The sequence below is a fragment of the Cyphomyrmex costatus genome, unplaced genomic scaffold (genome assembly GCF_001594065.2).
Source record: "Cyphomyrmex costatus isolate MS0001 unplaced genomic scaffold, Ccosl1.0 scaffold441, whole genome shotgun sequence".
Lineage (NCBI taxonomy): Eukaryota > Metazoa > Arthropoda > Insecta > Hymenoptera > Formicidae > Cyphomyrmex > Cyphomyrmex costatus.
The window spans coordinates 996,009-1,068,097 of record NW_017278652.1 but is presented as its reverse complement, the minus strand read 5'-3'; the positions used below and the strand labels follow the sequence as shown (position 1 = coordinate 1,068,097).

The 72,089-nt window shown below is 33.3% G+C and overlaps 1 protein-coding gene across 1 annotated transcript; it reads right to left on the bottom strand.

Annotated features, from left to right (window-relative positions):
* Positions 1 to 27,437: 27,437 nt before the first annotated feature.
* On the bottom strand, positions 27,438 to 65,789 carry LOC108777531 (transcription factor Sox-19b). The gene is made up of 6 exons (XM_018544447.1): positions 65,726 to 65,789; positions 56,872 to 57,146; positions 44,465 to 44,659; positions 34,069 to 34,197; positions 31,246 to 31,265; positions 27,438 to 27,986 (listed from the first exon to the last, which is right to left on the bottom strand). The coding sequence occupies exons 1-6, from the start codon at positions 65,728 to 65,730 to the stop codon at positions 27,438 to 27,440; spliced, it is 1,173 nt and encodes a 390-aa protein (XP_018399949.1). The 5' UTR covers positions 65,731 to 65,789.
* Positions 65,790 to 72,089: the final 6,300 nt, after the last annotated feature.

Below are 72,089 nucleotides of genomic sequence, written 5' to 3'. Positions count from 1 at the left end.
CCCCGGCCATTCGAACGGGTCGACTTTTCTAGCACGATCACCCTCCAGCATTACACTTGGCGCGAACTTGATTTAACGCCGGATTAAAAGGATGTTTTATAGACGGCTTAATAAATACGCGGATCGTGCGGATTTATGAATCACGGATGATCATGATGCCATTACCGTCCCGTTTCTAATTCAATGATCGCCATTGTGCTACTGTTCAGTAAAGTGAAGGCGCCGTGAGAAACTCTGTGCACAATTTAATATCTGATTTATAAAAATTTATGACGTTACCTGTCCCGGCGATTAAATAAACTCGAGAAAGGATGCTACATAGTTAAATATATTTAAAAAGTACAATACTCCATTTTTAATATATGTTAATATACGTTCCAGCATACTCAAAAACTGACATCTATCTTGATTTGTGTCTTTGATTCAAAAAGTTATTTGTACAATGTGTATGGAATGAAAATTATTATTATATGAAAGAGAGACAAAATAATAGCCAATAAGAGCTGCATATTGATGCGCAATATGTACATGTATATTTATTAGTAAGATATTATATGCAAAAATGCAATTTGATGGACAATTGTGAGAAAAACAATTATTTCTCGACAAGATAATCGTTTATCATTTGAGCTTGGTAAGGGAAAATCATAAAAAAAGTTGCTGATTTAAAAAATATAATTGATTCAAAATCAAGATAGTTATGAGCTGTCAAGCAAATATGTGTCAATTCAAACCAACAACATTATTTAAATTACAAGATTTTGTCAACATCATATATTTAACCTGCATATATAAATATAATACTTGAACTAAACGCATTCAGTCACATTTTCAACAACTTTTTTTCTTAGTGTATAGTTAATAATTTATTTATATGTAATATATATATGTAGTATAAATAAAATAAAACTCACCGATACAGACCACAGCTACATAAAATGTCCAACTGAATGTCGCCTATCAAAAACATAAAATATGTAGTTTAAAATATTGTATTATTATACACATAAATACTAATAAAACTATATTTTTCTTAGGAAATTACAAAAAGAATTGTATAATAAATTTGTTTTGATATTCATAAATTTTGAATAAAAGAAATAGAAAAGTAAGTAATGAAAAAGATAGATAGATAAATAGATAGAGAGAGAGAGAGATGAAAATGTAAAAGTGGGAGGTATGAATAAGAGTTAATCCAAATAAAATCTGATCCATGTTCATTTCCCTTATGCTCATTTCCACCAATGCAGATTAACTTTAATCTCGGTTCAATTTACTCTTCGTCTTTTTCTAGTTATAAAAATTATAGAAAAAGATAAACAGTAAGTTAAACCGTGATTAAAGTTAATCTTTATTGGTGGAAATTAAAGTTAATGTAGACTAACTTAAACCTCAAAATTTAACCAAATCTTTTATCTTTTTTAATTCCAAGAATAAGAAAAAAAAATAATGAGATATCTTTAATTATAATCGAGTATCTTTGAAATACGTATTAAATTAATGACGATAGTAAACAAATATTCTCTGCTTACTGGGGTGCCGATGCTTCTTCGTCATCCGATAGTTATCCTCCTGTCCTCTATTGTTCTTGGTATTACTCGCACGGACACGATGTGAGTCGCTAGGAAACTAATTACATCCGCACGTACTCGTATACTAAACAACGCGATATGACAATCAAGCGTTGTTTTGTCCGGCACTCCCGATGCGGCACTTTCGAACGGCCAAGTACTCTTACAGAACACGAAACGCAACGCTGGATGGCACGTACGCCCGTCACTCCGCCTCGCGCGATGTTCATGTTCAGGTTGTACGACAGCATGAAAATCTCGGACCATACACGCCCGTGTACGTAATTAACACGACACGGTGAACGCCACTTTGTATAGCGTTCCCGTGACATCTCGGACATCTGAAACTTCGAAAGGATATTCGTTAGTTCGCTGGGCAAATAATATAATGACGAGGGCATTCGACGCAGGCGTCGTAGGCACACTTTTCTCCGATCACATCGCAACACCGATTGTTGGCGGAGCACCATTTTCTTCCTATACAGAAGTCTGTGGGAAACAGCATGGGAAACAGTACGACGCGGCAACTTCACGCCGTTGAATGTCGGATAAAGTAGGTAACTTTACTTCGCTCGGCGTCGCCTGTCGAGTGTCGATCGCGCGATTGACCGCCGCGAGAGTATAATGTCTGACCGCTAATTACACTACGCGTATCACGACGTTACCGTGATTGGCTTGTAACTGTAATTGATCCTAGATTCGCGGCAACACTCGTCCGGTGTAATTGCGAGCGATATTAGTTCTGTTCTTTATTGCTGAACTTTTGCGCTAGTTCAGCAATAAAGAACAGACCTATTGTTTGGAGCCACGCGGGGACAATATGACGTCATACACGCGGTACCTTAAAGTTCGCGCGAGTGAATCAAAAGAAAACGGGTGGATCATTCAACTGTGTGAGCTAGCAAGAAACTGAGCTGTAGTTAAAACATATTTAACATATCTTATACAGAGATAGAGATAACAAGTAAAGTAAGCTTTTAGGTCTGTTTTTCTATATCGATATAAACTAATTTCACGGAAAAAAATTATATATATATATATGAACATATTTTATATATAAATATATGAAACATTTTTTCCCGGGTTTAATCTTGGTTTAACTCTTATTGTTTATCTTTTTTTAATTATTATACTATATAAGATTAAACTACTTTGACAAAAACGAATATTAGCTAAATTTTTCTATTGTTACCTTTTTTTCTTTTCTTCTCCAAGGCCATTGTTCAGATTCCCATTCGAATGCCATCGAGGTATCACTCTATCCTTGTTTACTGAATGTTAAACACGGATGATACCTGGATGGGAGCACCCGGATGGAAATTTGAACATGCCCTATAGAGAAAAGAAGAAAGAGATGAATTATGCAAAAAGTTTAACTAAAAAGAACAGACTTTTTGACAACGCAGCAATGGATTATTTATGTATTAGGGCGGTATTCATACTATTCATAGTCCGCGTCCTTGATTGATTCATGACATCTTAAGATTGTTTTAAATATAATATCCTATACTATGAAAATACTGATTTCTGACTGACTTATGATATTATATTTAAGATAGTCTCAAATATAAGGCTGATATTACATTTGTCATACGACAAAGCAATTCAAGTCTATTGTTTGGCTGCAAGTATCTAAGAGAAGTTGTCGGATCTCTCTATAGCCAATGAGATAGCCAATCAATAAATTTAAAATCTTTATTGTACGGCAAATATAATGCTGCCTAAGAATCGACTGTGAATACTGACGTTAGAATAAATATAAATTGCAATAAAATTGGAGTAAAATTTTAGCATGAAACTGTCAATATTTAAGTTAGATATAACATATCTTTGGATTATAGATACGATATATATAATTTTATTTGAACACTTTTAAAAAAGAGGCAAAAAAGAAAAACAAATTCAATTTTCGAAAGTACAAACAATTCAATAAAAAAGGTATTAAGGTTTTTCTTATGTGTCAAGTTTTAATTGAACACATGTATATAATGTAAAAATATATCGGGAATGCTACGTGAAGAACGGTTTTGATGACCTTCTGCATTATTTATTCGTATACAAAACGGCGAGCAATCGTGCTAGTTGGAGTAACCGCGCGATTATAATTAGCCACTTTCCTTCGATTGATTTGTGTCCGCGAGTGTCTGGAGTTTGGTGCAACAAAGAGGACGACGGCGATGACGTCGACGGGATGAGCAGACTGGTGAGTAAATCCATTTATTAGGCTACACTCTTGTGACTAATTATTCAGCTGTTCGGGATGATTTAGCGCCGTCGAGTCAGGTATTCATCGCGTCTTGACAGGCATTTAACGTTGTTGACTTGAATACATTACGAGTTAGACGTTTAAGAAAAAGTGGGATATACATCTCCGTTATATTCTGGTTCTATTGACAATGAGATAATAAATTCGGTTTTCCGCACGTATGGATTAATAATTTAGTCTCTCTACATTTTTTATTGATTAGAATATAAGAATTAAAATTGTTTTAATGATCTTATAATATAATTTATGAAATTAATTTTTATCTTACGTGTTTGAGAAAGAAACGAATTATAATGAAAAAATAAAAATTATAAAGAAAATAAAAAAGAATGAAATTAAAACCAACATTTTATAAAACTTTATGAAAACAGTAATTTGATTGCTAAGAATTTATAAAATGCATGAGAGTTCATTATCTTGAAAGTTGTTATATTAATTTTACTTATTTAATGTGCGATAAAAGTGTAATATTTTCTACAAATTTTTATATATTTCGTGCAGATTAACATTTTAGCATTGTATAATAGTTTAATACCATATTGGTATGATGAGTTATATTATTTTTTGTTACGATTATAAGATAATAAATTAGTAATAGATAATACTTTCGTAATATATTGAATTATATTATACTTTATACTAGATTAGTGCATATTAAAGATGCTATACATAAAATTATAGCAAAGTTAAATATAAAAAGACATAAATATTTTAAACAATTAAATAATTAAATATTCAATAATGATTTTGTTACATTATTTAACGTACATTACTTAACGTGATTACAAAATCATAAATATAATTTAAATATATTAGGTTGTTATATTTATTAAATAGTGTTGTCCTATTTATTAAATTTAATTTTTTGAAAGTTTATTTTTTGGAGTCACGGTATTGTATTTGCCATTTTTATGTTTTAAAAAAAGCGGACCATAAAGAGTCAAGATGAATAAATTGTATTTTTGTGAAATTATTTAACTTTGGTATGTATCTTTCTAAATAATACTATAATTTGCTTTCATTAAATTTACTTAATAAACTCAAATTAATGCTATCTGTGGGACGTGACGAGATTATCAATATAATTTTATTTACTAAAAACGTATTGTTAAGAGAGCCGTCACCATCTATGTTATTCATCAGAAAAGCTCAGAACTCAATGGTTTAAAGTGAAATTTGTTTATTGGAAAAACGTCAGCCAGATGAAATTAATTTTATACATTGGAGAGGCTCGATCAGTTTATTGAAGATAATTTTATTTATTCGAGAAAAGTGAATCCTCCACACAAGTTGCGAATACGAGCTTATTTATTGAAAATGTGCGTTCATGCATCAGTATCAATTTTATTCATTATATTAAATGTGTTCAGGGAAACTAAATTAAATTTGTTTATTGAGGACGCTGTCAGATAACCGAAGCTAATTTTATTTATTGGAAAAGCGCGATTCGTGGATTATATAATATGTATTGAAAATAATTTATTTATTTGGAGACGCATCGTGTTATCAGTTATTGACAAATTGATTAATTATTATTTAGTAATATCAGTTTATTTATTAATGATGCACACTCGGTTTATTAATATTAATTTTAATAATCGAAGAAACTTCTCAAATCATTGAAACCCATTTTACCCGTTCACAAATAATGTGCATATTTATAAATTATTATTAAACTTATTTAATGAATATAACAACTCCAATTAGAAAAGTAAAAAAAATATAATTAAAAAAAATAATATGTGATAAACATGACATAATTATCGAAAAGAACGTAGGTGTCGACTAAACATTAACTAACTAAATATACACACACACACACACTATACGAATTTATTATTATAGTATAGCAGATAATATCTTTTAGAATTATCAAAGGAGCACTTGAATATAAGTAATCAAATTTACATTTATTTATTATAGAAAAATATGTTTGTACGTGAAAAGTAATAAAAATGATATTCATATTTATATTAAATAATATTCATGTTCATAAAGTACTTGATGAATGAAATACATTGATAAATGAATCGTGCTTTCCTTATATACATAAAACAAAACGAAGATTTAACAATTTAAAAATTGAAGAGAAAATGAAGTAGTTTATTATGATTGCTATTTTTTTTTATATGCGCGCGCATAACTATTTTATTTTATTTAATTTTATATAACACAGAAGTGCGATGGTGTACGTAAGACGAGTAGCGAGATCGGTTCAATGTTCGTCCAGCTTGATAAAGATTTACCTGCGTCAGGTTGTTTTCAGGTTGTTTTCGCGGACGTTGACACTTTTTTATGGACGGTTTGTGAGAAATTCGGTATTTCTTAACGCGAATTGTTGCTCACGATTATTGTTCACGAAACAATGCACCGTGACTTTCGTGCAGCCTACGTAAGAATCACAAAATAATAATTATATACCTTTTTGTTTATATGCACAGTAAAAATATTTTGCATTAAAATTGTCTTGTTAAAATTTTTGTATTAATTTGATATTTAACATTCTGTTATGTTAAAATACAATTATTTAATTAGAATCATTAAATAAAGAATAAGATAATTGAATCAAATATGTTAATTTATTATATTATAAATTTTAATTTTATGTGAATTGTGTTAATTTAACATATTATGGATGTTAATTTCACTAAAAAAAATGCGTTTACAATTTGCTTATAAATTGTATTGATTTTAAACATTCTGCTCATTTTGAAAAAATAAGCTTTTGTTAAAATAGTGTTGGTACTACTTGAAACACTGTAGAAATAATTGTTAATAGCTATTATTTAATAGCAATGTTATTAAAATACTGATGTCGCGAATCGATACGCAAACATGAATCCTACAAGACTAGAGACCGATACCGGATATAATCGGTGGTTTGCAACCATAATGAGTAGGCCCCTAAGCGAATGTTTACGTAACAACTGCGGTGGTTTGCTGCCACCGGCGACGATTGACTTGTCTAAATAATGGCACCTGTTTCATTCTATCGAAAATAATTACTCGGCAAATAGTACGGGGCGAGTCGTACCTTGCGTGTAAGAATAAGCGATAATTCGTTAACCACACGAAGCTGATTTATTTCTGCATGGTTATATTTTATCTTAAAAATATATACTTTTTGATACCATCAGTAAATTATACATTTACGCTTAATTTAATTCGCCACTGCTTTTACTCAATACATCGTTATTTTGTATTGAAATAAATGATTAAACTTAACATTATTCAAGTTTAATCATTGTTTTAGTATAAAATAACGGTATAATGAGCAGGAGCAGTGACGACTTAAATTAGATTAAATTTGACACTGTAGATTTAACAGCGAGGGATAAAGATTTTCGGTTATCTGTAATATGTGTTAATTACACTCGGATGAAATGAGTAAATAGAGTATAACTAATGCAAGAAATAATTACGCATAAATGAACGTTAAGAGAAATTCATGTAAATTGAAACCACTGCACTTTTGTTGTCGTGTCACATTTCAATCAACGTAGGTGAGCTGTATTCACATAAACCTGGAACCAGAAATCCATTTTACTTTCCTCATTGTCGTGTTATCTGGACATGCCTGGTGCTCTCGCATCAATCGATGGGCCACCATTCACTGAATACAAGAGATGGTAAATAACTTCTTTATTGGTAAAAGTGAACTTGTCTTGGTTCTCACACCCGGACCTTCAATTCGGAATGTCATTGTGCAGTTTATGAATCGAACAGTTCTGTTTGCTTCTGTGTGCTGTTCTATTTGCTGAAAGCAGTGAACGCCCAATAGGGACAAAGCTAACACAGGGAGAATCTGTGGATACACTGATCTAACGATCCATCTAGTCGTGCATAGCTTTACCGATCTTGGATATACAGCTTAAGGAATTTAATTCGCAGTTTCGCATAAAAGCGCGATTAGCACTTCAGATACAGAAGCGAGATAAGAAACATAATGATTACTTAGTAATAATTAAGTTATCAAGTTTATGGAGATTAAATTATAAAATTTTTTGAGATAATAATCTTAAATTAAAAAAGAAAAACAATTTTCGAGACATTGTTGAATCAATCCAAATTGTTCTGAGTCGATAATTCTGATAAAATTGTGTGGTTGAAAGAAACGTGTGAGAGTTTGTGATTCATATTCTAACAATATTTCACTTTCACTCGTGATGTGAGCTATTCATCATTATGTAATCATCTTAATAGGAAGATGGTTTTAATATCTACTTTCAAATAGCAATGCAAAAAAGTATCAACATCGGATAAAACATCTAACTCATTACTTAAATAAGTGACTATTTTGTTAAAGATCAATGATTAGTATGGAACTTAAGGTATGACGAAGATAGTCGAATAATGTCACATTGATTAACATTATATAACTGAATTATAATCACTAATCGCATCGCTGCGTCGAAAGAAAATTTGTCCTGGAATATTAATTTTATTAGACATAACGTGTAAATAGCCATTGAGTCTGATTATGAGGAAAATGTGACTAATGAAATTAATAACTGTTTTATTAATGCATTCTAATGACTCTTGTGAAAGTTGAATGACAGTAAATATAATCAGATAACGCCATAATGTTGATTAACAAATTGCAGCTTATAATTAACAAACTGTACATCTTTTTGTATGAAAATTTATCTGATAGTATTTAGTTGACGAAACATGAAAGCAGTGATTGAATTAATGATCGTTTATATGAGTTTCGCGACGAATGGTGATAGAGATCTGATAATGTTGATAAACATAATGAGAATAACAGAGAAATATGATAGCGAAGAAATTTCAAATAAAGATGCTTTAAATAATTAAATAATTTTATTTGTTCAATAATTTCAAAAGTGTTAATTAAAAGTATTAAATTTGGAAATGCTAATGAACAGTATCAATCTATTTTTTACAATCTCGTACATGTAATAATTGTAAAATCATCAAGTTTTCTCGACAAAAAATATGATTTAGTAAATCTTGTAAATTGCTTTTGACAATTTTATAATATAATATTTATTAACTTAATTCTTACAATGATTTTATAATATACTGATAATATAATAATATTATTATTCCATTTGACTTTGTTCTATTTTGTAAATCCATTTATTTGTTAGTATTTTATTTCTGATTAATATGATGATAATGTCAAATATCGAATCTTACGGTCATTGTGTGCGGTCTTAATTGAAGGATCCACACATACTTTCCCGATATCCGAAATCCCATGCATTCCAAGGCCAGCAGGTACTAATGAAGTCGTGAGAGGTCGGTCAGGAATTGTGACGCGGTCGGGCGCGCTTTCGGACTGGTGTGGAATAAGGGGAGACGGCAGATGATTTAGATTCCACCTAAACGATCTGTCTATGCCGGTCTGACGGCTCGGCGTTCAGGTCAAGTTCATCGCCGTTCATATGGTATAATGGATTTAATGAGAAGGTAGCCACCTCCGCACCCCGACATGTCAAGACTTACTCGGTTTCATCGGGTTAGCACAGGAGGGGGGTTCTGCATCCTTCTTCATCATTTCCCACTTGCAGAAGTACACACGCTTGGCGAAGGGCGTTTAAGGTGATCCTCCTGGGATCAGAAACAATGAACGAGCCTCTCGAGAGGATAATGACGGTGAAAATTGTCAGTTTGTCGTGCACGGGGCCCCTAATCACTGTTCTCGCGGCTTGTATCTTGTTATCATGCACGTCGAGGGCACGCTACTGTGCCTCGTGTCCTTTTTATCCAGTCACCGGCTGCAAGCAAGTTAACGACGCCGCCGTGACGTGTAACTATTCATTACGTCTTTTGGCGAGATACTCTTCTATCCATTTTAAAATGACATGAACCCTTTCAGAATTTAGATTGCACGTTTCCGACAGGAATAATGAAAAGGGATGTTAAAAATATTTTTTATCTTTTTGTAAAGTGGCCTTGTGTTTTATTTTGAATTATTTTTTAATGTTATTAAATTGTGTTTTGTAGATGTTCTTTTCTGAAATTGTACGAACAAATTTATTGAACGTATAGGTAAGCATCCAAATGTACACATATTGTATAAGTATCAACAGACTGTTGCAAAATATTGTTAAAAATGTTGTTTAAAAAAATATTTTAGCTGACAACTCTTTGTAGAAATATTTTTTAAAACAAATGAAAATTTGGAAATAATTAACGGAAACATCGTAAATATTTATTTTGGAAAATTAGAAGAAATTTTAATTTCTCAATTGTTATACTTGAAATGACAAAGTTATTCTTACTGTTCGCTAAAATAAATCACGGCCGTTATGCATCAACGCACAATGCGCATCGAAACTTGACGCTCAGCCGACACTTGGAAAAAACTAAGAAGGCTTCGACCGCCGTTGCGTTGCCCATTGTCAAGATGGAAAGAACGGCAGCTGCGATCGCGACAGCCATTTGGAAACTCGAGCCATTTATTCGTTCGCACCTTCACACCGCTCCCCGAATCCGTGAAAACACCTTAAGCTTTTTCGGGCGGATAAATACTGAGGTTCCTTTTTTGAATGGGTCGCATGGAAACGAGACTGCACCAGTGTCCTCGAGTGAATCGACGGACTCCCGCCAAGACAAACTTTTCTTTAGCAGAATAATAAAATCGTGGAGATATTTTTTCAAAATCTAACCTTTAACTCTTTTTCTATCATACATGCGTAACCCTCAGTCTCTTTTTCACCCGGATGTAATACATGGAAACTACTTTTCTGTATTAATTTATACGAAAAAAGGTCTTGTAAAGATTATTCAAGAGACGCTTTGAAATCATATGCAATCGTGAATTTTTCGTTTTACACTCTGCACAGTATTGGTGATGTACTTTTTTCTTATTTTTACATTACAAGTAATCATTATTAAACATTATTTAGTTAAACTTAAATGTTTTATACTTAAATAATACTTTACGCTAAAATTGAAAAGGAATATTAACATACAACATTTCGAAGGATGATATTTAACGTTTATTTCTTCAATTTACGGTACAATATTTATAATAATTTATTTTTTTCGTCGTACGTTATAATCGATACGAGCTTAAGATTCATCGTAACGATACGAATTACACGTCGTATAGCGGGAAGGTCTCACTTCTTGAGCGCTTACATTGTGCACCTTTCTTTCCGCCTTACGAAATCGATTTGATCGTTACTATAAAAAACAATTAATCAAAATTATTAAAGTGTTATTTCATGAGACGCCGGAAAAAAACAAAGTTACGTAACAGTGGTGGTTACGTAGTTTCAATTTATTGATACTAGCGTCTGATGCTAAAAATTAGAAATTGAATAAAAATCCAATTTCCAGCATCAGATCACTTAGTTCAAAATTGGACGTTACTCCTTTTGACTTTCACTGTCTAACCATCAATTTTGGTCATAATCCGTGATTTTGATGCTAAAAATAAGCGTCGAACGTCAGCATGAAAAAGCACCTTAAACCTAACATATAGAATCAGACGCGCGCACTTCTCACACTCAGGAAATCAACAAGAATGAAATTATATATTTCATTTTCTTAATTTTTACATTTTTTAAAAATTTACTTGATATTGTGAACTCTCGGATATAATACTTCTGTGAAAGACTTTGTCTTTGTGAAAGATTGTGTCTTTTTACACTAGTTCACAAAAAAAAGATTTAATTACTTTAAACTGGACATGGTGTTTTTAATAGACTTTTGGATATCGAAAACAATGCAACAAGTCAAATTTTAGCACGTTAAGTTTCTGAAATAATTGAGGTTTAATGTGCAAAAAATGACTTTTCCGCAATATTTGACATTTTTATAAAAAAGGGTTAACATTATCTTAAGATTCTGATAAAAAGTCATGAATGTATTGTTCGTTCCCTATAAAATGCATTTTTCATTTCAGTATTTTACTTTTTTATATAATTATATTATGAAATATTTAAATATATACATATACAGAATTTTGTAAGGTTCTTTTCTATTTATCGATGAAGTTATATATTTTTATAATTTTTAGTTTTTTTATTATTAATATATAATGTAATTTATTGTTAGGATATGCTAAACGTATAAACAGGTTTGGGAAGTTAGTCACTATCACGTTTTCATTACTTTTTTCTGTCTACAACTAATATAGTGATAACTTCGTTACCATTTACAGTAATAAACGAATTCAGCCGTTACTTTTATCGTTACTTTTGATGTCTCCTTATCTCTATAACTACTCAATAAGTATATCGTAATATTTTTAATTAGCTAGAAATATTTTATAGTAGTAATTTTTTTTAAATATAAAAAAATGTTTTGTTCTTTATATCTTAGGCTGCATTCCAATAGTCCTGTCAATACTGAAAATCTGTAGCATACATATATGTAATATATGTGAACTACACATGTTCCAATATTAGCAACAAATATTGAAATGTACTCTTAATAATGATATTAATATCCATAAGTAAAAAAATTCATAAGTAAATTTAATAAAACTCATAAGCTTAATAAACATTTTTTTATAAAATCTGTGTTTGTAAATTACAATCTAATTCTTAAAGATAAGCAATATAAAAATTGTATTATAAAAAAAATTGTAATATAAAAATTTCGCATAGCTCAGGCCGCGTATAGGTCTCTTGGTGTAAACCTAACCCTCTCTTCTAAGCATCTGATACATGTAAGAAACACAACCAATGAAAATATGTAGGTATGTATCCATGTTTGCTCAAATTCATCTGCGCTTAACTCCTAGTGCCCTTTTCTTTCCAAGTTTATATTTGAATTGTATAGGAGTTTATGTTATTTAAAAATTATTATACGTTTAAAATTAAAAATATTAATATAAAGAATAATCGAGAATTTATTAAATATATAAGTTAATATATAGAAAAAAACATGATACAAAGAAATATTTGCAATAAGACTAACTTAAAATTTTAGTAAAGTAAATGTTAATACGAATAAGTACCAATTGTGATCAAAATTAGATGTTAGATTGGCTATGTTTACACCGTGAATTTAGGCCGCGGCCTATATCCCAAATTCGACCTAAATTATTTAGGTCCTGCGCACAATAGAGGAAATATTAAGAACAGGAATAGATATTAAAATTTCAACCTATCAGAAACCGTGTATTCCGATGTAACTGGTATCTGATAGGTTAAAATTTTAATATCTATTCCTGTTCTCCTAATATTTCCTCCATTATGCGCAGGGCCTAAAGACTTGAGAAATGACCTGGCCTGATTGTAGACCAGGCTTCGGTTTTTGATGACCTGAAATAGATCGTCTGTAACTTTGATATAAATGCGCGCTACTCGACTTATAACCATCATTTGTTAATCTCAAATTGACGTATATCATGTCGTCGGTTATATTATAATTGACATATATTTCTTGTAAAGAGCAACTTATTAAAAAAATGTTTAAAACGTCGTATTCAAAAAGTTCGTATTCAACAACTGTTCCTGCTGCTGCTATTGAATCTTATGAATTAATAACCAAAAACATCAAATATCGAATTAATCTCAGATTTGCGTCGAGACCTCAAAATACTTCAGGTCGCTTACGGTGACCTATCTTGGGTCGCATTATAGGCCAGGCAGGATATAGGTCTTTCGGTGTAAATGGTTGATGTGTGCTTAGACCTATTTTGGGTCGCATTATAGGTCAGGCCGCGTATATAGGTCTCTTGGCGTAAACCTAACCCTCTCTTCTAAGCATTGATACATGTAAGAAACACAGCCAATGAAAAACAAAACCTTTAACATGTTTGTATAATTTCGTATGAATTTATATACTACGTATTCTTTTGAACCGCGTGCTGCGCAATTTTTTGATCTTAAAACGCAAACTCTACCGCAATAATATTATATCACGGGTTAAATTGACAATTTAACAATTTTTGATGCTTTTTACGCATTTTAAATCGCTCTTAATAATGTTAAATGACATGTTAAAATTTGTAAATAATTAATTCTTATTGTAAAAAATATTACAAAAAAGTTAGTAATGATAATAAGAAAACTACCAAAATAATTTTAGTTTAATGAAACAATGACTTATATACAAACGTTTCGACACCGATTGAGTCGTTATTATTGTTAAATAAAAATTAGAAAAGCCTCATTTTTTACAGTGTACTCGTATAAAATCTTGCACAGCCTTCTATTAAGTTGTTGTGTTGCTCTTCTTATGAGAATCCTAGTTACATTGACGAATATTAGTGTAGAATCGGAAAGTTGAACATAAGTTATTCTCACGTGAGAATCAATTTTATAAAGCGCATTCTAAATCTGAATCAAATTAATAAAACTAACAGTGATAGTTAATGTAAAGAAACGAAGCACATTGCGATCCAAATCAAGAGTGTATAATTAAATGCAACCATCTCAGAAGATTGTGTATTTACTAATCTAAAAAATTACCCCGGCTGGGAGTCGAACTCGGATCTCTTGCATTTCATGCGAGTATCTTAAGCCTTTATATATATATATATATACTAATTATACACATATATATATATTTTAAATAAATTTATTTCAGAAATGACTGCGCGTCGATACTTTGTATCTTTCAACACGATCAATTTGAAATATTAATAAGCTTTCTAAATTTAATTAAGTCATTGATTTCATGCTATAATCTTTTTAAAATTTATAAAGAACTTATTGCGAAAAATAATATCTTGTTTGACAATGAAACCTTGATCTCCTGTATTCCGTGCGCGCGTCCTCCGTCGCAAGAATTAGGATTTTAAATTTTAATACTAACTTTTACAATTAATATTTATTATGAAATAACGTAATTTTTAAAACTTATTTCTTACTTAAAAATTATAAAAAAGTAACGAAAAAAGTAACGAGATCCGTTACTTTCTAAGTAATAGTAACACATTTATGAAGTAATGTTCCCTATGCTTTTAATACTTTTAAGGCTTTTACGGATATTATTTAAAAAAAAAAAAAACAAGAAAGTTTACGGGTTATTGCCGTGTTTTTAGTCATTGCTAATATTAATGTTTCGTGAACCTTGCCATTCACTTCATCAGGACGAGGACGCACTGATATAGTATCAGTGCGCTCCTCGTTCCCTATGTATTATATGTATATAAATATATACCAGTGAAAACCGATGAGAACATGCCGTAACGATCAAGTTAAGATGGATCTCGGGTGCTTCTATGTAATAGTATAATTATGGAAGTCGTGCGCCTTTTTGCAGGGGGAGGGGGGAGTCGCTCTATACATAAAACTAATTAAAACTAATATTTTATTCGTTCGGGCAGAAGGACTTTATACTCATGGTCATACGAGAGAAGCATGTATTATTGCAGTACAGCTCGCTGAGGGATTTTTAGCCAATCCTGCCAATCTTATGATTGAGGGACCGCCAATACTAGTAAAGAAAATATCACGTAATTTTAACAAATACTAAGTTCTTTTTAAGACCATACAATTGATAAACAATAAACATACAAGAAGAAGAAAATCAATAACGGTCAAAGCCACTGTCATTCGTAAAACTAATTAAACTCTAAGACTATTCATAATCATATTTTACGTATTAATTATTGATGCAAAAATAATGTCGGTTTTAAATATTTAGAGTTTTATTCTACAATAAAGACATGTTTGATTATGTTGATGTTGCATCATTTTTAAGCGCAGATTTCGCTATTAATTAAATATAGAAAGATAATATAGAAAAAGCAATTTCAAATTTTTTAAATACAAATTCAAACTATGTTTTAAAACAGAAGAAACGGGTCGAGGAATTAATGAAGCATTCGATCAGGAAACTACAAACAAACGAAATGTATAATAATGGTTTCGAAAATTTTGAAACGAAGGTGACAATCCTTGAAAATGAAAAGAGTCGGAGACAGTTATTGACAATGATCTTGAGGCAATTATCGAAGCGGATCTATTGAATAACACTCAAAAGATTGCATAGGAACTAGTCAATCAACAATTTTTGATCCATCAATAGTTGTTTATTATTTGAATCGGATTAGAAAAGTAAAAAACCAACATTACTTTTGCATTAACTTAATAAATTTTTAGAGTTTTCATCAACATCCTGTGTACAAGACTCGATTTGGCACGTCTCTTCCTTTGATTAATAAATTTTAGTGTAAAAATAAAAATAAGAGAGAGAGAGAGAGGAACAGCCTCCAATAGCCTCGATCTTGACAAATGTTATCTAACATAAGTCATGATCCTGAATAATATTCAAGAGATTTTAGCCATCGGTCGAATACTTTAGGTAATGCTAATACCTAAGGTACTGTAACCTTTAAATCTTATAGCCCGCGAAAAGTACTTAAAAATATTTTATTATAAATTTTATTATTATAATATATTAGTAATAAGGCTCAATAAGTTTAAAACTAATAATAAAGAAAATTTTATTATTATAACCTATTTTATTATTATAATCTAAATTTTTATAACTAATACAAATACGAAGCATATAACAGTCTAGCTAGGATCTTTTTTAATCGCTTACATATAAACTATCGTGGTATTATCCCGATTTAAATTAAATTAATAATGAACTAATCAGGAGACGCGGTAGTGTCTCCGGCCATGTTCAAAAACTGAAAGACACTACAAGTCTCTTATCCCGTGTACGTAATCCCCCTAAATTGCGCGTCGAACAATCGTCGGTCTTGAAACGCAACTCTAATAATCTGAAAATATTAAATCTGGAAAATTATTCTTATTGCGAAAAATATTACCTCGGCCGGAAGTCGAACCCGGATCATTTGCTTTATGCGCAAGTGTCCTAGCCTAAATTAGATTTATATTAGAATAAAATTAAATAATATTTTAACGAATTTGTGTTTGCTCGTAAACCTTTGTCTCTCTTTATTATTAGTTTAAAAACTTAACGAGCCTTGTTACTAACACATGTTCCAATTACCTAGATTTATTACTATAAACTAAATGAATACCGATGAAACCATGTCGTAACGGTCAAGCAAGATCTCGAGTTCTTCTATATAATTGCATGTGAATTTATATACTACGTTTGTAAATTCTTAATTACGCGCCAAATTTTTTTCAGATTTGAAAAAAATTCGGTGCGCAACACTACTATATAAAATACTATATTTTATTATAGTATTTTGAAAAGCTGTCGAAGTAAGCTATGCAATAAAAAATGGGAGAGTTTCAGTAAAAAAATTAAAGTGATCTCACTCTGATCTTGATAATGTCACCTAAGGTCTCACTCATGGTACCATTTGAAGTAAAAAATCTTTAATAAAGCATGATAATTTTCTTGTTTACTAAAATAATGCTTCAAATATTGAATCAGAGAATATTTCTCAAGTGGGATAAATGATTCTGGGTGAATTTCTAAATTTTTTACGTTATATTATAGATAATGATAATGACTCCTTTTATCTCCTCATATGGAACATAGGACGTCTATAGATCTCTTCTCCTTTTGTCCGTGGCCTATATTCGTTTCTCGAATCAGATTGTTTTTCGGATTTGTGGTTGATTGATCCACAGAATCCTACCTTCAGTCAGATATTAGAGACAAATTATCTACTGATATATACTGATGTATAGGATCTACAATTTAACGCCGAATCCGAACGGCGCTGATGATCATAGATCTTTTGATCACCAGGTGGAACCATTTTTTGGCTCATTAAACGCGAAAAATCGCGTTTGGGCGCACGTGGGATTGAACTCGGGTCTACAGATCGCGAGTCAATCGTACCGAGCGGTGAGCCACTCGATGCCACTTATATTATAGTAGAGCGCGTTTAATTGAATCAATATTTCTTCATTACGTGAACGATTATCTGCAAATTTAATCTAGTAAACCTAATTCTAAAGTGATGATGACTCCTTTTATCTCCTTTATGTGGAGCATAGGACGTCTACGAGTATCCTCCATCTTACTCTATTTTGGGCAATCATTTTTATTTCTGCCCAGCTTTTTCCAATAGATTTGATTTCATTATCTATTGTTCTCCTCCAAGACATGGCAGGTCTCCCCTTTTGCGCTTTCCTTGCGGATTGTATTCCATGGCCATGCGAGTTATGTTATGCGAATCTTTCCTCAGAGTATGGCCGATCCATTTCCATTTTCTGCGGCGGATTTCAGTGCCTATTTTTTCTTGCTTGGATGCGCGCAGTAGTTCTTCGTTTGTTGGCGAGTTTGGCCAGAACAGTCTCAGAATTCGTCGCAGACATTTGTTCACGAAGATCTGAAGTTTGTTTATCAGTCCATCTGTGTTTTTCCAGGTCTCGCAGCCGTATAGCAACACAAATTTGATGCAAGCATTGAATAAACGAAGCTTATGTATGTTAGACATCTTTGAGTTTTTCCATATTTTATTATGAAGAGGGCTTGTCGGGCCTTGTTTATTCTTTTGCTAACATCGATGTTGGTGCCTCCGTCTTTGGCAATTACGCATCCAAAGTATACAAAATCGTTGACTTCTTCGATTGTGCGTCCTTCAATGGAAATAGGTGTGCTTATGTTTGTTCCAATACGCATTATTTTTGTTTTGTTGGTGTTGATCTTTAGTCCAACTTCTGCAGCGTATCTTTGAAGTGCTGAAATTCTCCCCTGTGCATCTTTGTGTGTATGAGATAGTAACACGATGTCGTCCGCATAGTCGAGATCGTTAAGTCGGTGAGTCAGCAGCCACTGTATTCCGCCTGTTGTTTCTTGATTGCACTTTTCCATCACCGTATCCAGTACCATTAAGAATAGCAGCGGTGGTAGAATGCAACCTTGGCGTACACCTCTTCTGATTTGGAAGGAGAGGATCAGTTTTCCTTTGAAGAGAACACTACATTCCGCGTTATCATATAATTCTTTTATTAGTCTTGTTATTTGGGCTGGTATTCCAAATTTTTCTAGTGTTTTCCATATAGCCGGCCATATCACGGTGTCAAATGCTCTTTCGAAGTCCACGAAAGTCAAATACAGTGGTGAGTTGAATTCTACTACTTGCTCCACTACAATTCGGAGGCTGCTTATATGATCTATGCAGCTATGTCCCGGGCGGAATCCTGCTTGTTCTTTTCTCAATTTTTCGTTGATGTGTGCTGCCATTCTCTCGCGGATGATTAACGCTAGTTGTAATTGTGTTCAGTAGGGTTATTCCTCGCCAGTTCTTGCATTTACGGAGATCACCTTTCTTTGGTATTGTGATGATCATTCCTTGTTTCCATTTCGCCGAAATGTTGCCTGTGTCCCATACTTCTGTTATAATGGGGGCAAGCGTTTCTGCCGCAAATGATGGATCAGTTTTAAATAATTCCGGTGCGATGCCGTCACTACCTGCGGCTTTGTTGTTCTTGAGTTTCTTTATTGCTAACCTGTGTAACGACCTTACTTCCGATTGCGCGAATGCAGCTCGTCGGATAATCGCGTTCCAGGATACGAAAGAGGTTCGATCGGAGGGAGAATGCAAAGCGAGCAAAATCTCAGATAGATTAATAATAAAAAAAAGTCAGCTTTATTTGTCTTTGCTGCGGCGGTCTATTTACAGAAATATGATAGCCGAAAGAAACGGCTTACGCAGAGACGGTCGCGATAATGTGAGAAACTAGCAATCCAGTAGAGTGAGTGTCCACGCGTGTGTGTGTGCTTGGTATAAGCGGTGCGGTGAGCTTATTACAATACTGGAAGTGTCTTATGTGCGAGCGAGTGAGTGAATGAGCGCACGGATGAGTTGCTCTGTTGTGACGGGCCAGTAAAAAAAACCCGCGACGCTTTTTGTCCGCGGTGTTGGCTAGCGCGGCTGATCAGCTGTTACCGGTCTAATATTAGAATTGCCTACACGGCAGCCTGTCGACTGTAAAGCGCGGCCTACGAATTCTTATCGCGGATTCGCGGCGGAAGCAGGCGATGACCAGCGGCCGAGAACTCTCGGCGGAGGTGGAGAACTCTCCACCCCCGGACGAATGCTAGTCGGTCGCGAGGAAGCGAGAAAGGAGCGGTCGGCGCAAATCAACAGCTGAGAACACTCGACGGAGGCAGAGTACTCTCTGCCCCCGAACGTTGGTCGTTGTGCGCTCGCACCGACACGGCTGCCGACAACACTCGGCAGGGGCAGAGTACTCTCTGCCCCTCGGTTGCCGTTCAGTGCTTCTGGACGCCTTTGCTGACCTGCCGAGAACTCTCGACAGAGCTGGAGAACTCTCCGGCCCGGTTTTTCCTGGTTTTGCTAAGGCTCTAGGAAGTCGGATTCGGTACTAGGCTCAGGTCGGAACAAGAATGCCTCGTTTATTGCTAACGCGGCATTTTTATACTGCCAAAAATGCCCACGTTCGTGAGGCTTCGGTTTCGCTCGGAATAGATGTTAAATCTGGGGAACGTGCGGGCCATCTGTTATATCCTGACCGACCAATCCAACAGTCTCCAAATTTTCTGTTTAATTCAGTAATAATCCGTGCAGAATGAGCAGGACATCCATCTTGCTGGTACCACATTGATTGTCGTACGTTTAGTGGAATATCTTCTAATAATAGTGGCAATATTTCTGTTAAAATCTGTGCATACTTGCGACTATTTAATGGTCCATCGATAAAGTGAAGACCAATTATTTTATCGTTAAGAATTGCGGCCCAGACGTTTATAGACCAAGGTCTCTGCTTGTTCACTTCTCTCATCCAATGTGGGTTTTCTACCGACCAATAATGCATGTTGCGAAGATTTACTTGTCCATTGTTTGTAAATGTAGCTTCGTCAGTAAATAAGATTTTAGTGGTAAACATATCATCTTGTAGTCTTTGTAGTGCCCATTCACAGAATTGTACACGATTTTGAAAATCATTGCCATGTAACTCTTGATGAAGTGAGATATGGAAGGGATGAAATTTGTTGGAATGTAGTATTCGCAGAACACTTCGTCGACTAATATCACTTTCACGTTCAAGCTGTCTTGTACTGATATGTGGATTTAGGGCTACAGCGGCTAAAATGTTCGTCGAATTTCCGTCGTCAGTTGCTTTCTTGATTCGTTTGCGTTTTTTATTATCCACACTTCCTGTTTCTTGAAAAGTTTGTACTATGTTTGAAAAAACAGAGAATGAGGGATGGACACGATCGGGAAATCTTTCAGTATACAAACGTACTGCTTCTCTCATAATTTGGCGACATTCACCATAAACGAAAATCATGTCGACTTTTTCCGCTTTCGTATAAGGCATTTTGCAAGACACGCACTTTGATCGATAGATGAATTCAAACTGATGAAGTAAATATGAATAATGCTACGTGCGATTCAATTTAAACGGTATACGCTTGAACGATTAGCGGTATACCGGTAAACAAGAAGAGAAGACACGAAATTATTCGTCAATGTTCAGGGTCATCATTTTGAACACTTGTCGTAGCGGTAAGTACGTAAATAACTAAATTAGACACGAAATTATTCAAAGAGTGCCTTAAAACAATTTATTTTCCATTACATTCCATTATTGACCTTGCGTAACCTTGAATGACCTTCAATTATAGGTTATTGTATTTGTCTTGAGATGCTCTATCAGAATGTAAATAAAAAAATATATCATTCCATTTAAAAAAAAAAATTTGACTTTTGCCTATCCTTTGCGCCTCCACCAAAAAAACAATTATTGACATCACGTTATGTGCCCCTCGAAACTAAGCAACTTTTGTTTGACACTTTTTCTTCTATTGTCAAAAACAAACGAGTTATTCAGGTGACCTGTTTTAAATACTCCTCCCTGTATATATATCCATAGTTACTTGTATTCTCGTACTTGGTGCACGATCTCGCAATACAAGGCTTAAATAATTGCGATTATTGGATATACATGATGACCCCTTTATCTCCTTCGATTAAAAATTTTTTATATTTTAGTAGTTATGCACCCCCGAAAAATGAACTTTGGTGGCTCGGAATAAGAGACTTGTAGTGTCTTTCAGTTTTTGAACATGACCGGAGACACTACAGCGCTAATACGATCCTCGTCTCATTAATTTCATCATCGACATCATCATTAATTATTCACATCATCCGATTTGATAGCGATTTCCATAGACCGACGGACAGAAGAGACGTTGTCGGCTATAATATAATAATGACTCTTTTTATCTCTTTATGTGGAGCATAGGACGTCTATAGGCCTCTTCCTCTTTTGTCCGAGGTCTATATTCGTTTCTCGAATCATATTGTTTTTCGGATTTGTGGGTGATTGATCCACAGAATCCTATCTCAGTCAGATATTAGAGACAAATATCTACTGATATGTATACTGATGTATACTAATGTATAGGACTTACAATTTAACGCCGAATCCGAACGGCGCTGATGATCATAGATCTTTTGATCACCAGGTGGAGCCATTTTTTGGCTCATTAAACGCGAAAAATCGCGTTTGGGCGCACGTGGGATTGAACTCGGGTCTACAGATCGCGAGTCAATCGTACCGAGCGGTGAGCCACTCGATGCCACTTATATTATAGTAGAGCGCGTTTAATTGAATCAATATTTCTTCATTACGTGAACGATTATCTGCAAATTTAATCTAGTAAACCTAATTCTAAAGTGATGATGACTCCTTTTATCTCCTTTATGTGGAGCATAGGACGTCTACTCCATCTTACTCTATTTTGGGCAATCGTTTTTATTTCTGCCCAGCTTTTTCCAATAGATTTGATTTCATTATCTATTGTTCTCCTCCAAGACATGGCAGGTCTCCCTCTTTTGCGCTTTCCTTGCGGATAGTATTCCATGGCCATGCGAGTTATGTTATGCGAATCTTTCCTCAGAGTATGACCGATCCATTTCCATTTTCTGCGGCAGATTTCAGTGCCTATTTTTCTTGCTGATCTCTCTCGGCCAACAGAGAGAATTAATTCAAGCAATTAATAGATTCACTAATATACGTCATATGGGATCTACCTTTTAACACCGAATTCGAATGGCGCTGGCTGTTATGCATATATAATATGCGCGCAGATGGGATTGAACCACTCAACACCTTGACGCTTATATTTAAATTGAAATTCAAAAACAGGACATTATTACATGTCAAACGACCGAACCATCAACATCGGTTTAACATTTAATATTAAATGCCAATTTAATATATCAAATTCAGTCGGTGTACAGTGTGGTTCTCTCGTCTTATAGTTAAATATATAATCAATAATTAATACGTTGAGAATGGCGAATAAGAGTCAATCTAAATCTGATAATATATTCTAATATTCTATATTGCGAAGAATATCCCGTAATGTTTGGCGTTTCGTCCCGGCTTCCACTACTGGACTCATCAGTAAGGTATTGTAGTGGAAGCCTACCTTAGACGCCGGTGTAAGTTATTAAATCGAGATTCTATATAAAGAGATATACGCGTGTCTCAGCACTTGCGAGAATTTGCGAATATCGATAGACCTCTGATGGCGGGTCGACGTAGTAATATTCTTCGCAATATTTATCCAAAGTGAGAAATAACGTTCTAATTATATATAGTCCCCCCAAATAATCTGATTTTTAAATGTCCCCTCTTCTTAATTGTTGCGCGCCGAAAGATTTTTCGGTCTTGCAACGCAACTCTAATAATCTGAAATATCCCCCCTCCTAAATATTGGCGCGCCGATGGATTTTCGGTCTTGAAACGCAATTAATCTAGAAACTGTAAATTTTTACTTAATGAAAATATATAATATATAATTTCAAAACAATTCGAGGTCCATCTTAACCATAATGTACATCATGTTCCCATAACATAGAACTTTTCTTTCAATTACTTCGATTAAACTTATACTGGTGAAAACCTAAATGAAACGTTTATTTATGTTATTGTATGATTCTTAATAAAGTTATTAGGTGTACAAATTAGTTCAGTCCGTTTTTTAGTGTAAAAAAATGCATTTATTTAAAAATAAAATGAATGAACAAATTAATTAAAGTATTGTCCATCGTTGAATCTAATAATTATGAATTACCAATCTTTTCTTATAACTCAAGATTGTTGATCTATTATGGCGGACAAAATATAAAAATTGTATAATTAAAAAACATATTTTGTTCTCTTCGTTTAACAGGGTTGAACTGTCAACATAAAAGGAAATGCATTTTGTAACATTCATTCATGACTTCTAATTTGAATTTCAAGATAACGTTAACTTTTTTAACAACAAAAATGTTGAAAAAAACTATCTTTTTAACATTATATGTTAATATATTTATATATCAATACAGTTATGTTCGTCGTGACAGTTAAACAGTTATCTCAATTTTATACATCGGACGATATGCACATGTACTATGATACTAATCTTTTACTTCATTTAATGTCAAATCATAATTTTACATATTTAAGCCATTAAACATAGTTCTTTGCGAAAACAATCGCTTTATAGTCAGCAGATCTCGGATTCGATCCCCGACCTTTATTCCATATATATTTCGGTTTATGAGAAAACAAGTAGAAAGCTAATAAATTACGAATAAAAGTGTATCTTATCAACAGTTCTGTTCTGTTATGTGGATCAGTTAAAACATGAAAATGAGACGAATATTATATTATTGACATGGATTTTTTTCAATTTTTGTACTCTGAGAATAATGAGAAATTTTTGCAATCAGTCAATCACTTGACGACGAACAATTTTCTCGGATTAAACATCTAATCTTAAGAAAAACCGTCGATTTTTTAACTTTTAAGTTTAAATTTTACTGCGTTATAATTTATGTATACCTGAATAGGATTTAAATACAAAATCGAAACATGTATTTTATTTTTAATTAATCACATATGTTTCAATCACATTTTTATTATTTTTAGACTCTTGTTTTTCCCCGTTATAACATATTATTATAGTTCGAATATTAAGAGTCCTGTAACTTCTTATCTATTTTTAACATTATATCTCAAGTACATTAGAAACTTGAGAGTGACTAGAATTTCTTTGGCTTACAGTATCGTTTTCAGCTTTCAAAAATCTATTAAAAAAACACCTTGTCCAATTTGAAGTAATTTTTGGCTGTAAACTAACTAGTGTTAGCTTCTTAAAAAATAATTATTTAATTTTTTTAACAAGTGATTTTTAAAACAGTAAAAATGGCCATATTTGACCAAAGCATCTTGGACCTTAAAAGAGATCCTAAAGTCATCTGTTATATAGATTAAACGCAATAATTTTCGTAAAGAATTTTCGTATATATTACTTTTACAGACTTAGTAATCCTTTTCCATTAAAGTATACACATTAGTACTAATTTGGTGCACAGATTTTATACTGACAATGAGAACGAAAATTTTTTTGAATTTGAGTTGTTCTTTATTAATATTTAGTTCGATGTGGAGTGTATAGCTGTGATATTTGCTTGATATATAATTCTGCAATCTATATTTATGAAATTGGAGGCTCCAGACTACTAGATTATACGAAGAAAGTAAGAAATAACGTGAATTGCGACTTACATATTCGACTTACATCTAATTCGATACGAAAATCTTTTACGAAAATTTTGGCGTATGCGTGCGATATTGATATAGTAGTGTCGATGATGTGTAAATTGTACATGTGTAAGGCTTATTGAATCGAGTTTGATTTCATCGCAGTTTGTTCTTTACTTTAGGATCCCCTTAACCCTAATCGGTATTTGTACGTTCAGTGGATCTGTACAAGTAGTACTTCACTACATTGTGAAAAAATGTTTATGAAATGGTTATGATTATTTAATAATTTTTAAAACCTTAGATAATTTTAAGTTACATAATCCTATTTTTTTGGATTTTGACTTTTAAAAAATAAAGAAAATTGTTCAATTACGTTGAACTTTAAGCAAAGACACATTAATTTAAAATACACTGAACACAAATATTAGTTTACAGAAATTTCGAAACTGATACCGATTAGAGTTAATAATATTTCCACGTGAATCTTACACTTTTCTGTTCAGGCAAACTGCATACTTATTATTCATCAGTATTGAAAATTCTTATAATTATGTTTCTGCGAATGAAACTGAATTATGAAATAGTTCAAATTACATTGATGAAAAGTTTAATAATGCTGATGCTAATAAACATCATAAAACGTTGAAAAGAATTTGTAAAAAATACATATACATGTATATGACTCGGCCATATTTATGACACTTTATATATGTGTCATAATTTAAACCTGAATCTCTTTAAATAGCGCAAGCATCTAACCAATTCAATCATTGAAGCAGTGGTGATATTTACATAATAATAATTAGTAAATGTTAGACGAAGACGCTTTTTTCAGAGATGACAGGTTTTACAGTTTCAAAATTCATTCAAGGAATTAAATAATAAATATCTTTTTTTTTTTCCTGATGTTAATATTAAACCAATTGATTAACTTCAATTTAACGGAAAAATCATGCTAAATTAATAGCAAATTATAATTAACGATAATAAAAATTAACGATAACAACATTCATCTATTAGATGACAACCTTTATATACAATATTAGCTAATTGTAATGAAATTCAAATAAATCTTATTAAAAATTGTGCAATTTCTGGATCTTAAAGAAAAAGAAAGAAAAAAACAGAAAATAGAAGGATTGTTATTCTTACGTCTTACGTAATTCTTCCCACGAAATCGAACATGCACTCATGAGATCCCTTGAACACCACGCACGCACATGATTCCATTTGTACTGCTTTCTCTTCAAGGATCACGAGTCCCTGGTGCTCCTGGCGAGAGAGACCGTAAGAAAGTGAATTCACGCGCGAACACCCGGAAGAAGCCAGTTTTTGCTACACTATTTACACAGGGGCTATGTACAATCGATTCGTAATACGTCTTGGTCAAGACTAGTCAGCTGACCACAGCGAAAGTCCTTCCGGTCTTCGTTGTCATCTATAACGATTATCGTTTGTCGTTCTCCATTTTTCGAAGTAATTCATTGGCCAAGCAAGTTTAATTCTGTTGCTAGAGCGACACTATTGATTATATCTTGCCGTCAGGAAAATGCTTAATCTTTCTTAGTCGATAAAATTCTTTCAGATCGATCGTCTTGAACGGCAGATGTTGGATTAAGAATGTCTTCTATAATAATTTTTTAAAGAAATAGTTTGTAATGGTTACGTTTTAGAAAGTATCAGCGACCTCCTCTTTTTATTTTTCCAAATTCCGTTTAATTAATTCATGAGATTTTTGTTCAATCCATTTCAGAATCTGCAAGAATTCTTCTATAGAAGAAAAGGAAGAAAAGACTCGAGGAGTAATTTTAGCATTATTTGCTAAAATTTTAGCAATTTGATGACTAGTGCTCAGTGTAATTTCATCAAATCCATGATGGTCATTATAATAAGGAAATAGTCATTAATGAAAATTTTGGTTGGAACACTTACTTCTTGATCAGAACGATTTAAGAAAATCTTTTTCCTCATTGACTTTATCACATGTACATATTAATTTTCGCCTTGTTAAATTCACGATCACCATAATCGAAAGAGACACCTAGTAATTATTCTCCTTGAACGCATCCAAATCATTTATTTTTCTGATCGTCGGAACCACGATTAATGATCTGGAAAAGCCTACGTTTCTGTCATTTTGTTCCGTCGAGTCCGCGGCAGCTATCATAGCAACTGCTCATCGAAGATAGATCAGAGCTACGCTCTATCGGGTCACAAGATGACCAACGGTCGCCGAAAGGATTCGCTTCCCGATGTTGGTGCCATTTGATATCCACCGTATGCTTGAGCCATTTGCGGAGTCAGCAGACCGCTAGCTTGAACTGATGCGGGATAATACGTTGACGGCAAATTCGCGCCGGGACTCGCAGCCGATGATGTCGATGTCGAACTCGCGCTGGACGAGCCTTGTTCTGTCCTTTCGTGTTGCTTGCTTGTGTCTGGCGATTCCGCGGGCGGTGATCTTGTGGGTCCGTTTCCGCCGACGACACTGTTTGGGCTGGACTCCTCGTAGAGTTTGTTGGGCTCGTAGCTGGGCCGATTGTATTCTCCAATAGCAGGTTTCTGATCCATGTATAGCTTCGACTGCTCGAAGTATGCCTTCGCGTCTAAGTATGTACGGTCCAGATAAGTCTTAGGATTGGAAGAATCCAAGTATTTAGGATCTGGATACATGCTCATTGCTAGAGTGCTGGGCGGCATATAAGCAGCGCGATATTTATCAGTCTCCATAGAGTACTTCATGGCGTCCATCGTGACTATCTATAACAAAAACAATGCAGTGTATAACAATTCAAATAATATTATTTTTAGATTCTTACATTCTGTGGCAATCGAACCAAATATATATATATATAATTAAGGAATGTTGGAGCCATCTGTATTATCGATAAAATTAACGTTTTTGACGTTTTCATTTCTATCCAATTTCTTCGTAATAATTTTACAGAATAAAAAATTCCATTTCCACGATTAAAGTATACATGCTAATGTATCTGCTTCTGGTGTTTAAAACTGGAAAAAATAAAAAATTACAGATTATTCATTTTTACCTTCAGTTTTAATCGGCGTATTAAGATAAAATGAATAAAGAAATCTGTAATTTTTGAAACTATTACGAAGAAATTCGACAGGAATAAAAACATCAAAAACGTTAGTTTTATCGACAATATACAGGCTGCTCCAGCATCACATTAACGAAAATTGATCTGCCTAAACAAATTTTCTATTAACGATGTATCGAACTTTCAAAAATCCTAATAAAATTTAAAGTGCTGTACTATTAGTTTGCTGTTAATTCGCCGATTCTTTGCCTGGTATACGTTAACCTTCGAGAAAACGAAAACTAAGAATGCGACGTCATCGCGACGAGCAAAAAGAGCAAGCGACAAATTTGACAGTCAACGCATTCGATTCGGTTGGCGCGCGCAAATCACGAAGTCGGTGAATTCGCGTCGCGACCCGGGCTAGAGATTTGTTCTACGTCGAAGACAACGCTGTCATTGGCCATAAATTTCGTCACGTTGGGCCAAGCACGTTTGGATCAGGCTGCTACAAGTTGAACCGAGTTGAACTGGGACCGGCCCGAGAGACTGGTACTAAAAAAAAATGAAAGAATAAAAGAAAAAAAAGGAGAGGCGGGAAGCAACGCGCATATTCCCGATTCTATAATTCGTGGACGAAGGAAGGACCGTGGCGGGATCCTTTGTCGGATCGTTAAGCGGCTTTGTCCAGATGATTTACATCCAGTCTTAGTAATGCTAAGTCTCTCCCGCCCGCTACGACCAATTGATTACAGCTCAGCTTCTTTCGCCTCAAAAGCCTTACTCGCTGCTATTTGCGAATCGCTCAGAAATTAAAAAATTCCTTCTCATCGCGCGATGTTGAGATATTCGCATAGAAAATCAGTTTGATTGCAACTTCGATTCCAATTATCACAGTCGACACATGTATTTTATTAATAAGTCGAAATAAAAAACGAATATATATACTTACGAATATATATACAATATATGTATATATTTCTTCTTCATAATTTATAATTTAATTGTTAAAACAATAATTAATTATCACTTTAGTATTACAATGCTTTTATCACAGTTTGTAATATGTTATACATTATTACACAAGCCTATTATTTCAATAATTGCGCAATTTTACAAAATATAAAATACAAATATTTGAAGTATTTAGAAAATTAACGGAAAGTATTTTATTAAATAAATAAAAGTTTATTACAGTTGATCGGTTTCGGCGACGTTGTCAAAACTCTCTTTTCCATTTCGACTGTATTCCAAACATCAATTTTTAGCCGAAGTTGATCATAATCCAAATGAAAACAGAATTTTCGATCGGACTTTCATTTTTATTCAATAGCATATTCTTGAATTTTTTTTAGTAGGTTGTATGCTTCGCCTTAAATTAATTTGGAAGACGGAATATAGTTTTAACAATTATACATATTATAAAATTTGGAATAATTGAGCAACTTTTCAATATGTATGATTATACATATATAAGTTAAATGATTTTAATCAAATGTGTGTGTGTGATCAAAAGTTCTAAGAAAATACTTATACATATAACATATGTATGTGTTATAAATGTAGTTATGTGTTCATTGTGTAACTATATCTAATTTTAGATACGTACATGCATTTATAGTTCTACATATATGTCATTTGTTTCTTTCGTCTGTTGTATAGTCGTGATAGTTCGTTCCGCTTTCATTCTATGTCGTCGTTGTCAGAGACTTAATTATCCAACGCGATGTTACTGTTAAAAAGGACAATGACACCGTACACTATTCGCCTCTGTTTTGGGTCACAAAAGACTGGTATTCTCTTTCGCGCCATGTGTCGTCGAAGTCGTGAACGAAGGAGAATGGGCGCACTTTATTTTCCAAATGGCCTCGGGGCGGTGGAAGAGCACAGAGAGCAAGAAAGTCAACTTCCTCACATTGCTGTATTGTACCCGCAGCCCTCGATATTTTAGTCAACACTTCAACATTTTATAAAAACTTGAAAGTTTCGAAATGTGATTCTGTTAGGTTATAAGTGCATGGAAAAACAGATTTGTCAAAACAATTAAAAGTTTTAGCATCATCTATGATGATGTCAGATGATATAGATGAAGCATATTAATTAATAAATGGAATATCAGGTTATTGCTTAACCACAATTTAACCAGATAATGGAAAACCGGGTCTATGTTTGTTAAAAAAATGACGGTAGTTTTGTGTATAGTTTTTAATTTAGCAATTGTTAAGCGTGTTCTTTTATTAAAGAAATCTAGCTGCTTCACAAAAATGTCTCTCTCTCTTTCTCTCTGTCCGTTTCTCACAAGTACCTTGCTCTATGCTGATTGTCGTTGTAACGGAGTTCAAACTTAGACACTTGTGCGCACATTTACTTGTTAAGAAAGTTCTCATTTACGTCTTTCTAGCTTACTTTTGGGTATGAGTATGCCTTAACCACAATAATCATCCATATAAACATTTATACACATCGAGTACATGCACACATCACGCATGAATATATCATTTAAAAAATTCTTAAATTTTAATTTTTATTATCTTAATCTATCTTTTATATTATTGTCATTATTGAGGGTTGAGATTTATCTGAAAACTCAATAAATTGATTTGTTTTCTGTTCCTATGTTAGATTGCACTAGAAATTCTCTTTATAGTACATTTGTAATGTACACTTTTGGAAAAAATTAATTTAGCTACAGAAAACAGACCTAATAATGTGCTTCGCTTTCAATATATTTTCTCAAAGTTTCTTTCTCTCTCTTTCTCTACAGCGTATTATAGATTGTATTAATAAGAAAGATTCTTCTTTGTACAACTTCTAATTTTTTGATACGAGAACCAAAATAGTTCTTTCTCTCTCAAGATTTTCTTTATAACGACTTCTAATTTTTTGATATGAGAACTAAAATAGTTCTTTCTCTTTCAAGATTTTGCAATGAGATATTTTCGCGATGCTAATACGCTAGAGAAAGGAAGAGCTCGAACTCGAGCGGGTGAAGATAACGCTGGAATTCTTCGAGCGTGCCGTTCGCCGCCGATGTCGCCAATAATGGTCGCTTGTATCACGCCGGTGCCTCGTTCCAGACGCGTCGGCCATTCAGCCGTTGAATGCAGAAATAACTAGCTATCTGTTTGTCTCCCGTAGCCAGCTGCGGAAATTCATACACAGACCACGGTCTCCGGTTTCTGTTTGCGAAGCCACCCGGGGGCTCCTTTGTTGCGACAGGGAATGCAACATACTAACACTCATCCTCCTCTCCCGTTACGTACCTTTCGCGCTTCCATACTCTCATCCTTCCTTCTTCCTGAATCCTCTTCGTACGCGCGCGCGCATTTCTCTTTTTCTCCTCCTTTTGCTGTATTTACGCGACGATCTGTCTCGCCAACTCGATATTTCCAGCCGCCAATTATCTTCAAGATAAATGCTAAATTTGTGATTGAGTGACTGTTCTCGCCGTTTTGGGAAAAATGTTGGATTAATATCTGCGTTGAAATTCGGCGCACAGTTCAAATGACTACAGATATCGTATATGTGAACGTGTATATGTACTTGCAAGTTATTTGAAGTATATGTGTGAGTAAATGAGATGGTGAAATAGAAATCTTGAAATCTCAACGTTGGTCAATTAACTTGCAGGTGACTGGCACATATACACGTTATTACATAGTATATATAAAAGATGAAAATATTTAACATTATTTTGAGCCGTTATAAGCTGTTATTTCTTATTTTCTAGAATAGCCGTTATTTCTAGAATAGCCGTTATTTCTTATTTTATAGAAATGTATGGAAATTATTATAAAATAATGACAAAAATATTAGTTTCTTTTTATATAAATATATACTTCAAATATTCAAGATAATTCATGTAAAGTTACATTATGATGTAGCAATTAGTTGTCCGTAAATAAAATACTTATTTGTTCTAAGTATTCGTAACTAATCGGTGAATCACACAATGAAACTTTGAATATTTAAAGTATTTATATAAATTTTCAAATAATCTATATCATTAAATAAAAAACGGTTCTTAAAAATTGTACAATGTATTAATACATTCATCTAAACACACACGTAAGGTCAATTAGATATTCAACTAATTGATAATCTTAAACATGGACATTTAATGCTGCATTCCTTGCACATTCTAATGCACTTCTAAGTGAATCTAACGCTATATTGGATCGATTGCTAAATAATACCCATATCGCTGATGGTAGCTTGAAATGAGTCGAAACTTTCGAACTTATGTAAGCGCTTACTCTCTAGATATATGAACAAAAATTAAAGGAATTACACAAAAATTACTGTGGAACTATTCTCACTTATCTAATATTTTTAAATAATTACACTTTTAAATCTTTAGAGTTGGAATTCATTTTTCTATTAAATAGATAAAGTGAATTTCTGTTAAAAACACACCTCCTCATGTTAAACTTATACATTATCGCTTACTTTATTCTCCCTTCTAGACGAACGGTTTTATCCCTCAACAACACCCTTCCTTGTTCAATAAAAATCCGTCATTCTCCCTTTTCTTGGTTTCTCTTGTTTATTTATTGTTTAATCTTTTATTCTATATGTAGGTATGCATGTCAATTGTAACTTCATACATTTTAATTTTTATTAGTATCTATAAGATTTGCATCTCGTGGATTGAGCGACATACGTTTCATCGAGCGATCCGTTTTAGCGTTAAACTAATGATTACATATTTTTAGTTTTTTTTTCTAAATTAATCATGTCCACTGAAAATAATTTAATGTTTAGACAATCTTTATAATTTCGATACATTTGTTTTAATTGTACTTCTGTCGTATCACTTTTTATGCCTGGCTCATTACTCTTTTTTGCTACTTATTAATTTTTTAGTTCTCTGAACCACTTAGATATTTTTGTTATTCAATAAAAAGTGTTGTTCAATTAAATATAATGTCGTAAAAACAAACTATTATATATATATATAATTTTACTCTCTTTTAGTCTTTTTTGAATCTAGACGCAGTGTAGCGTTGACATGCCGCATACACAAAGGTATGTTCTTTTTGACGATGGTGCATGCACTTTCTGTACCTAGTGCAAGGTGTAGAACAATTTACGTTCTATTTACCGGAACTGACATCATTGCAAAATAGTGCACGCGTTCTATTTCAACGGAACACTTGAAAATTGGTGCATAGGTACAAGAACTTTTGAACCATCTCTTGAGGCGGTGCAGTCGGTGCAGCGTATAGTACACAAGTGAATACGTATAACGAAAATAAAAAAAATGAAAATCGAAAGAAAAGAAAGCATTTTCTTAATAGATAATAATGATAATAATATTAATAATGATAATAATATTAATAAAAAAAATAATAATAATATTCATATATATAATAATAATATTAATAATATAATAATAATAATAATATAATAATAATAATAATAATAATATAATAATATTAAAACAATAATAATCGTTAAATAATAATATTAATTATAATATTTATATACTAATTCAATTGCGTTTACCATTATTATCGTGCAATGCAAGAAATGCACCGACTAAATTATCTTCATCCGATGTACTTTCATCGTCAGTTTCCATCCTTACAATTTTTTTGGTGCAACTTTATGTACCAGTGTATCAAATAGCGTTCTTTTTGAGAACTTGTACTCTCTGTACCGCGTGCACTGTGACGACATTTTGAACTGTACCATGCGTACTAAGTACAAAAAGTTCCTGCACTGTACTTTCAAAAAGAACATACCTAATTGATGACACGAAAAAAATAATTGACTCACCGGAGGAGTTGACCCTATACTAGACATGGCGAGACCAGCTGATTGTTGTGCCGCTGCTACGGCCATGCTAGCCGCTGAGAGCGAGCCGTAGGCCGCGGCGGGGGTGTAATAGGAGCCCATTGCAGCCTGTCCCATGCTACCGGCCATTCCTATAAAATAATATAACGATGTTCACAAATAAGATAGTTTATACATATGTATATAAAAAGATTTATGTAATTACATTTTTATCATGAAGACACGTGTAAAATATAATTACATAATTTTGTATGCATATATAGTTCTGCAGCTATGCAAATTGTTCTAAACGTTTGTTAATATATGACGCATGATTCCCCGATGTATCTAATATAAAATATATAATAATAAAAATATAACATCGAAATAAATGACGACATTAAATAATTACCTGAACGTAATAAATAAATAAATTATTACCTGTACTGCAAAGAAAATGCGGAAAGATGTGTGGAATCACATATGTAACTGGTAATGAGTAGAGTCCCTATACTAAGAGTCTGGCCAAGGTCTAGTTCTTTGGTCTAGTTCGACAAAACATGGCGTCGTCGTACATAACCAAAAACGTGATGTGATTGATGTGGTACTGCACTATTCGATAAAATAATGAAACGGTATATTACATTTCGCATAAAAATTGATTGCAACAAAGGACGATTACGAAATAAGAATTATATAGTAGTAAAACTATGGCTAGGCATGCTGCTATTAAATGATATAATTTACTTATATCATTTTAATGTATTTATAAGTAAATTAGAGGATATGTTTACTTATGAATACTATTAAAATTTATTTGTATTTGTATTTTTACATTAAATAAAATGTTAAAAATAACTTTATTATCTCATTGTTCTGTTCCTACTGATTGAATAAAGCTGATGCTGTTTAATAATAATGCTGCTATTAAATGATATAATTATTTATTTATGAATACATTAATTGAAATTATATTTGTATTTTCACATTAAAAAAATTGTTAAAAACAGCTTTATTACATTATTGTTCTATTCTTATTATTTCTATGATTCTTACTAGTTGAATTATACCGCGTCCAAGATATTAATTCGAGACACTTCATTGGCTTTGCCATATTTTGTCGAAACCAATAGGCTGGATGACAACCTTGGCCAGACTCTTAGTATAGGGACTCTAGTAATAAGTATATTATACTTTTGTATTAATTTGTTATATTATACTTTGTAGAAACAACGTAAAAAATTTTGATAGGTAAAACAATCATTTTCGCATCATGAAATTCTGGCTGCGGTCGAGTTGCCACTACGAATGCTTTGAAGTGTTTGATTAACCAATCAAAAGAAAGAGTTTTACAAATTGACCAATCAAGAAACGCTTCAAAGCATTCGTAGTGGCAACTCGACCGCAGCCTCTTTAACATCATGTGTATGAAAAAATAACGGAAGTGAATCACTGCCATCTAGATATACAGTATGGACAATTAAATAACAATCGTGACACCAATTGCACCAACCTAAACATTCTGGATTTCCCTAAACAATCAATGATTTATAAAAGAATAATAGATTTATATACAATAATAGATTTAGGGCCACTTTCACCAAGCTCCGATTAACTTAACGGGCATAGCAACTTTGCAGGATCCCAACTGAAGCTGATGTCGGAGAAAAATGCGAACTGAAGAGTTAAACATATTTCACTCTAATTATAATTAACTTTAATTTTACATACTATATTGAACACAAAAATAGGTTATGAACAAACAGCTACCAGATAGAAACCTTGCTACATAAATTAGTATTACGAATCTACATTTCTAATTTGCATTTTTTTCTCTGGAATACTGCAAAGTTACTAGGCTCATTAAGTTAATCGGAGCTTGGTGAAAGTGGCCCTTATAAGAAAAGCGCGATCGGCTTATGTTAGTATTGCAAAAGTACCAGAAAACGTATTAAAAATGACGTCTTCATATAAAGAGATGCGCACGAGGCGAGACGAGACGAGATTTCTGCGATCTCGATCTCGCAAATATCTTTGCATCTCGATCTCGGATTTTCGAGAATGTCAATATCTGATCTTGATCTCGATCTCGAATCTCGTCGAGATTAGTGGAAAATAGTTAGAGAAGTATAGAATTGTTAAAAATTTAACATAACTTTAAATTTTTAATAATTCTGTATTTTTTAAACTTTTTTCAATAAAAAAAATTTTTTTTATCTAAATAAATTAATAAAAATAATAATTATTATTAATTTAATTTATTTAAATTTAAAAAAAATTTATAGTGCCATGTAATTACTAATAGGCGAGATGTGTTCTAAAATTCACTGCCAGCGCTGAAAATCTATAGTTTACGTTATGTATACATTTTTAGCACTGGCTGTGAATTTTGGAACACAATTATAGTATCTCGTCGGTAATATAACGTATATTGTAAAGTTTCAGTACTGGTAGTGATTTTAGAACGTAGTCAAATATGCCGAATCGCGATTTTTCGAACTGAAGGCCATCTCGCAGGTTCCTTTATATCTATTACCCACATCGTGCATAAACATGCGCAAAATGCTATCCAAATCTGTTATTGTCTATATAAGTTTGTTTTTTATTCCTCTCTTCGCACTGAACTGATGCAAATAAATTGAATCGAAACAAATATACGTTTGATTCACTTATTGCATCATGTTCACTAATTCAGAGTGTGCAGGAATAAAGAGCAAACTTCATTACTTGTATATAAGGAGTTAAGTAGTCTATAGCAGTATAGAAGAACGTAGCAGTAGCAGCGGCACCATCCGTGCCGTATAACTATTATTTTTAGAATCTCTCAATGAAATAATAAAATATTTTGTCGAAATCTCGGCGAGATCTCGACGAGAATTTTAAATAATCTCGATCTCGTTAAGCTAGATCTCGGTATCGATCTCGAATATTACAAGTGATCTCGATCTCGAATCTCGTCTCGAAATCGATTGACGGTTGCATGTGAATGCTCCTTTAATTGTTCGTCGATTCATATTAAATAATGTCGACAGTTTTTTTTTTAAAAGAATAGAGACACTAATTGTACTGAAAATAAAAGTAATATTATTTTTATATGTTTGCATATAAGAATAATCTAAAATTTTGTTGTGCGGAGAGTATCAGAAGAAAATAAACGTCGAGATGATTTAGTGAATAGTAAATGATTATTCTTCAGCTATAAGAAGAGTCACTTTCTTTCGAGATTCGACAATGACCGCTAATGATCATTCGCCATATTTTCGGCGGAGATTGATATTTGGGTCTACTGCTTCTGGCAGCATGTTCCTTTTTCTACCATTTTGTATGTTTTGCCATTTGTTTAGAGAAAGAAAGAGAAAGAAAGAAAGAGGAGCGTGTACTGTGTAGCTTATCGATCATCGACAAAGCCTTCGATGAAGTCCTATTGTCGTGCGAGGACGATAGCGACCGAGAGATGTTGCTCATTCGCATCGTTTCAGCGAACCTATTCGAAGGAAGATAATTGGCGTTGAGCTCCTCAAGATTTATGATCGCTCAAAGATCACCAAAGACGGTATAGCCATTTTTAGGACCGAGATGAGATTCAATTCTTGCATGAGCGCGAAAAATTACATGAAGTCTAAAGTCTATGTAGCATACACAAAAAATAGACGGTGAAATACAAGCAATAAGCGAATCAGTCACAATCACAGTAAAGAATGTAGGATTATTACTTTACGTTCACAAGCTTTGTGTCCACGTTATTAGAAATTGGTGCGGTGAGATCTTGGACGAAGAAAGAATTTACCAATCGCATTGGTCAGGTGACTGCATTGTTAAAATTTGATTTGTTAATTCTTTCACTGTCTGAGATCTCGAAGCAATTTCGAGCATCGTGGATGCAGCCTTTTGTATCTTTATAAAATTCATGATGTACCTACTTACAAAAACGCAGTGAGATGTAAACAGTAATTTAATCGGTTAATACAGAGAAAATAGCCAATAGAGAGAGTATAGAGAACATGCCATATTCTGACATCCTACTGTCAGTATTGAGTATTTTTAGTATACGTGATGTTTATAGTATACGAGATGCTCTCATAACAGTTAAAATTTGGGAAAACGAAATCCCAAAAAAGTCATACAGTGAAAATCGACCAATCAGTATTCTGATTGATAAGGTGCTTTAACGGACGGTACGTGAACTATAGATTTTTATTTATAGTATTGGCAATGTATTATAACAAAAATGGCTGTAACTGAGTAGTGAAACGTGAATCGTAAAGTCGCTCATCGCTGATACATTCATTCTATTTCTTATAAAAAAAAAAAAATAGAAAATCATACGAAATAGAATTACAGCGTCATATAGAATAGAACATAGCAATATAAAATTTCCATATTTTGCACAATTTTATTTAGTTCTGTGTAAAAACTGAACCGTCTAAAATACGTTAAAAATGTGTAAAATGTCTAAATAACGTCATATATTTTTCTTAATGTACTGTCAAAGTATACATATCTTTAATTTATTTTTTTATATTTAAACCTAATTTTTGGTAATGGTGAATAATCTCGATAATGCTGCGCATTTGTGATTTTTAATTACATGATATTCCTTTCGAGGATCTTCTAAATAAAATTAGAAGTTTTGTCGATTCAGCATATTAAAATCCATGTAGTAAAGTTTATTAAACGTTCTAGTTGTAAACAGAGTCCTATCATGATAACTAAAAATTCTGCGTGGTTTTATTAAAATGCGTTTAACTATATACACAAACGTTTTGTTGATACAATAAAACCATTTTTCTCAATACATTTTTTAGAAATTTTTAAAAAACATTGTTTTGAAAAACAAAATATTTTTTAGAAGTGTAAAAGATATCTTTTTGATAAAGGAGATCTTTTTATCAAATAATTGTTTTTTATAATAGCTTTGTGTCGATCCTCGATATGTCTGTCTTATCGAAGTTTTTATTTCGATCTTTTTCTTTTGGTTTTCGATCTTTGTCTTTTTAATTCAATTAATGAGGTTAATTAGACATGGTCTGTTTATGGCATCTGTCGATTTTGACTTACCTTCTTCATTTCAATGATAAAATTTCGAGAACAGATGTTCGATGAATCGAGCTTGGTACGCTCGAGTCCCCTCGGTTTGCAGAGATTTGTTTGCCGTTCCTGGGTTGCTATTGTCTTCATTGTTTCGCGCCTCGTACCAGATTACGTAATTTTGAATTTCCACGCCGGACGAAAGCGCGAGGGAGACGGAGTCTGATTACTAAGTCTAAATATTTTACGCGCGTCGTGACCGTCTCTGTCGTAATTCGTCGCATAATAATTCAAACGCAAACACAAAAGATTCCGCGCGGCGCTACGTCGTTTTCTCGGCTCAGCACATCTAGCTCTTCGTGTTTCGAAACTTGTCGGCTCAAACGGTTACACAGTCTTTTACGAAACTCGAATGAAGAATAGATAAAAGAGTACACGTTGTACATGCAACGATACACGTAAGCGTGTGATTTGATTATATGTTTGGTTATGTTTGTTTTTTTTTTTTTTTTTAAGAAAAAATCGAAAGTTTATAAACTATTAAATATAGTGTCTGTTTGTGCATGTATTGTTTATCTCTATGTGCCCGCATCAACTTTTCGTTTTTCTTATCTTCCTAATTCGATTGCACAGAATTCATACTTTCATGAAGGCACTATTATCAATTTATTTCAAATTTATAAATATTTGAGAAAAATGTTCTTATTTCTTATTTTAATATGAATGAAAGAAAGTTAATGTAGTTCGGAAAGAGAATCTTCATTTCGATTGCCTTTCGATCCTCAGAGATTTTAGAAAAACTCCGTTTTCAATTTTAGTGTACTTTATCGTTACAAATCGACCTGGTATCTTGGAGGTGCGGAAGTAAAACGGTGGAAGGATAAGAAGCGTGCAGAATAAATCCTCGAATAATTCCCTTCGGCGCGGTAGAGCCGTACTTTGCGGATCGTGTTCGCTCGAGGATTCATTGAACACAGGCACGCGAGCGCATAAATATGTCGCTGGTTCATTATTTATCGAATTGTCTTAAGCTACCATGACGTTATACGAAAGTCCGCGGCTCACCTGTCACGCCTGCGGGCTGAGAGCACGTGACTTTACGGATACTCGCGATCATAAATCCGTCATCCATTGAAAAAGGGATAACTATATTTCCGAAATGCGTCTGACCGATGATAAATTGTGAAATTTGGAGAGAACACGTGTTTTCCACTAATTCTTTCTTTGCAACTTCATTTCCGCAAATTATTAATAGACAAAGTATAATTTAAAAAGTTTTATAATACCTACTTTAAAAATCTTATTTTTTTCTGACAACAATCTAATTTGCAATATTATTTCTTTATCTTATAGTTCAATTTATTCTTCGATCAGGATTTTTAATTAATATAAGAATTGGCGATTTCCCGCGGTTGACGAGTTTCTGGCTAAGGTATATCTTTAATTCACATCCCTAAAGAACGAACAACCGCGTACATGAGCAGAAATTCGAGTCGGCATTCCAACCTAAGCCGGTAATTTATTCCAACCACCTACACGCTTGTCTTATGCGCGTGCCACCGAGTAAATACGGTCGAGAGGTAGCAGAAATAACTGGAAAAACCTGTGTACTAACAGGAAAAGAAAACATGGGGAAGAAATTGGCGATAATGTCCTTGTAACAAAGAGAAAGCATGTTTCTGCTTTCTCTTAAAAATGTACAGATGAGACTAGCATATTCTAGCAGAGATGTGTTGCCTCAGCAAAGATAATAACCGAAAGTAACATAATGAGGCTCATTTTAGACATGTTTAGCGATTTAGAAATTTGCGTTAGAATTCAGGATATAATTTTTATTATAGTTGTTATATAATGGTAATAGAATAATAATGTTTATAGTCATACGTTATCAAATATATTTATACTTTTAAATGGAAAAAGATTCCCGTAAAAAGCTAAAGTAATTAGCGAAATTTTATAAATTTTTAAAAATGTGTGTATCTTAAAAATTCGTATTATTTTATATATTTTCCGTTTAAGAGCATCTAAACTATACAGGAATTTCAATTTAAATTTAAATAGAAACGTGTGAGGAAGGGATAGCTAAAAAAGAAAGAGAAAACGATCGAAACGCGAAGGAGATAACAAAACTGGGGACAAGAGAGTCTCCACATGTCTGATAAATCGGAGATTGCCGATCGCTTTTCGCGGCGGGAATGCGTGGGTGTCAGGATAAATTCTGACCTTAATCGCGATATCACCATTGTCGGAATTAATAATTTCTCAAACGGAAAGGCATCTGCGAAGGATATCCGTAAACTCGCCTACGCGGGCACGAATTACATGACGACGATAAATTACGCTATGTGGATACGGGTGCGTAATATAATGTGGCATGAATATTCGAACGCCATCGTTTCGAACATCCACGCTGGATATACAATAGCGGTAAGGAAACCGTGGTAATAAAAGTATTCCATTACTTTGCACAATAGATATTGCTTTCATCGTATATATAATAGAATGTTTCCCTAAGTTTGTATAGAAGCGTATTTATTGATGAATTTTACCATTTACTTTGAATTTCCTAACTTGTGTGTCTAATTTTCTATTTTTGCGGCAATAGATATATTGAACCTTTATGATTTGGAAATAAAACTTACGTAGGAAAAATATTGTATTTAAAAATGAGATAAATAATAATTTAAATATCTAAATCTTTGAAAATTGTGAACCTAATAAAAATGTTTTAACATAAATAAGAGAAGAATACCATTTTTTTTATCAAAATGGGTTTTGGTTCTTACAATTGGTAGTTCATACATGAATATACATGTGTGTAAATGTTTCAATTATAATTGACATCTTGCGATAACTCGCGATAACGAGATTGGTACGGCTATTACTGTTACGAACAAATTAATCAAATCGAATAAATCTCTCTCTGAAACACGGAGTTATATGATTATTACGAAACTGTCTCATGGAAACGAATAAAGTAATTTTAGTTATACATTTTATTCTTTTTCATTGTATAATATTTATCTTTAATATTAAATTGTTCTTCTGAAATTAAACTTTACATTTTCATAAAGAGAAAACAGCTCGAATTTATTAAGAAATATGTTCCTGAATTTAAACATAATTTTTTTAAAACATTTTGTTTTGTAATGTAAATATTGCAAAGAAATAACAGCAATTAACTTGAAAGTAGTAATCATGGAATAATTTTTATCGTAGCGCAATAAAATCAAAATTCCGATAAAAATAATTTTAATGATATTTAAAGAAATAAGTAAAGACTGGTATATGTGTATAATGTACATAAAAAAAGGAAAAGACTTTTTTATGATCTTTACAGGCAGATTATTGAGCTAATATAAATGTCTACAAATTTTTAAACAATTCACACATCAAATTATAACGAATACGCCTATAATTTACTCGTTAATCTCGTTTTATAGTTAAAAATGTGACTTCATATTATTTAATGATTTATTAATCGATCAACTAATATAATATAATCGCCAAGTACTTGACAAGCATTTCCAATTCAAAGAAATATAAAATATTTCGGAACATATATTCATAGCGTTTTGCACAATTTTCAAAATTTAAGCAGCTATAACTTCGTTAAAAATGAACGAAATTTAATTAATAAAAAAAGTCTTAACTCTTCAAGTCTCTACTTTCGAAAGATTACTATATTTTTTTCTTGAGTTTGATAATTCTTATATACTTAAAAAAATCACGAGCTGGACAAAATAGGCAATTTTCTTTTCTCTTTGTGAGCCTGATGCATACAAAAAATAATTTACGAAAATTTTCGGCTTTGCAATGCGAAAGCTTGAAGTTTTTCCTACATAAATTAAAATCAGTAAAAAAAAAAATGATGATTCAGGCATGAATCTGTTTATTCTTTCCGAGAAAGGAAAAAAATTAATTTTATTTGATTACTGAGATTTCAGTTAGTTAAATATTAATTGCAAGTTATACAAGGTTAATTGATCACTGATAACTAAGTGTTGCATTTTCAACTGCAGCATGAACCAAGAGTGTTGTAAGACGAAGTAGATTATCAATCGCTGCGCCTGGCTTAGCGCCGAGACACTACCGTGTTTCCAGATATGCTGTTCGATGCATTGTTTGGTGTACTTATGTGACTCGAATCTATTAAAAACTCACAAAATATCCGACTAATGATTTGCCTGACAACCGCAAAGTCTGTCTATTTATTTTATTCGAGATATAATTTAATTATACGTAATAATGAAAACGCGATAATACCAATGATGTAATTTATAAGAGATGCAAATCAACGACAGACTATAACAGTCTGATTTAAACAATTAATTAATATTTTAACGCTACACAGTGAGCTGCCTTAAACAATTACAATGTAGCGTATGGTCTAACTACAAATTGGACGACTAATTCAAACGTGGCAATATTTATAAAATATCTTGTATAAACACTCGTTACTTTTAACAATGCAATTATCCATACACTTTCAGACGACAAATAAATAAGTGGATGGCGAGACTGTTTACATGAAAAACATGCGCGTATTATCACGTAATGCAGGCGTAACCCGTTCGTATGTGATCCTTTGTCACGGTGTCACAGAAAGATTGCAATTATTAAATTACAAATCGCCGCGTTCACCGCGCATAATGCGTTCGCGCCTCTATTCCTGTATTAATTAAACAAATTGGTAACCGTGTGTTTTCTGTGTTCTTCCACCGCTTTTACACGCGAGCTTGTTTCCATTATGTCCGCCCAATTGTTACAATAAACTAACCAGACGTGACGTCAGTACAGTCGCAAATGTTCAACACGAGTGTTTACACAACTGTGAGAAATATAATATTTGCAACAACACTTTCATACGCCACTTTGCTACACTGCGATGCAACAAAGTGGCTTCTATCAAAATTCAAAGAAACATATACATACTGGAAAAGAAGAGAAAATTATGTTAGTAACATGTCAACCAGGGCTGGACAAAATACTTCAAAAAAGTAATTGAAATACAAAATACTAACAATCTTAGTATTTGAATTACAAAATATACAATAGTTTTAATCTTTCTATTTGAAATAGAAAATACAAAATACTTTCTGTGCTTGTATTTGAAATGTGTCCAGCCTTGATGTCAATGTAAAGATGTCTGCCTGTTTTTATATGTACGTATTTCCAACGTAGAGAGAGAGAAGGTTATAGAAATTATTAAATTTACATCATAATATCTTAGAAAGTATTATAAGAAGCAGTTATTTGATTATTAAAACAAGATTTAATTTACTCTGCCCGCATGAAAAATTATTAAGTATTATACATTATCAGACATCCTTTATAATAAGCTTAATAGTATATTATAAATAAATACCTGCAGGTATTATAAATAAATACCTGCTCGAAGAGCGTCCATGGGAACACTTGGGTACGGAATGCTGTAAGGATAACCTTCTTTTCGCAAAGTTTTGGGTTTCCTTCGTGGTCTGTATTTATAATCAGGATGTTCTTTCATGTGTTGTGCACGTAACCTCTTCGCCTGATCGATGAACGGGCGCTTTTCATCCTCCGTCAGGAGCTTCCATTCTGCTCCTGTAATAATTTGTATGTAATGACATGTGTCTAATGACGTTTTTACATACTTTTTTATACATCTACAATCAAAATAACTGTGGCTGTATTTTGACGTTTCCATTAGTTATCATAGCGACTATGCAGCTGTTACTACAGCCAAATTGGCTGTGGCTGCATTTTGACTTTTTTGGCTGCATTTTTGATTCTGGCGAGCCGCCGAATGCCACCCCGAAGGCCGGCCTGCATCCAAAAAAGATTTTGCTATCCATATGGTGGGATCATCGTGGTGTGCTGTTTTACGAGCTGTTTTCTCAGGGAAAAACGATCGATTCGAAGGTCTACTGCACGCAGCTAACGAAATTGAATCAAACATTGCGACAGAAACGTCCAGAACTGGTCAATCACAAAGGTGTCATATTCCACCATGACAACGCCAGACCCCACACCGCAATAATCACTCAGCAAAAATTAATGCAACTTGGCTGGGATGTTTTGCCCCACCCACCGTATTCACCAGATCTTGCGCCATCCGACTACCACTTGTTCTGGTCCCTGCAAAACTCCTTCAACGAGAAATCGTTCGCTGATCAAACAGTTGTGAAAACGTACGTCCACCGGTTTTTCGCCTCTAAGCCCCAAACCCTCTATGAGAGCGGAATAATGAAATTGTTGGAAAGATGGCAAGAGATTATCAACAAAAATGGAGAATATATCATTGATTAAAATTTATCCTTTGTATGAAAAAAACTTGTTTCATTTAAGCCTTAAAAAACCGAACGAATATATGGATCCACCCAATAGTTGCGAGAAACAAAGGGTCTAGCCGAATAAGCACATGAAAAGTGCCCCCAAGCCAAATCCAATTTTGAGTACCTACCATTGTTAAGCTCGATAAAAGATAATTTTACACCAAATTTTAACCTGCTAAATCTATTCATGCTGCAGTTATGATGCAAAACATCAATTTCTATTTCTATTTTTATTTTCCTATCGTGTGAATTAAAAAATCTGAAAAAATTTGACACACTTTCTAGCATGATATTACATCTAAAAAGAATTTTTTACGATAAATGTGAATTTAAAAAAAATGAAAAGGTTGTAAATGCATGTTTTTTATTGAAAATATTCGAGTACTGTCTTCAATAAATTATGGTGAATTAATCATTCCCTAATAAATAAAATATGGCGTATTCAGATTTTTTAAAGGTGTGGAGCATTTTTTTAAAAATTAAAACTCAGTTTTTTAATTTTTAAAACAATGTTCCACAGCTTTAAAAAAATCTTTCTTAGATAAAAAAATCTTTTTTTAGATGTAATATCATGCTAGAAAGTGTGTCAAATTTTTTCAGATTTTTTAATTCACACGATAGGAAAATAAAAATAGAAATAGAAATTGATGTTTTGCATCATAACTGCAGCATGAATAGATTTAGCAGGTTAAAATTTGGTGTAAAATTATCTTTTATCGATCTTAACAATGGTAGGTACTCAAAATTGGATTTGGCTTGGGGACACTTTTCATGTGCTTATTCGGCTAAACCCTTTAATAGCAAGTTTCAAATTATCATTATACGATTGTTATTGCTTTTCTGATACATGGTTTATGTTTCACATGTCTACCGTTGCGTTCAAACCGAGGTTCAAACGCTTTTGGGATTTCACGGTGGGCCCCACGGACGAAGGGATGCAAGGGATAAATCGCGAATCGTTTTTAACCCCTTCATCATTCTCTGCATCTCCCTCCACTATGCTAGCGGGCTGATTGTTTTGCACAGAATTAATTACCACTTGTTGTCGGCCGTCGAGATGCGCACAAAGCGCGAAGCCCCGGTTCTGGTATTCTGGAAGCGGAACCCGCTGGTAGCGAGGTGCGATGCCGACCCTGATGCCGAGGCTGATGCAACGGCGCGGGCGGTACAATGCACCCGGGATTTGCACTGCGACGCTGCCAACAATGGCCGCCACGGTGAGACGTCGCGACGCTGCGAAGTTCACAGCTGTTTACTGGAGACTGATTTTGTTGAGAAACTCGCGAGGATCGGTATAAAAGGATTGAATACGAAATCCAGAGTATCTGGTTTGCGTTTCTTTAAATTTACACTCTCAGAACTCAGAATAAATCTTTTTCTTTGAAAGATCTCTTTTAAGAAATATCCGCCTTATTTAAAAAAATTCGAAAACATGAATCATATGAGAAGTGCCGATGTTGATTATCTTGGAAATAAGAATCCACGAAGAAAATTTGTTTTTATTGTTGTCGTCAAACGAAATGGCTCAATTCGAGGTTTTAATTCGGGATTTGTTCAAGATGAACCGGTCGTGAAGTTGTCAAGAGCGACTTTTTCGTACTCTCCAAGTTTCGCACGAGGACTTTTATATCTTTCCTTTCCATGGTCAGGATTACCAGACACGAATAAAAAAGTTGCCGGAAAAAAGGAGAGAAAGCGAAGTAATATTCTGAACGGTCGACAAAATACAAAATTTCATTTGGGAACGAGATAAAAATTCTCGATATAGAAAAATGGAGAAAGAAAAAATAAACGAATTGAAATCAAATTTTTCGGAATAATTTGAATAATTTAAATAAGATTGCAAACGGAGTTCAAACTTATTAGAAATTAGCGAATTACCATTATTTTCAGAAAATTATTTTGTGACCAAAAGATCCAAAAAAAGGAGAAAATAAAATAAGAGAGGAGAAAAACAATAGAGAGAAACTGATAAGAGCGCAGGGTGCCGAGGGTTCACAGCGAACCCCACAAATCCCTTGCTCCTGCTGTTGTTGTTACTGCCTGCTAACAACAACAGAGCACGTCGACTGTTGGACAATACGGATACGTGGTAGCGCACAATGAACTCCGAAGAAAGGTATCGGCAAACGCTGGATGAGAATCCGACGTTGTGTCTTTCGAGACAATAGCGAACTGATAACAGCCTGTGTCGGGATCGAACTACTCTATCCTTAATAAATAAAACCTCTTGAAACGTATATTTTCTCCGGCATTTCTTAGATTGGCGTTTCTTTATCTTGCTTTAGGTATGATGTCATCAATGTTGGGATAGAATAAAATGCGTAACTTTTACTGTAATATTTTTATTATTACAATATTAAAAAATATTTTTATTCCATTTAAAAATATACATATGTTAGCACCTAGCTAGTCAAATGACCATCTACATTCAATAAATTTCAAAATAATTAAATAGTTGTTATTAAATTACAAAATGATTTTTAAACGCTACTGTCATATTTAATCTTTAGTTTGCTACTTACTTCTAACGAAATTATTAACTAATTTTGAAGAAATTAATTTATAAAGTGAGGTAAAGAAGCTGTGTGTTGAAAATGAATGAACAGCTTAGCAAAATATTACGACAATAACATTAACTTCGAGGTGCTGACATCTTTAATGTAAATATAATTTTTTGAAATATATATATATATATATAATACAAAAAGATAGTCATTTCATAGTAAAAACATCTTTTATCATAGAAATAATAGCCTTGAATTGATGATTCACGGGTCGCGTAGATTTGTGTACGGAATCAAAAAGCCGAGGCAACTTCCGGTTGTGCGAAGGGGGTAGCCCTCTGCTCTCTATTTATATTATGGCTTATCCAATCGATACACGTTTTCCCGTCTGAAAGGCAGGTGGCACGATCGAACAAGAGAGGGGCGGTGGAATGGGCGGCGGGGGTGACGGGGTATTCGACGTATTTGTTTAGAACAAAGACTTCTCGGTACTCTGATGGTATTAGTAAGTTGGCATTCGCGGGCAATACTCCTTTATCCTCTCTTTCCTTCTTTCTGATGCCGACGACGACAACGACGACGACGACGACGGCGACGACGACGACGATGACGCGAACGACGACGAGGACGAGGAGCGAGCTTAAAGCACAATGGCGCCCGCTTTTCAGTCTTTTCCCGTGGACAATACCGTTTATTTAACATCGTTTAAAAGTACAAAGCCTGTTAATTAATGGATGGGGATTGGCGAGGAGAAGATAGAGACGAAGAAGGTAAAGAAGGAAAAGGAAGAAAAGCAGAATAGTGTGGCCGTGACGTCGCCCTCGTTTCTATGACATGACCAATGCCGATAAAGGGTTGCGATAAAAAATACGTTGATTGGTTTGTCGATTATGTTTGGAATATTTCGTTATATTCTTTTGTGATTTTGAAGAAATGGTTTTGGCTTTATTTTAGCAATTTAACTCAATGTCTTACGTTGTATATGCGTATATATATGCATTATATGCGTTGTATATGTGTATATTGCGTTGTATAATGTGTATAACACATTTTGCATTGATTTTGGAGAAAAAAGAATTACGATTTGAAGTGTTGGAAACGGAAGATGAAGGGGTGGCGATGCAGCTACTGCATCGCCGATCGATCGGACTCTCCCTCCAACCCTTCCCGGACTTGTCCCCGACGATGAAACGTGGAAATTGGAAAACGTTTCCTGCATTTCCTGTTAGCGCGGGGGCTCGGCGACTTGGAGCACCGAAATCGATCTTGCGCTGTCAGGATTACATGAGAAAATACGTTCAATGTATTAAAAATACGCCGCCGAATAAAATATTGTTACGGGCAGTAAATAAGATTTTACTCTGCTAATTAATAGTTGTCATCGTTAGAAGGATATGTAATTAAATTCTTAATACAATGACTATGTAGCAATAGCCATAGATCATATATTTAGAAAAGGTTTCGGAAGGGCGTCATGAATTCATCATTAATGTTATAAAGATAAAAAAGATATCGTATAATATCAAAATAACATAGATATTAAACTTTTTAGCAACGAACATCATGAAAAATTAATTCTGTATAATTAGATTTCTTCGTTTTTTGCAATGCAAAGTATAAAAAAATTCGATCTAAATTGGGCAATAATAAGATGTCATTACAAAATATTATTATATTTTTTTCATATCAGTATCATTATAATTTTTTTTTATATTATATTCTTTATATATTTTTATTTTTATATGCTGTACTGACATTGTAAACTTGAAATTTATTTTATAAAAACGTCTTATTACTATTCGATTTAGACCGAATTTCTTTATACTTTAATTCTGTATCTTTTTTTTAATATTTTGATGAAAAATAGTTTTTCATGGTAAAGAAAAACTGGATTTTAACTGTTTTTTTTTTTTACTCCTAAGTAACCTGTTTTTTTATCTTTCTACGTGTGAGCCACAAATTGGTATAAAATAAGCGTTTAATATTTTATAATACGTAAAATAAATTTTCATAATTTATAATTGTATCTCCTAACACTTGAGGGGAGGAGGGAGGTAAATACTTTCTCCTGTCTCTCTTCTTGTTCATACCTATATTGATTATCCATCGGCATGTATCCATTGGATAAGCATTATGTTCGATAATGGTGTGAGATTTCATTAAATACATTCATTTGCTGACGTGAGGTATAATTACGCTGTTAAAGCGACACAATTCAAAGGAAATCTTATTTCAAGCCCTCTTCCCGTGCCACGTTAATAGCCTTTTCTTACGCTGCGAAACAATGGCGCCGTTATTCTTGTTACCGGTGTCGTTTCGTGCCAATTAAAAAGATGCCTCTAAGGCTAAAGCATACGTATTATCTAACAATGTAGCTGATCTAATAGGCACTTTATGAGATAGTGTCATTTTCTTTTTGTGATAATAATTTTAATTTATTTACTTTTTCATAATTTCATTGTGTATAACAATTACTTACATATAGCAAAATATAAGTTTATATTAAAATTTTGAATCTATAAAATAAAACCATCAAGTATTACATAATTGTAAATTCTACAAAGATTTTATCGGCAAACGTGTGTCAAAATCGATATGTGTAACGATTGGGTAATGTCCCTTGTGAGAAACAGAACAATTTTTGGTGAGACAATAAAACGGGCAGACGCAAAGTGTGAAAAGAAGATAGAGAGGATCAGAGTTTGATATTAGGAGAACGTGGCATATTAAAATATTTGACAGCTGTGTAGAAAAGGGCAGCATAAAAGAAGTAGAGAAAGAATATGAATACGACATAGTCACATGGTAACAGGTGTTCCAGGTGTTGGGGGAAAATGTTCGGTGTTAGAGTGTGCGAGGTACACTCGGATAAAGAGGAACATTAGAACGGAGAAGACAAAATACATAAATAGCATAGACGAAGCAGAAAGCGCTAATGAATTTTAAGCCATCCAGAATATACTATCAAGATATGTGACTGTGCTTTTAAGGCTTTCACAGATATTATCTTCAAACATACCAAAAGGTTTGTGGGTTATTATTACGCTCCTCGCCCTGATAAAATGAATGGCAAAGTTGATAAAACGTTGGCCTTAGCAATGGAGAACAACACGACAATAACCTGCAAACCTTCTGGTATCTTTGAGGATATGTAACTGTGTTAGCAAACGCCATGAGAAAAAACGAAAATATGAATATATACTAGAAGTAATGAGAAAATTACGAAGCGAATAAAGAAGATGTAAACGACTAAAAGCTATTCGACAATATATAAATGAAAAGATTAGCAGGTGCACACTAAGTAATAATAGTAGAGGCTGAACAAGGGATAGGTACAGAGTTAAGAAAAATAACAAAGAATTTCAAACGAGATAACATTATAAAGGAACTAGTAATATAATATATAAATATGAAGTCGATTTGATTTCGTAATTTTATTATAGCAAGTCATGATTTTATTCTCAATTACCATCGAAACCAAATAATTTATCATTCAGTGCATCATATCTTTTTTTTTTCGAGTTCATCTTTACGAAGTCGGAATCCACAAGACAATAATAATAATAATAATAATAATAATAATAATACTTGTAGTACTTTGATTATTAAGGTAATTTGATTTAAGATAAACTCAGATAGCACAGAGAATTAAAAAAAATAAGGACCCAAATGCAATTAATAAAATACACAATATAAACAGGGAAATACATTTATAAAACTCCTTTAACCGCTCATAATTATAGTGGTGTCTCGAAATATTAAGTGTATATACAATATATAAATGAAACTCTAGAGTTTTCGACTGCACTTCTGTTTCTCCTTAATCTTTTTCATCCTTTTTCTTGTGAAGTTTATCGCAGAATTCTCGTAGGAAATGGATTTCACATATAAGTCTCGAAGTGAAGTGGAGAATTGCGCCTTTGTGACAGAAAGAGCTGGTGGGTGGTTCAAAGTAGTGACGGGAAGCTTTTAAGAGAGTGGGAGCTTTAAGCTCGCTCAGGGACGATCATTTTTAATCACGCGCACACGACCGTGTGAAGGGGAACGTTGATGCTTGTAAGTATTTTGCGTTATATATACACATATATATACATACATATACATATAATATATATGTAGCAATGAAAGTCATTATACTCGCAATGTCGCAATTCTATACGTGAAATGCAATGATTTTTCGCAATTTTTCTTTTCACAAATTCTGGGAATATAAAACTTCTTGACTGAGATGTGATCAGATCCGTTTTTATCACTGAAAATTATGCGGTAACATTCCAATTTGATGGATTATGATGCATTTATATTATAAGTTAGTTTATAAGGCGTTAGTTATAAGAAAAAACTACGTTAGTCACAAAATTTAGATGATCGATTATGATAGCGTATAACTGTTAATTCTTTTGATCCTTGCATCTTTGAAAAGCAAGATCGTCGACAATTCATCTTTGAGCATCATAATAGATATCGCTATAAATTAAATCGCGAGATTATGTAATATGGATGATGGAAAATATGATTAAAATACGTCATACAGGATAAATATAACTAAACTTTAAATATCGTCAGATTTAAACTTTAATACTTGGTTTCGTTAGTATACGAAGAGTGAGCCTTTCTGTTATTCTTTTCAGTTTTAATGTAGCGCGGAACTAATTTCAAGAAATGCCATGATTTGCTTTTTCGAGCGAGGATTGTAATTACTATTCAAGATATCATGGATAATATCACGGATCTAAGAGATGATGTTAGCGAAACAGTTAAACCGGATTAATCTCAAGCAGAGTAGAACAGACAGGATCTCCTATGTTTCGAAGAGGATTGCAAAACTGACAAGTCGTTTCTTTAACGCGCTCGAAAGAAGCTTCTCTTGAAGGCTTCGGCAAACGGTACAAATACTTCATTACGATGAAAGCTTTTCCCGAGTCTCTTCTTCTTCACATCCCCTCTCACTTCATGTTTTCACTCGTGTGTTTATATACTATACTCTCTACTTCTCTTTCGTTCCGCCCTCTTTGTAAACTTCTCTCTCGAGGATATTTGCATGCATGCGTTTTTACAGCGCAATATCAGAGGTAGTTTAGGGGAGGAATGAGATAAATTGTGACAAAAGTGTTAAAATCCTGTTATAAAAATATCAGGATCAATAATATATAATAAGCAGTGTTTTTCGCCTTTTTCGTGTTCTTTTCATGCCTTTTTATTATTTATTTTATAAATCACCGAAAGACATATATATAGGATGTTCCGAGAGTTTTTCCCAATCACTTTTGTGTAGATAGAGCGGACTAATATAAACTGATTGTGAGTCGAAAAGTTCTCTATCATTTTGTAAATTTCGCAATAGTTAACAAGATATTAATTTTTAAGGTAACCGAACATTGGTGTTCAGTAATTTTTTTCTCAAATACTATCAATAAAAATTCGGCCCCGCACAAAAATATACATATAGATTTAATATAATTAAATATAAATTTTATTAAAATTTAATATAATACTAAATAAGATCTTAATAATGATTCTAATAAATTTGATTTTATTATAACCTTATATAGATTTAATTTGAATCATATAATGATCCATATTAAGTTATATGAGATTATATTTAAACTTGTTAAGACCATATTAAAACATATTAATTTAACTTATTTAAAACTTGTTAAGATTTAATTAAATTATATAAATTGGACTTTAATAAGATTTAATAAGGACTTATTAAACTTAAATAAGTTATTAATATAAACTGTATTAAAAATATATATATGTTCGCATTTTTATTTATAAGGTTATATAAAAAGACTTTATAAATTCTTTATATGAATTTTGATGAAATCCTTATAAAGAACTTATAAGACTTTTATTTAGAATATATTAAGTTTTTTTTTGCGGGGCTATTTTTAAAAATTAATATCTCGTTATATATTTCATAAAACATCTACTTCTAATTATTATATACTTCGGTCACTATTTCCTTCTTTCTTCATATTGATATAATTATTATTCAATGTATTATATAATTTTTATTCTAAAAAAAAGAAAATAAATTTATAATAAACTTGATTTCCAAAACAACTATATCCTTCCTCTCTTATTCTCTTGTTCTCTCGCTCGTTCTCACGCTACATCTCGTTCGTTCTCTCTCTCTCTCTCTCTCTCTCTCTCTCTCTTCTCTCTCTCTCTCTCTCTCTCTCTCTCTCTCTCTCTCTCTCTCTCTCTCTCTCTCACACAAGTCTATTTGTCATACCACAATAACTCAACTTTCGCTCGTTCTCTCGCTGTCTCGTTCGTTCTCTCGCTCCCTCTCTCACTATATCTCGTTCGCTCTCTCGCTGTCTCTAAAGAAAATAAATTTATAATTTACACAATGTTAGTATAACATAAAAATAAAAGAATATTACTACGTCGACCCGCCATCAGAGGTCTATCGATATTCGTAAATTCTCGCAAGTACTTTGATACGCATATATCTCTTTATATAGAATCTCGATTAATAACTCTCTCAGGTGTATAAGGTAGGCTTCCACTATAATGCCTTACTAATGAGTCCAGTAGAGAAGGCCGGGACGAAACGCCAAAAATTACGTGATATTCTTCGCAATATATTAGAATAAAATTAATTATTTTAACGAATTTGTTTGCTCTTATCAATTTTTTGTTTAATGCCACTGATTGATCGTTTACTATATTTTTATTTTGATTTGTGTATCAAACACAAAATTGCTTATCGAAATGCTTGAACCATTCACTCCAGAGAAGTCTCGAAGACGAAAGAGAAAGGGGATAAGGTTCGGATGAGCAACTTGTACAACAGGAACGTTACAGCGAGGTCCAATAACTAGATTAGCTCTAAGCGTTTCCCGACAGGGCACTCACTTTAAAGAACCACTCTCTCTTCCTCTCTTACGCTACGACTACTCTCTTTAGGATCCATCCCTAAATATCCTCTGGGTGTCGTGAAACGTGGTAAATTGCTGACTTGGAAGATAACATGTGGATTGCCATTTACTAATTGATGCAATAAAATAGGATGTTGTTTTTATCGCATTTTTTTCGGCTGAAAGAGTATTTGATTGGCTTTCTGTCCCACTCATTTTGGAATCATTTAGAATAAAACAATTATATAAATATTAATTTTAAATGCTACTTTAACTTAAAAATCCAACATTTTTTAAAATAGTTCTAGGGTTCGAAAGTTCAAAACTTTACAGACTTGCAGTCTGCAAAATCGATAAATCAAGAAATTAGTTTAAAAAGTTTAGCATTTTGAAAATTATTACTTTCGCGTATTCAATATTCAGTATTTTTGAAAAATCTTCAAATATCTATTTACATTATTCTTATTATATTGAAATGTATTTTTTGCTGTTTTTTTGAAAATTCTTGTGGCTAGTCAGATTATTCACACAACTAGCTAAAAAATAAGGTAATATTCTTTCGGATACCTTTGCGGTGTCGGAAAAAAAAAAAGTAAAACGTGACGTGCTCGCCCGTAAAATTCCGATCATCGAATCGAGAATGGAGCTTTTTGTCGCCTTGCGTGGGAATTTCGTAATAATGCACAGTAGGAGGAAAGGGACAAAATCTGTGAGTGCTGCAACGAAGTGGATGTGTATCATCCAAAAATATGCTTGGCGGCAAAAGAGCGACGGGAAAGTGTCGCGTCGACACATAAAAGGAAATGTGGAGGAAGAAGCATGGGAGAATATAAGGATGGCTTGAGAAGGGGGAAAGCAGAGGGATGGAAAATAGAAAAGGGGGTGGTACAACGGATGCTCGAGCGTGCGCATCATTTTTACCGAGAAGGAGGAGAAAGAAGAGGAGGAAGAGGAAGAGGAGAAGTAGGTGGAGGAGGAGACGCTTCCCTTATTCGACGTCGCCGGGGAAACGAAAAATGGGGGATAGACGGTGCGAGGTGAGGAAGAAAATGACAGATAAAGGAGTTCGAGGGAGTTGCGGAAGGTTCTTTGTCGACTGGGGTATTTAACGGAAATACTAGACGGAATATCTCCGTTGACGCTAAATCACGCGGATATGTGCCGTGTACAAAGTCGTTCATAAAGGAAGCGATGAGAAATAATATGTCGTGACAAAATGATAGTCTTGATTGTGCAATGAATTATTCTCATTGCGTCGAAGATTCTTTTACTAAAAAGTCGGGAATAAAATATATCTTATAGTTTGTGGCTATAATATTTGGTCGGAATTCATTTTTTGCAGAATGATATAATGTATTCTAAAAAAACTATGTTTACTTTGCAAAAACATTAATCCTTTTATTTCTAAAATTTTGATAATTCAAAATATATTTACATCTCATATATTTTATATTAAATATAGTATCTAACCTTTTAAAACTTTTATTTAAACTCAGGGGATATGTATGATATTAATCCAATTCAAAGTTTTTTTGTATTTGAACATATTCTTTAAACTTTACTTAACATTCGCTTTATATCAAATTCAAATTTCAAATAATTTCAATAGTGATTACAGCGATTATATTAAATTTCAGCTCTTAAGTGGTCATTCACTTGTCTACTTTTTACTCTATCTATAATAGAAACATACGAAGAATGTAAAACTTAAAAATCGTACATAACACAAACAAACATTCATGCACAAAGTGATCATCCTAGCCATATATAAAATAAATTGCATTTCTAAATTTAAGGTCGCAGACTTTATCTGTACAGCAGATTTCCGTTTTTATATTAGTATAAATGAACGAGCAAATGCCTAGATGCACAAAATATATTATTATAAAGAACGATTTTATAAGAAGAGCTAAGACTTGCTCGCTCAATGATAAATAAACATAAATAGAAATGAGCATACAGCAAGATGTCATTTGCGAAGTCATATACCTATTTAAGAAAGAAAGATAAATATTTCGGTCAAGTTTTGACCATCATCAGTAAAATTATTTTTCAAAACACTCATAGAGACATAATCACACTAAGAAATTAATTGTTCATACCTAGTCGCTTGGAGATTTCGCTATTGTGCATTTTCGGATTCTCTTGTGCAATCTTCCGCCGCTGTAGCCGCGACCAAACCATGAAAGCGTTCATTGGCCGTTTGATGTGTTCCACTGGCACCTTCTTGCCTGCTGAGCCGAGCGGACTGCTCCCCCCCATGAGGCCGACCCCCATGTGACTGACACCGGCACTACCCGGTGGTGACGTTCCCGTCATCCCTTGCATACTACGCAGGGTTTCTGTGAAAGAGCCGTCGCACATGTTGCCGCCGGCTCTGTAATTAAAGACATCCATCGATTAGGGACCTCTATTAGTTCGATCAACTTTGGGGCTGCGTTCGAAAACACTACCCGAGTGCCTCCAAGTATCATTTTATCCTTGTTCGCTGACGGTTAAACAAGGATAAAATGATACTTGGAGGTACTTCGGTATTCGCAGATACTTTTCTTCGAACGCAGCCCCTGATATATAGGATTTTTGGGGAGATGAAAATAATGGGACGGAAGGTAAAAATGATCGAAATTATCATTAACTTTTCTTTTTTCTATCTTTTGCTACTTCTCAGTTTTTTCTTTTATGGATTTTCAAAAATCTCTTGATACAGAACGCACACTGAATTCTCTCCATCGCACACATATTTGACAACAATTATCTATATCAAACTGGACTTAATTAAAGATTACTAAGAATTCATATTTTTACTTTAAATGTTTATTAAGAGTATGAAATATTGCTGCGATAACTAACAAACAAAATATTATATTAAATTATAATTTTCCAAATAAGAATTTTACATTTATCATCATAAGACAAAGAAATCTATGTTACAAGTAGTCAGTCAAGGACACAAAAACACAAAGAATCGAACACACTAATATGTATCTTACGACTGTTATAATTTAAACGTTAAAAATGACCCGATCGGAGTTGAAATGTTTTATGTTTTGTTAAATAATATGTTTTATTAGGTTCGCAACCCTTCTTCTGTATCATTATTTTTCCTATTTCTTTTTAATATGTCTGAAAATAGTCTTTCTGATAGATTAGAGATCAAAGTGAATTAAATCAATATAAGTTTTAAGACAGTCATGAATCAATTTGAACATGGTAGAAACTAGACGCCTTTTTTTCGTAAGATATGACGAGGTTATTACATTGTTGATTTTATTATTGGTTATTTTTTATTTATTTGATTAGGTATTTTTTACGTTCGTGAAACACAAACGTAAGTCTGTTGACAACATAGTATCGTTAGCAAGAAGCAAAAAAACTTCATTGGCCGATAATTATGCTTCCTGGCGGATACGTGGATTCAATCCGATTGAATATGTGCTGAAAATGACTAAAAACAATAGCCGAAACGTACAAACTCCTATGTAATTATATATTATGTCATAGTAAACTGTATATTATATATTTATAAATATGAGCTCTTATTACCGCGCCAACTCCATATTAATCAATGTAAATTTTCCTTTTTATTGAATTATTTATTATGAGGATCCATTATTTTACTTATTGTTTTGAGACAGTCATTAGTTTTTTATTTCAAATAAATTATTTTATCATGCTATAGTTACTTCCGTATGTTTCTCTTGCGTCGGAAATGATAGATAGTAATAAATCTGTATATCGTGTGTACAGATTCAGTATCAATGATACAAACGCTGAGATCGTGAATTTATGAAAAAAAATTTACGACTAATATAAATCCACAATTTCATTTTATAATGATTTTATAATGAAAAGATGTTAAAATTTATACAAATTATAATGATTTTTATAGGCTATTTATAGTTTTTTAAATTAATCTAATAAATGGTGATTTGGATCACCCCCAATTTCGGGTAATCCAATAAGTTCCTTGATTTTTTTTGTTGTGCAATAAGAAATGTTTATGTATTATTTATTTATTTGATTATAACGATTAAGATTTTATAATAAAACTTAAAGATCAAATATTTTATCATTACTTTTTGGTTCTTTACGCACGCAGTGTTCATAGCTATTTATTTATTATAAGGATGAACAGTAGCATCTACGTCTTCAGTGACTCATAATCTAGATCGCGTAGGGTAAGGTGGAGCTATTAGTGTTAGTTTTAACTTTAAAGTGATATAAAAATAGTAAACAATATTTCTTTGCAATGACGAGCTTATAATTACATTATACATTATGATTACTTCTCGAAAGCACAAGTACAACTTTTAAATAATCAACATGTGTTGTTCAGAATATTTTATGCAAATAAAATAATTGGATTTGTTCTTATTATTGATGCTAAGCTTAATAATATAAAAATTTTATTTTTAAAATAGATTTTTCAGTGTGTTGTGTGTTTCAGTTTTACAAAATTTTTTTCACGATTATTGCAAAATCGACATTTACAGAGATATATCATATGTATAATATATAATTCATAAAATATTTGAAATTAATTCCTTCGCTACGGTGATTATAATCGTTCATCACAAAACTATTTTTTATCCCAAAAAGCATTTGCTGCGTTAAGCAGAGAAAACTGATCAATAATTCTTTGATACAATTAATCCCTACACTTACAAGTAAACCTATCCAAGTGTAATTCTCCGATTTTTATGAGCTTTTAGTATGTTGTTCTCCAGACAAAAATAAGCGACACGTATTTTTTTATACGTACCCATACGCACTTTTAAAGGGTGAAATGCCTCTTTGAAAAAAATCGGTTTTTCTTTTTCGAAGCGAATATCGTCGAAAATATAAGAGATAGAAAAAAATTTCTACAATAAAAATTTAATGGTTGCAAGAGTACTTTAAAAGTATAATGGAATAAATTTTTTTAGTTATTTATTTATTGTATACTTTCACCCTCCACCCCTATTTTCAAAAATTTTTATATCTTTATATGACGAAAATTAAAGAGCATAATTTACTGAAAACAACGGTGTGTATTTAAATTACTTTCCGTAAAATCATTTTTCAAAAATGGATGAAAACGTCTCTATACGCGCTCTAAACGTTAATATCAATGTTTCGCGCGTAAACTTTGCCCTGATGAAATGAATGGCATTCACGAAATGTTGGCAAAGAATAAAAACACGGCGATAACTAATGTATCTTAAACCACAACTCGAACGATAAACATCTCGTTCAGTGAAGACCTAATTTTTTACTTCCAAAAATCTTTATTTTTGGATACTCTCAAATAATTCAACTTTTTGAAGCCAATACATCATTGTATTATTTTTTTTCTAAAGTATACTTTTAAGTATTGTAGCTTAAAAGGAATTATTTTTATTGTCATTCATATATAAAAGTTATGAGTTTTTAACCGATGCGTTTTTTCTTACATTCTCTTCTGCTTTTTGTTAGGTATCTATACCTTTTGTACCTCTTTATCTTTCTAATGCGTTGATTGTCAGTTGTCACAAGCATACGAAACCATTTTTAATGTTTCGAGTTGTGGTTTTTTTTATCATTAGGAAGTGCAAAAATATTCGGTTACCTGCTTTTTCCAAGAAGAAACGCATACATATACTTTGGTTTCTGGAATCGAACTCGGAACCACTGACATATGATGTGATCCACTTCACGCTGCAAATGCTTTGAAGCATTCTTTGATTGGTCAATTTGTCAAATTCTTTCTTCTGATTGGTCAACGAAGCATTTGCAGCGTTAAGTGGATCACACCCATAGACCAGTGAGCTGTCTATCATGCTATGTTTTCGCGCTCATTCTTACATTTAAATAAAATTAAAAAATAAATAAATGCTATGCGTTCAAGTTTTTACAGATTTTTATATAGTCTGAAACAATAAAAAAAAATTTGTTGTGAATCTTACTGTTCCAAGTTGTAGATTATGATCGAAATTTTTATATTACGATGTAGAATTAAAAATGAATAAACATATTCTAAGATGCATCAATTCACTAGCAAACATAAAATATGCTAAACTAAATAATTAGTTGCTGTGACAGTAGCTAACAATTTTTACAATGAATTCGTTTGATAAGTATACTAGCTATTATATTTTGTTAATTTACACCTTGATTACTACATTCAGTTTCAAAAAAGTGGTACACTATAAATTTAGTAAATTTTTCCCAAATTTATAGTGTACCGCTTTTTTTGTAACTGAGTGTATATCAACAAGCATTGCTTTCTTTTTTCGCAACACTATTATGTCAATTAATCGGTGGATCTCAACTGTATCATCATCGTAAAATGTTCGTGGAAGCTCAAATTAGATGAAAGTGGATTTTTCTCGTAGCATATAATTGCTTATTCGTTTACTTTCCGATTCATAAGCAAATTAGTTTTATTCTTTCCTTTGTATCAAAATCATTAACCAATCTCGGCACGTTCTGTGCGCTTTCCACTTCTTCATTTTCCACCCTAAACGTTACTACCTCTGCGGCAAAGGGCCATGTAAATAACTACCTTACTTTTACGCGGATAAACTCGTCAGAAGTATACGGTTCGCAAAAGAGGTTTGTTTGGGAAAATGAGATGCAATGAATCAAGACGGTGTGTATAACGAAATAAGGTATGTTTGTTTTACCACGTAGTTTGGGTCGTCATCAACGATGTCGGCGAAGAGGGACGGGGCAAGTTTAAGATCTTATATATGTACATGTCGGTATCAACAGCTATTTTGTTCGCGTAAATCGTAAATAACGGGGGACACCACGCGTCATATCTTGAGTGGTCCTTTAAACTTTGGCGCTAATTTTGCGTTAAATGCCGCGGACTTGTTGGATAGCGGATGCTCTCTTTTATAAACGCGGTCTCCGATTTGTGATTTCCACGTTTGTGCCTCAAGTCATAATAGCGTTGTTATCTTCGGAATGTTTGCGCTAAATTAATTCGCACACTTCATATGCCTCCTCGAGGTGACGACAGGTGATGTCCGACGGGGCTTTTACGTGCATCTTTTGTGTTCGTAGGTGATAGTAGCTCTCGACCAAAATTTAAATATGCTGGCGTGTATCTGGTGGCATCGTGATACGTGGAGTTGTTCGCGACTCACTTGCATTTCTTCTTTTCCTTTTATTTCCAAATCTTAACTTCTCGAACTAACACAATAATCGCACGGAATTTCCTTGAGTGTACATTAAAAAAACCTGCATTGGTTGGGGGAGGAAAAGAGTGACTGGGGAAGAGAGAGAGAGAGAGAGAGAGAGAGCATTAGTTACGATTTTGTAGGGTCAGGATCACCCCCTGTAGGGGAGGGGACAACGAGAGAGCGAGTGCCACCCTCGAGTGTCATTCAGGGCGGATTAATAGATACGTCGGTTAGTTGAAGTTGCACAAGGGGTGGAACAACCACTCCGTCATCATCGTTCCGTGGTGTTTGGGGTGCTCTTTGAGAATACTCCCCCTTCTCTCTAAGAGAAAGAGAGAGAAATAAAGAGCAAGAGAGTAACTCACTGAGATCGAAAAGATGCTGGAAGTAATGGCTGTTGACAACGAACGACGCGGGAGAGGAATTAGGAAGTGCTAATTGAATGTTTAGGTATATGGTTCACCGAAAAACGCATTGGGGACGTATAGCAAATCACTGCTTATTTTGATCAATATTTTTTATTTATCAAATTTTTGCATTTCATTTGCAAACAATTAAAAATTGCAATACAACTGATGATGTTATGAATAATATTAAATTCGATGTGATTGCGAAGTTCAACTCGGTTTTGCAATTGAAAAGCACAAATTGCTTCTTATAGAAATGTTACGAATCATTTTGATTCGTTATAAATTTAAAAGCAAGTTTATGAGAGATATCTGTCATTTGCCGAAATCTTTCTTCTATTTTTCACGGGATAACTTTTAATTAAGTCGTTAATTAAGTTGTAATCAAGTGAATACGTATATATATGTTTTTCTAAGTTTGATAAATTATTTAATCTATGCGAGCGAGATATTTTTTGATATTTTTTTTTTTTTTTAATCCTATTGCTTTGGCCTTTTCGAGATTCGCAAAAAGCGTAGTGATTTCTATCAGATGCCTACACATATGCCTGGTTGTACACGCACCGGCAAGAATGGCGTTCGGCGTGCGGCGCGGCGGCGCTACACTTGCCGAATTATAAGAAGTACACAATCATATGGGAACTACAGTTTAACGGACGATGGAATTTGGTTAGAAAAATGATCTTGGTAAAAGCCCTCGGTAGGTTGCTGCTTCTTTCCGAAGGGACACAAATTTAAAAAAATATTTTAGTTTCATCGGGAATCGAACTCGCGAGATCTAGCATATCGAAAGTGCGCTGTCTACTTTACTACGCTCGCTCTCTAAAAGTTTCTGTACTATTTTATTCTTTGACGTTTGCTTTTGTTTATAGATAAAAGTTTACAGCAACAAAATATCGTTACACTCGCGTGACCGATTCGAGAAGTCGCGCAAGTCGTGGACGCAAACGTGCACTTCTGGGCCGTAGAAATAAAGTATACATTCGTTATGAAAGAACAAGACCTTATTAAAGAATACAACACAGCGAACGAAAAACAGAAGTGCACATGGTCAGAGTACGTCCGAACGCGGCGACGCGACCGCGACGGCTCAATCTCAAATCTGATGATTTTATTAAACAAACGAATTGCATATCATTCTGGCAATGCGCCACTCAAGGAAGTGTTTCGCTATTTCAGCTAGAATTCTAAGTATTATTCCTAAAATGTATCGCTGATTTTTGTATCTGCTAGAAAATTGTCTATCATACCTAACTTTTAAAGCAGCAATATTCTAACAATATAGTACTTGCAAGAAAAAATAGCTAGGTGCAAGAGGTATATATTTATTTGACTGCCGTCGCTAAACTTTTCTGTCTACCACAGTTATTTTTATAAGAGATCTGACAGGCTTATATTTGACTAGACACAGAAAGACTTTTTTGCTGAACTTAACAAATGATTTATATATAGATATAAATTCTATCTCTGTCATCAATATCGATTAGATATGAGACATACGATATCGTAGTGCTCGCTAGCCATTTACCTATTTCAGCTAACTTTTCGTAGCTAGAAAATTTTTCCTACAATTGCAAAATCACTTTTTTCAGTGGCTCCTAGATGTTACGGATGTCGACACGGCGCGGACGTAACAATATATGCTGCAGATAATGAAGTCTAATAGAATTTTATTTTATTATTATCAAACAATATCATTTTGAAGAAGATAATATATTAAGCCTTAAAACTGGATTTTGATGATTTAAAAATAACGTAAATGTTTTGATTTTTGATATTTCATTAATGGGAGCTTTTTAGCAAGAGACGGGAGCTTTTTAGCCGAATCCATTCATGTACAATATAATAATGTTATGGTTCCACGATATCAATATTTCAGAAAATGAGATGATAACGTGCGAGATGAACGCGTGGCGTCTGTAACACGACTATCATCTTGATTTTTGAAAAACTGAATCGTGAAACGATAACATTATTATACATGAATGAATTCGGCATCCGATGCTCTTTAATTTTTGTTCTAAAAATTTTTTTAATTTTGCAACCCTGATAAGTGGGGGTGGGGGTTAATTAAAAAATTTGATTTTTTAAAAAAATGAATACACTATTATATAGAGCATAAAATACTGTAAAACGTGTGTATAAACCATTTTTTCATACGCGGCATAGTTTCGAAGATATTCGCTAAAAACGAAAAAGTCTATTTTTTTCAAGAGGGTGTTTTACCCCCTAACCTCGAGATACGCCGCTATAAAAAAATATGGGTCGAATATTTTTTGATGCTCTACAATATATCCAAAGCGCATCAAAATCGGTGAGGGGCAGTTCCGACCGTTCCCTTGTAAGATTTTTACATTGTCCCATTGAAAACCATGGTCATTTTGTAATCTATGATCAGTAATAACCGATCGAATAGACGTATTGACTGTGTCTAATGTGACTGCGATGTATTTATTAAACTCTAAAATTCAATGTAACTATAAGAATTTGCAGTATGTAATACATTGTATTTAAAAGCAATATTAATTCGTAAACGAAAATTTAACTAACTCGGAGTTTGTAGCATATGTTATTTCATTATAAGTATAATTTGAATTTAGGTTTTTTTTAATCTTTTTCTTCACACACACATATTTGAGAGAGTATTTTTATATTATTTATTTATGTGTGTTTATTCTATTGAACAAATGTAGTTTCTATTAAAAGATAATTTAGTGATTTAATTCTTGCAAGTGCTTTGATACGCGTATATCTCTTTATATAGAATCTCAACTTAACAATTATCTCAGGCGTATAAGGTAGGTTTCCACTATAAATGACTTACTGATGAGTCCAGTAGTGGAAGCTGGGACGAAACTCCATAATTACGTAATATTCTTCGCCATATATTAAATTAATTCCTTTGTTCACTGATGATGGCCAGATTAAAGGCCGAAACGTTTACTAATAATAAAATTTCGTTTTAATATTCTATGAAATACATTATATTTTCGTATAAGGTAGGCTTCCATTACAATGCCTTACTGATGAATCCAGTAGTGGAAGTCGGGACGAAACGCCAAAAATTACGTGATATTCTTCGCAATATATTAGAATATTAAAGATTTTAACGAATTTATTGGCTCGTAGCTCTGTTTAACGTATTAATTATCATTATATTTTCGCCAAATCTATCCAGCGTCGTGGTATATGCTCTTTTTAATTCTTTTGCATATTAATGATTGTCATGGCATTTATTCCTGTGTGAAATCTTTGACTCGTTGAACAAAATTTTAATGTGGTAGGTAAGCTTTTCAGTCAGCTGACGAGAGACTTGTGCGTGTAGTGTAGATACTTTTTATACTCCTTGAATACGTTCAAGTAATCCCACTTTTTCATGGTTCACTTTCAGGAACACTCACCTCATAAAGTGGCCGGCGGCGGCGGCTCGTTGATGCAACTCCAGATCAATTTTGCTGCCGTGATTGAGACTCTCGTCTCACAAAGCGTGCTCGGTAATAATCACTTAGGAAACAATTGAAAGATCGGTCACTGCACTGCTCAATCTATTAAGCACATAATGTGAGACCAGAGTTCTCACTGTCACGTCACACCGGGTCCGAGTTCTCCTAGCAGTCCCCTCATACGTTGTAGTGTACCGTTGTGCCAGCACTACAACGTATGAGGTTTATCTCTATGGCACTTCAAAAATCACAAGACGCTTTTTAATATCTAAACCAAATTCAATTTTTGAGCGAAGTTGTGCTTAAGTGAGAAGAACGTGGCAGAGAATTTACACACGTTAGGCCTCTGCGGCCTCACCACTGCTTGCCGTGACGATGGATGGCGTCGGAATGCCGTTCGCGAGCGGTGTCGGAGAGCCTTGCAGCTTCGCAAAGCCGTATCTACAACCGCGCATTCCCCGCTCCTTGAATGAAGGCGGAGTCAAGCTTAACTCAACCAATCGTTTTATCGAGGGCGGTTCATTGCACGTTCTCTCTTTTGATTGGCTTTAGTAGCACAATTCAATACATATTAGGTAGTAAAGGTCAGTAGTATACTCTTTCTCGTTTCATCTTCGTTTCTTTCCAACCTTTTGGCTCTCGCGACTAAGGAGATATTTTCTTTCGATATGTGAAAACAATTCCTTAGCGACAATCGTTTTAGCGTTTCATATTGTTTCTTTCACAATAATTAACTTCTACAGAAATAAAAAATTATTAATTGTTAATATTTATGCTACTAATTCTAATATTATAATAATGTTCACAAAAAGTTGATTTTATACAATTTGATACTAACATTGTAAGTGTAAACATTTAGTTAGAGACTTTTCCCTGCCTTTTTTGATTTGTTTTCTAAAGATTTCTTTATAAATATGCAATGAGCAGAGACTGTTTAAGCTTAACAAGATGACGTGCAGTAATATTATAATCTTTATCTAACAATAATTAAACGAATTTCAAACCTTTCGACTTTTACTAATAGTTCTTTGCAGTAAATGTATACAGATTTACATGTGTTTCTCATGATACCTATGTAAAAATTCATTACAATCTATTATGAAACATCTTGTTGTTCCTTAATAATAAATTAAATTAAAGTACATATGGGGCATTCCATGCCAAGTGGGCCACCCAATTTTTGGGCTTTCTCGTCGCAGCGCTCTTTTCGCTTGTCATTAGTGGGCATGAGAGGCAAGTTTGAAAATGAAATGTAGAAGTTACCTTATAGAAAATTGAACGCTCTTTCACGTAAGAATACTTTTTTTTCGATCAGACCGGTTTAAGACGATGTTTGTCAGTTTTAAAGTTTTCAAAATGGTGGCGCGCCTAAAAGGTCAGTCTCAATTTTCTTTTAATATAGCTCAAAATGTAGCTCCAGATCTCTACTTTGTTACTCTAAAAGGACTTAATGGGACACGCATTCGTTTAGTAGTAAGAGCTAGGAAAGTGAGGCAATGTCGCTCCGTCCCCCTGCCGCACCACGAATTTTCCTCACTTTCCTAGCTCTTACTCCCAAACGAATGCGTGTCCCATTAAGTCCTTTTAGAGTAACAAAGTAGAGACCTGGAGCTACATTTTGAGCTATATTAAAAGAAAATTGAGACTGGCCTTTTAGGCGCGCCGCCATTTTGAAAACTTCTAAACTGACAAATATCGTCGTAAATCGGTCTGATCGAAAAAAAAGTATTCTTACGTGAAAGAGCGTTCAATTTTCTATAAGGTAACTTCTACATTTCATTTTCAAACTTGCCTCTCATGCCCACTAATGACAAGCGAAAAGAGCGCTGCGACGAGAAAGCCCAAAAATTGACGGCTCTATAGTTCGGCAACCAGTTGGACAGGAGGATCAAGTATTGTACTTTATTTTAAAGCTAAAAGATGGCGCTTCAAAATGACTACAGAGGGTAGAGGGGGGGGGAGTTCAACTTAAATGGATTCTGAGGTGGCTGAAAGGTAGAGGCCGAGAATTAATTTGTACACTAATAAATACATTTTGTTTGTCTCTAATTAAGGGACATAATGCACTTCAAATGTTAAGAGTTTTTCCAGCATATAAATTGATGGTGTAGAAATACTTTCAACACTGAACAGTATGCCATTTTTAACTCAAAAAATGAAATTTCGAATAAAATACATTTTGGAAGTCTGCTTTTCATATATTTTTAAACTTATTATATTCTTAGGTTTTTCTTTCTTGTATATATTTATGCTCATAGAATTTCTTTTTTTTTTTCCTTTTTAATTATACGACAGAATCGACCTCAGGAATTATGGTTTACCTACAATATATATACATATAACTACCGATTTATAATAGTGTTATTATTATACGATACTTCGATTTCTAAGACAATCGATTCCCATCATACTAATTTATGTAAAATTTCTAAAAACGACTACGTATTTTTGTGAATCGTATTTCCGTAATTTCAAAACGCAAAGGTGATGAGGAAAAAAACTGACGAATACAAAAACTGTAAAATCACATACCTGACTTTTATCACAGAAGCCCTCAAAAATGGAAAATAGGGAAGGTCATATTTTTTAAATTTTTATTTATTCGTAAAGGTGCATGTAGGCAACTGATTTATAAGTATATAGGATCCTTTTTAAAGTTCTCACCTGGGTGCTTCTTGGATATCATATCATCCTTGTTTAACGTTTGGTAAACAACAAGGGGATGATATAATTACCCAAATAGGATTCTGATAAAAGATGATCACCAATATCAGACTTGAATTCAAATACCGTCAAGAATATACCCTGGTAGAAATTTCGGTAAGGAGCTAATAAGGCCCTTGCCATGCTGCCATATCAGGAATTAGCATGGCAAACTTGCAAGTACCTCGCCAACAACGTCACATTTTGTCTAGTAGCGTTAGCGAGCCACTAAGAAGGAAATAACAGATATTGCTTTCTTTCTCGTATTACGCTATCTATATCTTTCTATTCATCGAACTCGTTTCCGACAATGTACAAAGCTATCGGAAGAATACCGAATGGACCAAGGTAGAGAACCAATCAGAAATTGTGTCCGCTTTGGCCTAACTCTTATTATAGAATCTCTAGTGGAGCGGATCCGTGAGCGCTCACTGTTATTGGTATATTCTTTTAGATCAACCAATAGCAGCTAGCGCTCACAGATCTGCTCCGCAACAGTTGAGTCTACTGAACGTGATCAATGTTCAGCGTATACAAACCTCGAAGTTTTAAAAATCGATTCAACTGTAGAGGAGATCGAGGCTAAAAGTTTCAATTTTGAAAAAACATAACAAAAGACTAGAAAATAATGAAGTTATTATCTTCATTATATTGACTAATTTGTTAAATTTACTATATCTTAGGATTCTAAGCTTATATCTGACTATTGTAATAGATTTTTCATAATAGATTTTTGTATTTTGTAACAGATTTTTGTACTTGTATTTTACCTTGGCTCGTTGCCTTTTCTATTAATATTTATCTTTAGCTTTTCTTTTCCCTTTTTCTTATCCTTTGTTTTTAATTTTTTAATTAATTTCATCTTTCTTCCTTTTTTTATTATTTGATTGCTCTTCTGCTAAAGCTTCCTTTTCTGGAGTATCAGTCAAGACAGCTGATTTTCTAATACGACGATACATAGATTCTGTCTCAGTGCCGCTTTCGGTAGAGGTCGTACTACTTCAGGTGAAAATGTTGCTGGTGCTGTTTCATTCTTGGAAAGGTTAGTAATAGGATCTTCAACGCTAATAAGAATCGATTGTCTTACATTATGAATGTTGGAGGATCCTGGTTGAGGTTCGTTTTCCTTTTCGATGCGTTATGACAGCTGGTCCCTATCGTAATAACTAATATCACCTTCAATTTTCAATTCCGATGATCTTAATCAGTGCACAGTTTACAGAACTGAAAAATGTATTTGCAAATTTGCATATGAATAATATTATTGAACATGAAGACGCTTCGATCGAAAATAAAATTAATTTCTTCTTTTTTTATGTAATATAAAATTATTTAATTTAAAAAAAAAAGAGGACAAGAATTTTTAATTTAATTCTTATTTAAGCTTCAAAGATTAATATTAGTTAAATACCGAGAATGAGTGGTTTCAATCATTTTAGAATTACAAAAGTAAATGTTACAATGCCTTATGAGAAAAAACATTTGTCTTCTTAAAGACCCAAAGATGCGATTTGTTGAATATTCCTAACAAGAAGTATATGGTCGACAAATTTTAGTCATTTAAAAGTTATTAAATTTTAAATATTATATTAACATGTGCCAAAGGATCTGCTATTTACGTTATAATTATGTCTCATATTTGTGATGTATTAAAAATATCTTAAAGTATAAAAAAAAAAAATACAATTCCGAATTAGTTGTCCTGCGAAATGGCAAAAGTATAATAACGACGTTATGCGAAGTGGCGTTGATTGCGAGCATATTTATGGAGCAATATTTTTCATGTGGACACTTGATTCCATCCTTTATAGCCTATTGATTGTCTCTTGTTTATTCCCAAGTGCCAATAAGGGTACTTCGTCGAAGGGGATGATCGAGTTTGGATATCGCTTCATCATTAATGTGGTCGATTTACCCAGCCCCATGTTTTCTATCCGTTTTTTTTTCTATATAGAGTACACGAATCTAATTAATAACACTAATGATTTTTACGATATATGTATAGATACTATCAAAAAATTGAATTGACGTTTATTAATTAAATATAATATATAAATGCGTGATTTCTATTTATTTATATTTTTTATATGTAAATTTATATGCTAATTTCTTTGTAGAACATTTACAATTGAAGTATATTACAATTGTTTTAATTACATATAATACAATTTTAATTTTTTATTAACTTTGCTCATTAACACGCATAATTAAAATAATAAAAAAAACAATTGGAACCGAGCAAAAAATATTTCTGAATTTCTGAGATAAGAAGCAATTACAAATTAATTAGTTGTTATATGGAAATTATTAAATATTTTATCAAAAACTGTTTAGCCAATTGATTCCATAGAAAAGTAGTAAAAGTAAAACGTATATTTGTATGTATAATGTGTTATTTGATATTTCATTCTATGGTCCTATTTTTATTTATTACTTTTTATTATTAATTTTGGTGATCGACCTTTATAATAAGTTAATTATTATGCGTAAGATTATATTCGAGGTAACGTGCATATTGCATAAGATATCTAAAAGTCATTCTTTAGGTAATTTTTATACATAAAACATCTAAAAGATGTCTTTTATCTTATTCAACATAAATCTGTTCAATCTGGAATTGTTATTTTTTAATACCGAGACACTTTGCCTTGAGCATCACCTCTAAACTAATTAACCGGAAGTGTTGCTTGAAGTCCAGAAGGACATGAAGGGCGCGCGAGCTGTTTATCCCGTAGGAGATTTATTCCCTCGGTGCGAGAGACCAGACACGCGCGTGCTCGTACCCCCGGCCCTGCACATTGTCGCACGCGTCGCCGAACACGCAGCGTATGAATATCTAATGCACCCCGTCCACAATTAAATTCGGACAATATGTTTTGTTTCGGGAGGGGCCGAAGCACACCACCCTCGAAGCCGCTTGAAGGGTCTCCGACGGGGGCAGAGGGTTCTTCACCCTAGCCGAGATTTACACTCGGGGCGAATCCTCCGCTGAATAACGCTTCAAGTGTAAATCTCAGCTGCGCGAGAAGGATACGCCTTGACAGGCGATAATTTCTCTCGATTAGAGCAATGCTTGCGGTTCCCCGAGAACAAATCCTCGTCGGTATCTTTTTTTATTCGAATGAAGATGATAACTAGTAATGAAATATTTGCCGAAAGGATATAAGAAGCTGATTGGATTATCAAACAAGTGAGTCGTCGCATCATTGAAAAAAGAAATGATAGAAATGTATTATATATTCTTTAAAAATATAACTTATTTATCTCAGTTTGTTCGTATCTTTTAAATTTTCGCTTCTCTGCCTTATATTTCTATTTCAATTTTAAGTTAAATTTGCGGACAATATGTATTTACAGAATATACATTTTTGCGTTTTCCGATTCTGATTTTTCTGCTCTTTTTCATTAGTAAATTTAGCGATACGAAATATATACGAATGTATTTGATGCATGGAAACTGCAGATTTTCGATTAAACAATAATTTCATACTGTCATAACATCTCGTTTTTCCCTTTTCCTAATCTCTTTCTTTCCGTCCTTTCTCTCTCTCTCTCTCTCTCTCTCTCTCTCTCATTAAATAAAATTTTATTCATCACGTTCTATTCGTTTAAACACGTA

Coding starts and splice junctions, on each gene's coding strand:
- LOC108777531 (XM_018544447.1), bottom strand. Junction 34,198..44,464: donor CATGGACGCTCTTCGAGCAG/GTATTTATTTAT, acceptor ATTATTTTATAG/GAATGGCCGGTAGCATGGGA. Junction 27,987..31,245: donor CGTTATCTTCACCCGCTCGA/GTTCGAGCTCTT, acceptor TTTTTGTTATAG/ATAGTCACGATGGACGCCAT.